Source organism: Mytilus californianus, unplaced genomic scaffold (genome assembly GCF_021869535.1).
Source record: "Mytilus californianus isolate M0D057914Y unplaced genomic scaffold, xbMytCali1.0.p SCAF_2, whole genome shotgun sequence".
NCBI lineage: Eukaryota > Metazoa > Mollusca > Bivalvia > Mytilida > Mytilidae > Mytilus > Mytilus californianus.
Window position 1 is genome coordinate 23690196 of NW_026262668.1, and position 72089 is coordinate 23762284.

Below are 72089 nucleotides of genomic sequence, written 5' to 3' on the forward strand. Positions count from 1 at the left end.
TCATTTCTCCTCAATTAGAAGAAAGCTTATTTATGGCGCAACAGAAGTTATCCATTGTTTTGATTTATTATAAATGAGTTTCTCTCCTTTTCTTTGTGTTTGAGGTGTGGTCTATGTCTTGAAATCTTTTTGTTTGTTTGTTTTTTTTAATTACTATAAATCTATCAACTATTCGAAACTATTTTAATGTATAATATATCGAAACTGTGTGTACACTATATTAACATTGTTCTTTCTTCATTAACTTATGGAGAGGGGTACAAGTTTTGTTAAATACTCTCAGATAGGCTCATTGATCAGTTTTAACAGTAAATGTTATTTTAACTCAACTTTATCAAACATGCAAACATAGACAGGGGTTTAATTTTTTTCGCGGAAAACATAGATATACAAACTATAGCCTAATACTTTTCTGGAGAAACTGAAACTATCTGTCACCAAGAAGTTGTGGTGCTATTTTAGACAAAACTGTTCTACGACAAACCCATTGAAAATGTAAAAGAAATTATTTTCTTTTGTTGAAAGTGGCCTTTGAGAGAATAGTCTAGTCTGTCAATGAAGCGTGCCTTACAATTAAGAACAATTAATTTTTCACTGAATGGATTTGGTTACTCAATCCTCAACTATTAGTCCTAGATAAATGTCCCTCATATCCTGTCCAGCAAGGCATTAATTATAGAATAATATTAAACAAATATCTCTTCGACCCTTTGACCAATAGATAAAATTATACATCAAATAATTCGTAGAGGAAACGGCCTATGTAAGGACATGACAGACTCCGGACAAAACTAAATCAAAAACCTATTGAACCCTCTAATTGTACATATTATCTGCTAAGATTTATTTCTAATATAAAATACCAGGTGTTGCATTAAATTACTGTCTCTTAAATGAAAAGAAAACTATATATGAACTTATCCATGTCTTAATTATAGACAAGAAATTCATATAGACTTTCAACCTAGTGAAAAGATATTTTCAAACTGGTTTGGATGTCAAAAGGAGTGAGGTTTTAAATTTTCGAGGCTTGTCAACCTTCTAAAACATAGTTTGTTCTGTAATAATAGGGTTGTAGCATCTTTGTGACAAAGTAATTGTCGACGAAGTCATTTGCGACATTTTAGAATGGTGTCCCAGTTGAGTACACAATACCCACAGGTTCCTCCAATTTCAATGTTTATACATAAGCAATTTCTGTGAAGAAAACCGTACAGGATTGGTTGTAGTCGCTGGGTAATCGTTTCCTAAATCAATCTGTTAATATCATACGAAATTAATATGTTTTCTTTTCACATTAAGAAACACATTTATTTTTTTCGCTAAATTTGTTTCGTCAATGGTATAATGTGTGTTCTAGATTGTGTGGTCTTCCACAAAAGACATTTATATTAATTTGATCTGTTTCATTTTATTTTGATATATTTACTAGGTCCCGTTACTAAATTAACACGTGTTATATTAGAAAAATATGGAAAATAACTCCAAGGGTTATGTGGAATTAAATTAACATAAGAGGGTTTCTGATATTGTTTATGCAAATATTTCAATTAATTAATACATTTCCCATTATTTCGCATGTTCTGTTCTTGTTCTAACACATTAATGTTGTTATCTGAAAAAAATAATCAAGAGAAAAATATTAATTTAAATAAATATAAATTATTTTCAATAAAATTCTCCCATTACAGAAAAAAATCTGTACCTTACAAAATTAAGAAGAATAAAAATATACAATTTTTTATTAGTATTTTATTTATCTCGGCTGAATATTTTTTTTATAGTTGTTTTGTTTATTCGTCATGACAAACGCCGATAAAATCCTAAATTAACCAGATTTCTTTATCAAAAAGGTTTGTATATTTGGTTCATTTCTCTCTTCGCCACCTGAACAAAGATTAAAATAAAGAAGCCATAAACACACCATTATTCTTTTGTAATTAGGACGGTAACAGAACCCAATCATATTTCAATTCCGTCAGACAAGGCCTTAGCTTGTATCTATTTATCACTTATATAAATTTACTCAGTGCAAAGAAAGATCTCTTTGACTTAATCCATGTATTTACAGAAAAACAGATTGAAAAATATCTTTGACAGAATTTTTGAAAAATTTCTAAATAATGGGATATGTAGAGATAAGTGCCTTTGATCTTGTTATTAGACTTTTTAAACAAATTACAGTGATAGTGAACACCTTCTTTCTCACTTACCCAAATATTTACAACGCTCCGTTGAATTAATTTAGAATAAGTTTCACTAAGCTATTTGTTTATATAATCAACATAATTTAAAAATATAAACAGGCGGGTTGTTCAATTCATCTATGCAACGAAAACCGAGGAACTGCTTTACGCAGCGGAGGAAATCCAGACTCGAAGCTGTGAAGAATTAGGGTCATCAAAGGTCAAAACCGTTGAAATGTGATTGGTTGAGTATTAAATGTGTCAGTTATCTGTTGAAAGGGCTACAGGGTCCCTGAGACATCTCAAACAAATTTCTGGAACTGAAATAATATTTTCGTAGATGGTGTCCTCACAACAAAACTCTGTGAACGGCTCTCACACTTACAAACATTTTGGAATGAGCTCGTATTTGCCCTTACGACATACGGCGTCGACAAGAGGTGATGATCTACATGGTACAACAGAAAATTCATCATACATGGATCATTTTTTGAACATCCCCGATATTTGTCCAACAGGGGCTGACTATAGGTCCCAACGGTACTACATGGGATATAACCAGGCCGAAGCATGTCGTATGGAGGCTCTACAACGGACTCATGATCTCAGCCAAAGAATGGGTATGCACGCGGGACGTCCATCGTTTTACCCTAATATGAGTGTTTCTGGGAATTTACGTTATAGGGAAACTTGTCCGGAAAATATCCCTACAAGTAATAATATAAATAATGGAACCAGTAAAGATCCAATTAGTCCGTTGACACCAGGGACCCCATCTGGAAATGAGGACGGCGAGCCACCACCGCCGTTCTATCCGTGGATGTCAATTGTAGGTTAGTAGCCTTGTTTTATTTCATTTTACAAATAAAATACACATAAAACTAATGATTGGGCAGTAAAAATGGATATATGACCCCTCATCTGGGAGATTGTTCGTTCAATATAGTTATTACAAATTGAGATGGAAACATATTAATACAAATGTCAAAATTCATTATTTATTATTGTCCGGAAAATAATAATAAAGATTTCTTAACCACAGAACATCAATTTCTATCTTGCGGCATTTTTTAAATAAATTTTTCTAGTGCATAGTGATTTAAGGATAAACATGTATTTATTTTTACGATATGTTTACGTCCTTAAATTTATTGCTAGTATTTGATATCGAAAATTTTCCCTATTTTATTACGAAATTTATTACTAAGTAACGCTAGGTTTCAGATATCAAATTCATTTCTGCTTGACATTTAGAACTTGTTCTATAAGCACAAGCATTTTCTTTTGCCATAACATTTTCATTTTATTTCTTTTGCCCTCAGAAACCCTCAGATACTCGGCAATAAAAATGCAATACCGACATTAAATCAACGCACACTGTCGGTTTTTATAGTTTTCAGAAATTTGTTCTCCATTTACAAGATAAAATTGTTTCTTGCTACTTTCCTACTTTTACAAGAGTAAAAAATAAACAATGAAACAAATTAGGTGAATATATTCTTTGAAATTTATTCGTTATATATAAAGGAGGTGAAAATGTAAATAAAAAATTACTGAGTGTAGAAATTCCCTCCTAAATCATTTTGTAAATTGAGCAATGTTTCAGGGCAATGAAATAAATGATCACTATGAATATTTAATAGAAATTGTACCCGCATGTAACAAAAATAGCAATTAATTGTTGAAAATGGCGAGAATGATTAACTTAAGTGTTGTATCCTCATTTCAACAAATTTTAAAATTCAAATTTAATAATAAAGACATTTTAATGACAGAAATTACAAACGACACTTCATTGTCAAATCATGTACTGCCTGTTAACCGAGAACTTCACAGGGAGTAACAAAAACATATAAAAATGAGATACATTGCAAAATTCATTTTAAGACACAAATTGTGAATACAATTAAAGGAGTTCTTGTACAGTCACTGTCACTTGTAAATAACATAGCTAATGAGATATTGTACTAAATATATTCGATGAAGTCTCATGTGAATTTTTATTTATTAAAATGACGAAGATGATTCTTTGTTTTTCTGTAGTACTCATAAAACAAAACAACTACATCTGATAACGACAAAAAATATTCAGCTTTTCACTCACGAGTTGTTTCCCCTGGATTACAATTTTACCAGTTATAACATTTGAACATCAATTTTTTTTTTTGGCGAATTGCCTGATCAAAATAAAGATAAAATCACACGAAAAGTTAAAATTAAAAACAATTAACGCCTGTATTAAATTATAATGACAGAGTTAAAGGTAAAATATTTGACCCTTTCAAATGAGAACATTGTACCTGATCGTTGTTAAAGCCACACTATTTTTTGTTTTAATTTTTTAGTAAATATATCGCAAATATATTTCAGACTGACAAAAAGTTACAAAACAAATCCCCGAAGTTTCAGATGTTCCGTCTAGACGGATAACTATGGATTTATTCATTTTGTGATGTAAAAGTTCAACTGCATATTTTTGAGATTAAAATGTTTAATTTCCATTACATGCTCACAGTCAAATATCTTTTATCAAAAGCGATCTTCTAGCAAATTTCATAACATGAATAGAAAAAAATAATCGTTGAGGTTTCTTATATTAAAAAAAAAATGACTTTAATGTTTATACTAAAACATTCAAAGAAGGAAAAAAAGTACAGTGTAATTATCACTATTTTTTTCTATTAATTGAATATTTAGATCGATATGACTTCATAAAGGCTATCTATAGGAAAAAAGTTATACAAAAAAGGTTATTTTCCCCTTCAAAATGCAGCATAAAGCTGTCTAATGTTTGTAATATCATTTTGATGTGAATATATGTAAAAAAAAATCAAGATTTAAAATTATTATAACACAAAAAATCATTCAGATCTTGTTCACCCTTTTACAAGTCATTATGGCCATTGACAAGAAATACAAAATGTCATTCAAATAATTTTTGAACTTGAAAAAACCACAAAGAAAATATTGTTGAAAGTTTGAATAGGGTTATACAAACGTGATAATCCGTGACGTATTATGGCTGTCCAACAAAATGGGAAAATAATCAACTGTTTAATAGGTAGTGCTGTTCAAATCTCAAAGATCCACAACCAAACTATTAAATTATCATTATTCCTGACAGTATTTGATGGCGGATCAAACTCATTCATAAAAATACAAACTATCATCAAACACAATAATATTAATGTCAGATCTTAATAAACGTATTTGTATTATTTAATAGCTGCTTCGTGATACCTTCAAAGTATTTGGGATTTGGTTTTGTTTTGTATTGGTTCCTGAAATTGAGCACTTTACTGATATCTACTTGTTTTCATTTCTTTTGGGAACAAAACATTTTATTGTTATAAATCAGCCTTTAGTCAAACTCTAGAAAATCAATTTTAAAAACGTGTGTTAAAATTTTATGATAATGTACACAATATGTGAGCAAGGAGACGACTAACCATTTAAAGATCAAACGATGAAGAAATGAATAAATATTCTCGATGTCTTGGGATATTTGTATTTGTGTCATCTGGTTGCTGTTACTTTGACATACATCCACATCCCCTTTCATTCATACATGTAAAGATAACCGTGCGATCTTAAACAATATGAAAAGACCCAACAGAAACCACACGATGCTAGATGCAAGAGAAACACGAAAGTCGGTTGTCCGATGTAAATTTTGAGACCCCAAACGTGAGAGCAAATGGAGATCTTAAAAATAACTGGAACCGTAAAATCCAGAATTTCTGATAATGATAAAGCTCATAATAGTTTGTCTTTAGTTAAATCCTTTACTATCAAACATCAACGTTTAAACTCATAAAAATATTTTTTTTGCTCACAGAGCTAACCTTCCTTTATAAAATAATACCATTGTAAATAAACCATAAATATATTTTATTTGTGGCCTAAAATTAAAATACTCTATCTGTTGGGCGAATGTTTCGACCTGTCCATGGCTATTTAGGTAAAAGAAACTTTATACTATATATATAAAATACATACAAAATAAGATTTTAAAGAAAATATGTTCATTTTAGAAGGAAATTGAAAAATTCTTAGATTTTATGGAATCTTATAGAAATATTTATTTATAGAATATTACAAAATATATTGCGCATTCTCCATTTAAAAGAAAATAAGAATATCAAACCGAATACGTCATCAAGGTCGTTTTTATCTGTTTTTTTTCTTCATTTCGGGGGACAAGTGATTTTGGTATTGGTGTCAGATATTTTGTAATCTGCCTCTGTTAAATCATTTTGTAACTGCCCAAGACTAGGCCGATTTAGAGCTTGACATGCTGTTTGGACATTTGTCTATTGTTGGAAACCGTATGTTGACTTCTTCATGTGGTTGCTGTTCTGTGGCGTCTACCCCTCAACTTTTATTCTTTATATGTAATACCTTCAGTCGTGACAAAATATGTTTAATGCAGAAGATGAACAATTCTTCTTTGTTGTCAAATCATAGGTTACAGCGAAAAGAAGACAAGATGGATTCTTATTATAATGTATATATTTAAGGGTTTAAAGCATATAGCGTTTTGAATTTATTATCTATTTTATTTTATATTTTTAAAATGGCGCCATTGTTGTCTACTTTTGCTGTTTACTTGTGCATGCTGTACAGTTTTCCTTGTTGCTGAAGACTTACATTAACGTTTTTTTTTAATGAATATTGTGAATTTTCTTGTAACGTATACCCTGTTAAACAAGCTTTACAAACTAAGGAAGAGAAAGATATTTGTGGAAATATTTGAATCTTAATTAAGTTCAAAAGCACAACGCAAGTTTGCAAAAAAAGGGATTGCATGTTTTAAAAATATTACATATTTCAGGATGATTCTTTTCATCAAACGTTAGCACTATTAAATCAAATATTGAGTTTAAAAAACAATTCTTATCAGTCCATATATTTTCACCAAGGAATCCGACTAAATCCCATATATTAGATAGATAGTTTATTATTACCTCCACGGTTGCATTCTGGGAATTAGTATGAAATCAAATTGTACTTCAATTGAAAAGCTTAATCTTAATATGGATTCATTCATTTATTAGATGTTTAAAAGATATGTAAAACAAATAATACAGTCACCATGGTTTTAACTTTTTATAATGAAAAATGAAACAACACTATATAAATTGCATGCGTCTGAAGCGCTTTTCTGTATTTACCTTCATCAGGAATCTATGGTCAACTTTGTCTGAGGGAGTTGAAACCTTAGTTTCTTTATAAGAAGATTGAAGGTCGGTTTTTATAATTTTGATTTTGAAGTGAACCAATTAAAAATGGGGAACGATTGAAGAGGGTCTATGTTTTAGAAGTACTTATAAGCGCAACCATGAAAGTTATATAACCTTCTAATGTAAACTCCTTTATGCAACTTTTCATGATTATAAAGAAAAGGAAAGAGTAAGCTGGAAGTCAACAGAACACGAAAATTATTACTATAAGTATTTAAAAAAAAAACTGCTGTTAAACAGCTGTTTTTCAAATTTGAATTTTATACGTAACCCCTTGTAAGGCTCTAATTTCATATCCTTCCGCTTCAATGTAAGTAAAATTATCTGACCATATACCTTTCAGAATAAATCAAAGTAATTATCTTCACACTTACTTATTACCAGATTTTGCATTAACTTAACCTGGCATTAACTTGACCTGCTGGGGCAATAAACATCACACACCGATTAATCAATCAATCGACCAATTACTCAGTTACCAATAATCAACTTATCAAGCAAGATTGTAATTCATCTGTCCACTTTGAATAAACTTCATGAAACATTTCTATATTTTCTATTAAAAGAGAGGCGAAAGATATCAAAGGAACATTCAAACTCACAAGCCAAAAAATGAACTGACAACGTCATGGCTAAAAAAGAAAAAAAAAGACTAACAGACAAACAACAGTACACGAAACACAACATAGAAAACTAAAGACTGAGCAACACGAATCACACAAAACACATCATAGAAAACTAAAGACTGAGCAACACGAATCCCACAAAACACAACATAGAAAACTAAAGACTGAGCAACACGAATCACACAAAACACATCATAGAAAACTAAAGACTGAGCAACACGAATCACACAAAACACAACAAGAATAGTTCAGCATCCTACTGAACAGTAAACGATAGTTCTTCAATAGGCCCCACTTTCAACTTTCGGGGAATTGAAGTTCAGTATCTTTGAACAGGAATTGATCGTTCTGTGAACATTTCAGTTGTGTGCTATCTTGTTCTCAAGGGTGTATAAGTGTGTTCTATCAACAACTTTTTTCAAACATTTGTCCTAGACGATCTGTATCTGCAACTGTGATTTTTAACAAGCAATTTATCTATCTGATTTCATGCTTAAGGAATTTTTTTAATCTTTAATGCTAGTTGGTCAGTATTTCATGAAAGGTATATCTTCAGGGAATTTGTGCTCGTTGCTTAATGTCTGGCAGACAAAAGAACAGAAATGGAATAAAAAAAATAGGCTTTCTTTAATTAATTCTAGGGTAATAATTTTCTGCGATTTAGTACTATAAACTTCTTTAAACAAAGAAACGGGTATAATCACACAGAAGCAAATTGTGCTCTTCGATAAGCTTTCTATAAAAAAAACTTGTTTTGTAAACTGTTGTTATAAAATGTTTAGGAACATATATGTCTATACTCATCTCTCTCAGTTTTTCCAACACACCTGTCTCACCTTCCTGTAAACCGACCTTTCTGTTAACCTATGTTTTACTTTCCTTTAAAAAAATATATTTTACTCCACCATTTCTTTAGGTCCTTTTTTTTTTACATTCATTCATACTATAATGTCAGTACTTTTTTTGTCTTTCTGTTATTTCTGGTGTACCCTTTTCTTTGGTTCAGCTTTCAGCAAAACTGTTCTGTCATTCTTAGTCTGGAGACATTTTTTCCTAAAGACTTTCATTAAGAACCTTTAAAATATCGTTACTTGTTTTAAAATGTATATAGAAGGTCAACTCCCTCAGGCAAAGTTGATAGACGAATTTTGGCTATCGTTTTTAGGTCCTTTTTGATCATATAGCTCTTCAACTGTTTAGGTTCTTATATACATACTTGTCTTTCACATTTTCTGCTTTGAGAGTTCTTGATGAAGGTAAATCCAGGAAAGCGGTCCGGATGCACGAAATTTATATGGTGTTGTTTTTATCTTCTTCAACGCTAAACATATTCAAGAATGCCAAGAATTCGAAAGTACATTGGACAACAGAAGACCGACACAACTAAAAAAGACAAGGAAAGATTGAAAAACAACATACAACGATGAAAAAATAATACATGCAAGCAAATAACAACACTGAAACCCAAAGCATAGGCAACATGTAGTCGTAACTCCGTGATCCGGAAGGGCTATCTTACTCTTCTAAATATTATCCATAAAACTTCCAGTTTCCTCTAAACGGCTGTTCTATCTTGGTTTCCCTGAAATTTCATATGCTCTATGCTTAGCCATTAGATATATGAGTCATTCTTGAAATTGTAAGCAAGAAAAAGCTTTTGACTTGTATGTGTCAATTAACTGTCAAGCGTCATGTAACTGTTTCGTGTTTCATTCATAGAGATGAAGTAATTTGACATCCGTTTTAAATGTAGTGAGAATGTCGTTTTAGGAAAAGAGATAATTATATGGATTGCATCTTTTTTTCTATGAAAGATATGGTTACCATAGAGATAATTTAGAAAATATGCCTAGAGGATAGTGTTCAATATTTTCCTAAAGAAAATTAAGTTTTGGAAGCAAAAAATGCAACGGAGCTTACGTAAATTGTAATTACACATTTCCGTGATGTTTTAATAAAAAAAAGCTAAAACTATCCAAACAAGGTTGGTAGAGCATTTTCTTGAAAACTGATATTGTTTAAAATTAGATGTAATTGGTTGTCTTGAAATCTAACAAATCAATCCATACACGTTCTTTCATAAAATATTGTCTAGGATTTCCGTTATTATAAACTTTTGAAAGTCCAGGACAACGAAAATAGTACTAGATAATGTAAATATACTTATTTTCAGACATAAAAACCTATCTTGGGTCGTTAATACTTTTTTAGAGTCTGGTTTGGGCTTCTTAAAGTCTTTGTAGGTGATGATTGAGGAATAAGCATTACCTTTTTTCCTTACTTTTATTGTAATCCTCTGCAGATGTCAGCATAATGGCAAGCACATAATTATACCAGTAACTTTGTTAAAGAGGGTTAAAAAGGAAATAAAAACATGATTAGAAATGGACATGTATGAAATCTAAAATAAGCTTAAAAGACTCATATATATATATAGAGTTATTTCATATTGTTTGATAAATTTTGCTTTGTTATGGAGTATGAATATGCTTTTGACTTTTCGGGATTTCGTTAGATCTGAATGTAAACCGTTGTATGTTATATCTGAATATCAACCGTTGTATGTAGGCCACCAATCAAGATTCTTCTATGTTGGTAAAACTGTAAATCAGATCCAATATCCATAATTGCGTATTTTTTGACGTTATAAAGCAAGAAAGCCTTCGGCGACAACAAGGAACTATACTCCTGTACAGATTTTTTGTCCATAAATCTGTAAGATCAAAACTAATGCCCGCATGACAAGTCTTTTCCAATATATTTGTTCGGAATTGACACAAACTATAGATGAATACTACGAAAAATCATAAAGATTTCGTAATATTTTTGATTTACAATGCTAAAATGTATATTGATTGTATAAGAAATGAGAAAAGGAGAAAGCTAGAAAATTGACCAGAACATAATATTTATTGACGCAAGAATATAAATCATGTACATATGGTGAGGGATGAATATTTAACCGATTGCTGAAACGAAGGACAGAGCACTGATAATTCATATTTCTTTTCAATGATTCGATTCCCACGTTTTGAAAGAAATATTGCTTTAAAAGTTTTTATTTGAATAATGTATTTAAACTTTTATTTGTTAATTGTTGTTCTCGAAAGTATTGCTACCCGAACCATTAACTTCAAAGCTGCAACAATTAGTAAGATAGTATATATGTATGTTGGGAATTCGTCGGTTCTTTTCTGTTGAATGGTGTAAATATGTTTCTGCAAGTTTTAACTATCTCAGGTTATGTATTTTAGAAACATTAGTTTTAAGTTTAATTTTAGAATAAGCCCAAACTTGACTTTAAAGCAATATAGTAACAGCTAATGGATAGCATTACTTTTTTGTGAGCGAAAAAACGAAGGCGGGTTAACTGATTTTACGAGCCTGATGAGATCATTGTTATATCTTACTAAGAACTTCAAACAATTTTACTGCGGACAGGTGTGAACAAACAGGTGTGCCCTCATAGTAGTTTTATGCCTAAGTTTACGAGTAGCTTATTCCGTCAAGTATAATTTTATGTCCCAATCTCACATATTTCTCGCTGGTAACTGTAATGGCCGCCATAACAATTGCAATCACTTATGCATTCTTAAGATTAGAAATATGCAAGAATTGGACAACCATTATCTCTAAAATGAATTTGTTTTTCGTTATTCCTATTATGATCCGAGAAGTACATCAAACTTTATTGCTCGAGTGACCATAAAAAGGACATAAAGGGACTTAATCCGGTCACAATTCCGGTATTTGTAATCCAAAAGTAAACAAGTTTGTCATTCCTCGATTTCCATACGTCATGCTTGTGTAATGTTTTGGCATAATTCAACCATTTGTCACCGTCAAAAGTCCGAGTAACCCACACGTGCAGGTGTGACAGAGGTCGTTTGCTCTCAATAGGGTCAATTTAGATAATCTTAAAGAATAGGTCTCTAAAAATATATTGAAAGAACGGAAGATAAACCTTTTAGACTCTCACTCAGGACATTTATAGAACCGTTACTACTGACCATTGAAGTACTATATCTTACTTCCATGTACTGACTAAGCTCATATATTTTTACTAAAATGTTAGGATTTTTAATATGCGAGGGAGGTAAAAGAGACAGAAAACATTAATTTTACCTTTCGAGTGACAATTCTTATTCTTGTTAATCACATTTCATATACAAACTAGTTGCTTAAAGCGTCTAGAGTTAAATTAAAAAAAACCAACCTGCGACACCATTATTTCGAGACAGCCAATGGCTACTAACATTAACTTGTCCACTTTCTCAAATTTCAATGCTAATAACAACATTGATAGTTCAATAAAAAGATCTAAAAATGATAATTTATCATGGGAAACAATGGAAATGGACAAACAAAACACTGTTATGAAGAAAAGATGTGCGGTGTGTGTAATTGAGACAGTAACACAACGACAAAAAGAACAGAAAGACATTTGGAGGGCAACATATTACAGACCTTAACTCCGGACATGAAGGTGTAGGAACACCATTACAAGCTCTGAACCGCTCGGGTTTAAAAACGTTGTGTATAAATAAAAAAAAATGATAAAAAAAAAGAATTGCAATCAACAACAAATTCTCCAAAAAAAAAAAAAATTACGCAAAACAACCAATGAAAAGGGTCCCGACTTGGAACAGGTGACGGGGTTATACAAGCAATAACAAGATTTTCGACTTGGGACAGATTAAAACATCCAAAGACAAGGTTTCTGTCTTGGGACATGGTAAAAACCCGGAACAGTTGAAGAGTTATATGACCTGAAAGGACCTAAAATAACAGCCACATCCATCTTAGTTCAACTTTGCTTAAGGGAGTTGAAACCTTAGTTGTTGATATAAATGAAATGAAATTAAACGTGCATATATTTTTAACTTCATCTTTCTATAATATTGAATTAGTCATGAGTATATATAGCACAATTGAATTTGGTATATAATAGATTTTTACTCGAAAGCATTGCTATAAACTCTTTATATGTGTAAGCAGGCATGGTACAAAACTTTTTGAAATATCAACTTATTGAATTAAAGGAATTCCAAAATTTTGATGGTTGTACGCTATATGTCCAGCGGGAGATATTTCATGCATATTAAGGACAACCGTAGTGCAAAAAAAAAGGTTCCTATTTTTAGTAACGTTTCAATGGCGACAAAAAGTTAATACGATGTTTCAGCACACTTTTTACTCTGAATTTAATTAAAATCATGAATTAAAAAAAACAATAATTGGATACATGAAAAGAGGCAACCGTTTAAGGAAGTGGGGATCAATGCTAGTTTATTTATTACTAATGCGTCCCTCGATGACAAAACAGAGGAAATGAAGAAAAAGAAAGCGCCTTGCTTAAAACTGACATGTGGGTAACTTAGATTTCGAATGAACTTAAAGCAAGTAGAGTGCAAATAAGTAGGCGTTTGTTGGTAGGCGAAATCCCAAAATAGAAAGTTGTTTAATATTAATAGTTCGTAATAATTTGAAAATTGAGGCCTTTTCCGAAGTTTTTGTGCTCATTGACGAACGATTAAACATTTAACATCTAAATGCATGGCCCTTGAAACTTTCTTTGATGCTCAAGAGTGATATTTTTGCACAAGTAAAATGTAGGAAATTCAATTTCCACAAAATTCCAAAGTACAAGTGTCCACGAAGAAGCTGATAATAATCAATTCTTGTTGAGCTTTTTCTTAACGAGTATTCAAAACTTAATACATATAATGATTTTCTACAGGTATTTTTGTAGGGAGGTTTAGTCCTAAAATTAATTTTCGATCTTGATAATGGCACATGATATTGTGAAAACTGCAGGATAGATGTATTCATGTGCATAAAAGCATAAAACAATGCACTCCAATGACAATTATGATATGTTCTACCATCACATAACGTTTAATCATCTGTAAGAAAATAGAAAGATCTTCAAAGTCATAATTTTGTTCAAGGACATAACACCGGAACAGTACTCTTCAGGTGCAAGATACGAAAATCCTAGAACATAAATATACCGGAACAGTACTCTTCAGGTGAAAGATACGAAAAGCCCACAGAGAAGAAAAACAGTGTTCATGCACATTTTGATATCGATTTTGATCTCATATTATAGCCTTCTATTTGAAGCTGGGACTATTATACTAACTATTAATATAATAGTCCCAGTTGAAAGATAGAAAAACATGTTAATAAAAAAAAAGTCAAAAATCATTATAATATTTTAACTTTAGAAATAAATATCTAGCTTTAAAGTGTTCCAACAAATTAAAAATACCTTGTAAATGTGAGAGAAAATAGTTCATATTTGTCATATATAGGCCCTAAATTTTAATGTGATATCTTTAAAATCTGATTACGGGTGTTAACAGTTTTAGCATTGAAAGTTAGAGAAACCTTGAACTGCAAACACGCCTGACTTTGTTTAAATAATACAGAAAATAATTGTATAATGTAGATAGTTTTATCTTACACCTTATTTGAACCAATTGACCGTGTAGGCACATAATTAAAGACCTTAGTCACTTTACTTTTTATTCATATTGTCCCTCGTTTTATATTTTATATCTAAATAGAAGAAATAAACAGATATGGGGAAAATCCTACACTAAGATATAAATATAATGAAAATTAAAGGACATCTAAAACCGAAGTCTCAATCTCAATCGATGTCTTTATTGTCTTCACTAAAGACGAAAAATATTCGTGCCACGAAGCAAGCTGAATAAATGACCTCGTAGGATGTAGAAGATCTTTTATATTGATACTATATTTATAGGTTGGTACTAATTTTATGGTATCATTACGTATTCTTCTGCATATCATTATTCATCGTTTATATGCAGATATTAAAATTTTTGTTTGCATTAATGCATTAAAACAAATGGAGCAGTGTAATGTGACTTTGTCAAATCTGGAGTTTTATTTCGTATTTTTCGCTTTCTAGTTTTTATACGACCGCAAAAAAATTTTTGTGGTCGTATATTGGTATGACGTTGGCGTCGTCGTCGTCGTCGTCCGGCGTCGTCGTCCGAAGACACATTAGTTTTCGCACTCTAACTTTAGTTTAAGTGAATGGATCTCTATGAAATTTTACCATAAGGTTCAATACCACAAAAGGAAGGTGGGGATTGATTTTGGGGGTTACGGTTTCAACAGTTAAGGAATTAAGGGCCAAAAAGGGGCAAAAAATAAGCATTTTTGTAACTTCCAGACATAACTTGTGTGTAAGTGTATGGATCTCTCTGACATTGTACCACAAGGTTCCATATCACAAAGGGAATGCTGGGATTGATTTTGGGGTAATTGCCTCAAAATTTTAGGAATTAGGGGCCAAAAGAGGCAAAAAACAAGCATTTTTCTAGTTTCATGACAATAACTTGTGTGTAAGTGTATGGATCTTTATGAAATTGTACTAAAAGGTTCCATATCACAAAGGGAAAGCTGGAATTGAGTTTGGGGGTAATTGCCCAAAAAGTTTAGGAAGAAGGGGCCAAAAAGGGTGCAAAAATAAGCATTTTTCTAGTTTCCAGACAATAACTTGTGTTCAAGTGTATGGATCTCTCTGAAATTGTACTGCAAGGTACCATACCACATAGGGAAGGCTGGGATTGATTTTGGGGGTAATTCCTTCAAAATTTTAGGAATTAGGGGCCATAAAAGGGCATAAAAACAAGCATTTTTCTAGTTTCAGGACAATAACTTGTGTGTAAGTGTATGGATCTTTATGAAATTGTACTGCAAGGTTCCATATCACAAAGGGAAAGCTGGGTTTGATTTTGGGGGTAGTTGCCCTAAACGTTTAGGAATTTGGGGCCAAAAAGGGGCAAAAAAACAAGCATTTTTCTAGTTTCCAGACAATAACTTGTGTTCAAGTGTATGGATCTCTCTGAAATTGTACTGCAAGGTACCATACCACAAAGGGAAGGCTGGGATTGAGTTTGGGGATGATGAATCATAAGGGGGTTCAATAATTTGGGGGGGGGATTTTTTTTTCCTTTTTTTTCTTTAAAATTTTCCATTTTAAATTGGTTATTTTTGATTTATATATAAAAGCAAATAATAATGATATGGTTTGAATAGGTAAATTAAAATTTTTTAAGTTCTTAGACCACTTTCATTCTGTGTCAGAAACCTATGCTGTGTCAAATATTTAATTACAATCCAAATTCAGTGCTGTATCTAGCTTGAATGTTGTGTCCATACTTGCCCCAACTGTTCAGGGTTCGACCTCTGCGGTCGTATCAAGCTGCGCCCCAGCGGAGCATTTTATTGTTGATAGTTATAGTTTGCAATTATGGTGGTATATGTTAAACGATATTAAATTCACTCGGAGCTTTTCATTATTCGAGCCTGTTTTAGAAAAGCTCTCTGTCACCAAATCATCGTTGAAGACCATAATGTGATCTTCTGAGGATCATATTAATTTTCTCGATCTTTCCTATACATTTACATCACATATTCTGTCCTGCTGTTTAAGTTTTAGAAAAGCTCTCTGTCACCAAATCATCGTTGAAGACCATAATGTGATCTTCTGAGGATCATATTAATTCTCTCAATCTTTCCTATACATTTACATCACATATTCTATCATGCTGTTTAATTCATTCACAAACATGACAAATAAGATACCTTCCGATTGTAAACAAATTATGGGCATTATTTTTGCCTAAAATATAAATAGAAAAAAAAACAACATATTTTTAATGAGCTTAAATATTAAAAAATAAATTCTTTTGCAAACATTCAACTTTACATACTCCCTCACATTTGCATACATATATAAATATTATTGGCAATACATACTTTACATAAACCTTTTACTTCAAGGTTAATTTTGATATGACATTAATACATGCATAGTCATATCATACATTTGTTTTTAACCACATATATGGTAAATTATGATTCAACTATAAATATTGCTTTTGTTATAGACCTTTTTACAGCAAATACTAGTACCACAAATGTCAAATATTTTCTCTAAGAGATTCAACATGACGCAAAACTGGGTTATCTACCTTCTCGTGTCAATTTTTTTGGACTCGCTGTAATTAAACTATAAATGCGACTTCGCTAAAAACAAAAAGTAGGGCATAGTAACCACAGACATCACACACATTAAAAATGTCTGGCAAGTAACCCTTATATTTCATTTTCTTTCTTTAAGACCTATATTTCAAACACGCATCTGTTGTAAAATATCCCATAAATTAATGTTATTTTTATTTATATAAGGCATACAGGTATAATTTATTCCTATAAATTGCACAAGAAAAATATTATAATTTTAAATTTCGAGCATCCCAATGGCAGATTTTCGTTCGTTTCTGGTCGTTTCGATCGATCACAATCAGTCTAGTTTTTTGTCTTTTATATTTGTTTTTGTTTACTTTTGTCATAAATCAGGCCATTTGTTTTCTCGTTTGAATTGTTGTAGCTTTTTACATCCTTTTATCTCTGACTATACAGTTTGGGGTTTACTAATCGTTGAAGACCATATAGTACCCTACAATTTCTAACATCATCATCCTATATATAGTTGTATCATTGGCAATCATACCACATCTTCTAATTCTTACATTAATCGGGCTTTTCCCATGGCAATCCAGAAACATCTGCTAGTCATTCGCTGAAGACTGTATCAGTCTAAAGACGTGATAGTCGTCGTTAGAGATCTTAAGTTGTCGGCTTGCTGTCTTAAATACATTCACCGGGGTCCACTTAACGTTTCTTTTATTTATTTAAAAAATGACGTGATCTGTCATCAAAAACTCGGTATGGAGTTTTATATAATTGTAAAATTTGTAACACTATAAGCTTGATGATCGTGTATCTAAGATATGTGTGATGCAATTTTACACAATCAGAAACTTGAAATATGAACTCATTTAAAAAAGTAGGTGTATCTACATTGCGCTTAATACTGTATTTACAATTTTGATTTTCACCTTACGCTATACTATTTAACGTGCTATTACCAAGTACACGAACAAAGCATTTAATGGATTTAGAAAACGTTTGAAAACCCCTCGTAAGATCTGAACTTTTTTTTCAAAATGTAGGTCTGTGGTTTGATATTTAAAGCTTAAAAGAATCACTATATCACTTCCAAATGATATGCAAATATATGTCTAAGACAAGGCTATAAATTTCTTTGAATAAGTAAAATTAGGTAACATCAAAGTGTACAGGTAAATTAATCAGTCTATAAAACACAGGTGTTTAGCAGCTTGATGTAGGTTCACAAATGACACAAGCGTTGAGAATTTTGGGAGGTCAAAGTTTGCGGTACAGCACATGCAATAATTTATGTTGTCGTTTTAAATTTTCGACACTCTTCTAAACTCTACCATAGCTCAAGCCTGAATGTTTAAGATGTTCGGTAGTCTTCTAATCCGTATTTACTGTTACTAGCTATAAACTAGGATCATATCAATCCATATCATCGCATTTGGCCTACATTAAGTTTAACGTTATTTGCTAAATTATGACTATATATAAGTTTTGTTTATCAAAGGAAACACTACAAAGAGAATTACCCATTTACGTATCGTATACCAATATGAAACTATCTCTTTGCGACGATATGAAAATATTGGAAAATCAAAACAAAATAATACGTATAACCTTATTTGTTTCACAGATAAACCGACATACATAGAAACCACATATTACCAAGGTTATACCAGGACAATATATATAGTTATCCATACATCTTCATCAGATAACATAACTAGACCTTTTGATGTGTATTAAATTATGACAAATTGACCCATTATCAAACAAAGGCAGTGAACACCTGAAGTGGCCTTCAGACAAAACATAAATAGAGTTGGTCATTGAGTACATGTCCAGTGGCACATAGCCTGTTCCGGTCTTCTGCCTATTTGGGACGTTTTTCCAAATCTTACATTCCTTTGATATCGAGCATCAACTTAATGACAATGTATTTAATCAATTCTACTTTAAAGTTATATTCGGAATTTCTAGTTTTAACTTTGAATCACGTTATCTGTAATCTGTTAATCTGTGTGTTCACTCTCTGCAGTGTTCCTGCGAGTATTCCAACACATTTACTGGTATTAAGAAAAGGACAAATGAATTCTCCAAACATTGGAGGGGAAAATGCTATTTTAGACCTTCAAATGTAACTCCGTTTTCATTAAGGAACGACCATTTAACTCCAAGGGGGAGGGGGGGGGGGGGTTATGGTTTTTTCCTAAAAAAAATATTCTGATCCCCAATTTGATGTGAAAAATATTGTGGTCAAGCAGATGAAAAAAAAAAATATTCTGAATCCAGATTTTCCCAATACCTTATAGTGTTAAATTTTGAAAAAAAAAATAATTTCATTGATTGATAGCGTCGAAAAACTAAAAAAAAATGTTCTTGCTTTGCGCGAAAAAAAATTTCTTACTCAGACAAAAAACAATAACCCCCCTCCCCCTTGAAGTGAAATGGTTGCTCCCTTAGGTCTTTCATTAGACGATAGTCAGGACCAACGAAGATAACAAAAAACTAGAGAAAATAATAATGTATTCATTTATTGTTCCATCGATTGGTGACTGCTTTATATCCAACGGCAAATATTGCATGCATATTCAGGTCGAAAGAATGATATGAAATGATAACAATCCATTTCTTGTGGCATAAAAATACATAAGCTAGCCATTCATTCCCATTGTTGTTCTTCTTTTCACCAATGCTTAACTTGTTTTCTCCGTCTAAACATTGCTCATATGGTATTGCTCTAGATTTCACAGTCTCCATTTTGTAGAGTCCAGAACATGCATGAAATATTTGCCACAGGACTTTATGCAAACATTAATCAATCAAAAACTCATTCTTTATTTTGTTTAACAAGTTCTTGGCTCGAATATGTCTTTAATATTGGTCACTGGTAATTAAACACACAAAATTAATTAACCGAATTCCTTCAAGGAAAGGATAAATTGAATACAAGTAAAAAAGACATCTTATCAAGATGAATTTAGATGACTTTAATAGTTAGGTGTGTTTTGTGTTATGAACACCTTATCTTACATGAGAATAAGAATGTTTATTGTTCCAATTATGGGTCCTTGATGGGCAGCATGACTTTTACATACACAAAACAATACACTATGATTTTGTAAAACATTTTTACATTGAAATGAAATGTGACGAAGACAATTGATTGACAGTTTGACCGATATCATAAAAAATATTTTAGCCGAAACAATCCTAATCTTATGGGTGATACATTGTTCAATATTGAACTGGTAAAAATACAATAGTAATTAGGATTTAAGGTACTTTTCAAGAAGGAAAAGGAAATTGGGCGACAATTAAAAACATTAAGTCGTAGAATAAACATGCAACGCAATCACCTCCCTAAAAAGATGAACAGACAAGCAACTGTTCATCCACAAGAAATACAACCTTGGACTAACATATTAAGTATATGACAGATGAGAGATAGAAAGGAAAGGAAAGGAAAAGATATAACCTAAAACAATTGAAAAATTACATTATGAATATTGTCTGTTGCTCAATTTTAAGTTTTAGTTTTCCATGTAGTGTTTTTTAATTGGGACTTGCTTTACTTATTGTATTTTCATTTTCAACTTATTATTTTGAATGGCTCTTTGGTACTTTGTTTTTTTAATTGCTTAATTTTACAACAATCAATCTTGAATGTGCACCGAAGATAACAGACACAATGTTTTATTATGAGTTTCAGAAGTTTGTATTCATTATTTTGAAACTACTTTGTACCATTCAAAATGTATATAAAATTCAACAACTCTTGACATTAATGCATATATAAGTTGCTTATTTCAATTTTTATAATTCAACATCACGGAAAAAAGTCTTAAAAATGGCAGCGTCTCGACATATTTCAACATCAACTTTACGTCTGCCTCAAATACAAATAAACCTATTTAATATCTGTTTCATCCACTATATCATAGTATTAATGGAAATATAGGTTTTTGCATCACATTGATATGCATCTTTTATCTGAATTGATGTGAAATGTTAAAAATCTAGAGGCCCAAGCCTGATTCGCTCACCTGGCATCTTTGCAATATTTTGATATTATGACTACCGTTACTGTCAAATATATAATTTTTGGAAGATCGATACTTTGGAGATATATATATTGTTTAAAAAAGACGTCCTTGTGGAGTACAAGTTTCAGTTTAAAATATATTTTTAAAAATGTTTTCGACCAACGACGAACATAAAGAGACGAAAATATTTTCACTAGACCTTTTAGTCAGGTGAGCTTAAATGATTTTCATATAGGCATGTTACAATACAAGTCAAGTTTTCAAAAGTATCATTCACAAATATTGTTTGAGACACTGCCAGAAGAAAATAAATGAACGAGTATATGCAGAGCTCAGACACAAAATGCTAATTATAATATCAATGTCTGTGCATGATTGTAAATCGTCTGAATATGTTGATTGGAATACCTGGCTGTTCTATTTCTCAACGAAAAATAACACGAGACTCGCACGGCTTTTGGCGTCCGTCGTAAACGACAGCTCACGCTCACTGTGTAGAATTAAACTCGTGTAACCGAGGAGGAGACGCGGGGTGCTCATTTCTAAAATCCCACTTAATTTGTAATTTTCCCCACCTCCTACTTTTTTCCCTTCTTTTTCCCTGATTTCACTATTTATCCCCTCTATCCCACATCATTTTGTGTAGTCAATGCAAAAAATATGACACTAAAGCAGCACAAACAAAGATCTTGGGATCAGATTTAAAAAAAAAATAACTGATTTGTTGACGTAAAGTATTAACTCATTTTATTTGAAATGTGTAACAGTACAACATCAGTTTTTCTTTTACTGAAAACATGTTCCGTTATCTTTATAAAGCATCGTTAATTAAATAATCTCAAGTTTAAAATTTCTGAGAATGACGTAAAACAACGTGTGTTCGACTCTATCCAGTAAAACAAACTAACGCCTTTGATGCTAATTGGCAACTCAATCATCAACATAGCGACACTGTTTTACCAACAATGTGGTCAATATATTATTGCAGTAAAATATTTGTTTCTAAATAAAGCAAATTTCCTTAAAATCAATGAAACCAAGTGTCAAATAACACAAGTTATTAATCGAATATGGCTTTAATGTAATGAGAATGAACTCGTTATGTTAACAGAAACTTTTTTTCTGAATGTTGTTGCTTTCAGTGAAAACAAAAACTAATTTCAAAAGAAATCGATCCTTTAATGCGAAATCTCTGCAATTTTGTCTAATGTTCTAGTAGAGTCTAAGTCCTGAAAGTGACATGCAACTGAATACAATATTGGTAGAGATAACAATAGTTTCTTTTTTTCACGTAACTAGTACAATGTCGTGTTGTAGAGATCCAGTAGATATAGTCATGAGCAGAACGTTCCTGTAAAGAACGGTCGTAAAAGTTGGTTTTTTTTTTTCCAACTGAAAAAGATTCCCAAACGTACAGTATAAAAGAAGATTATATTACAACGTATTTTTTCAATAATTATTTCACAGTGGTAATGTGGTTTGTCTGTTTTCAGCTCGAATATAACATATTCCTTTTGACTATAAATAGTATGTTGGCATCGTTACATTGAACAGTCTGTTGGCACTGTTACATTGAATAGTCTGTTGGTATCGTTACATTGAATAGTCTGTTGGCATCGTTACGTTGAATAGTCTGTTAGCATCGTTAAGAGAATAGTCTGTTGGCATCGTTACATCGAGTTGTCTGTTAGCATTGTTACGTTGAATTATCTGTTAGCATCGTTACATTGAATAGTCTGTTAGCATCGTTACATTGACCAATGGCATTCCTGAATACAATAACCCCCCTCCCCCTCAAACAATAATAATTAAAAAAGTCTTTGGTGCTATAGATTTATTTAGATTCTTATTTAAATCTCTGTATAAGAGTGGAGGGTTGGCATGGGATGAATGGTGAGTCTAAGAAGTGTTAACTTAATCCTTAGCCTTGTTTTCACATGCTACAATACCCCGAGTATTGACTTTTCATTAGGGTTCAACGAGTTCCTGGTTTTAGACAAAATTTAAAATTCCAGTAAGATAGTCTCATTTTCTGTGTTAAGAATCATATTCTTTCTATTTCTGGCTCGTCGAATTAAGTTCTTGTTCATATTTTTTCGTCATTAATATACCTTTATTACTGGACACGGAATATAAAGTAAATAATGAATTTAGATTAGTATGTAGTTTCTCAAAAAGAAAATCTCGTCATAAATATATGCATGACGTTTTTGCTCCTGAAAATTTTGAAAACGACAATCAATCAATCAATCAATCAATCAATCAATAAGTGATTGAAATAGTTATTTCAATGGAAAGAATTGCAATGCACAATGATAAGATAGCCGTTAAAGCCAAACGTTCATAGATACAACCAAACAGGCATGGATTTTATTTATACATGAATAACATAAATTATAAACAAAATCTACTAAAAAAAACAGAGGAAATTCATATTGTGTCTTCACGTCTGTAGGCATGAGAAGAAACATGATATTGTTGTTGAGACCAAAATGTTGCAACATTTATCATGACAAATACATGAACAAAAGCATTTAAACACACCAAATAAATTTGTTAACGTTCACATTTCACACTTATAGTTTCAACACTTTGCACATTTACATGAAAAATTATCTTTGTCACGATAAACATTACACGCAACTGTTACATGTATTATGTAATAAGGTCATAGACACTTAATACATAGAACACCAAGAGCGAATTGTATAAAAATTGAGGAAATGAAATATAGCCATGATCGGTGAAATATTGATGTTAAAATTACGCTTAAAGCAAGATAGTTCATTAATAAAACATGTTCTTTTGTCATAAACTAGATGCAATTAACGAGTCATTAAAGCCAAACGATCCGTGTTGACAAACCATGTGAAATGTTTACATTTATTTCAAGATATCACTGCGCTTCTGAATGTGTAAGTCGGTATTTCATTGCATTATCCACACCACTGCACCAGCATACACACTGATTTAATCAAAAATAGAATCACAATATCTTGTCGAAATAGAATTCAAATATTGGACAAATTCTCGTTCATGCTATCAGTCTGGCTGTCTAACGAAATCACTCCTGAGTTGCGAAATTTAGACGCCCCGGAACAGTTTATATGATTCTTTATTTAGATTGCCTTACACCACTTCCGGTTTATTTAAATTTCGACTAGTCACAGTGTTGTGTGTAACTGTTTTTTCTATCTTCTTTTTCGTGGTCAGTAGGTCTGATCTGAAATGTCTTCTGAGTTTGTTTGCAATATGCATTCCATTACAGTTTTGGTAATTTAAAAGCCTGTTTCTTCATTTTAGTTACTGGTATTTCAATTAAATAAATTTAAATAGTCCCATGACTATCAAAGTATATTCGAATATCCTTGCTTTTTACTTTTAAGCTACAATATTTAACAAAGCTACATTAATAGATTATAATGCAAGATATCCGAGAATGCTTGAAAATGCATTTCCCTGTCAGCTGATTTTTGTCTTTTTCCTTTTGTCTTTTTTTTATACTTGTTTAAAAGAATCAAGGATACTAGCAAAAGGTCATAAATCAAAATGGAATAAATAAATTAGTAAATAATAAACATAGGAGTGCAAGAAACATTAAAGCTCAAGAAAATGGCAATGTGATTATGAGATGAAGGATAACAACAAAAGCGCTGTTCCTTTGCTTTATGTGTTTTTTGGTGCGACTGTACTGATTTTATTTCATGGATGGATACCCCCATACCCTTTTCTTTTCTATTATATTATGTACTTAATTTAAAAGTAACATTACTGACGAAATAAGAATATTTGTTTACGATTAAATAGGAATCCATCTTATTTTCAAAATTCCGCTATTTTAAAATATAATACACAGAGAGATACCGACATCATGATATGTTAGAAAATATCTTCACCTGACAAGAGATAATATACAACACGTGTGAAAAATTTAGTGTTGGCAAATGTACCAATTTCACCTTAGATAATAATCCATCATAACATCTTTCACTCAACTAAATAAAACGATATCATAAGCATAAAAAAGCAGCAAGTCACTCATGTGAAAACATTATCATATTTTGTAACATAAAAATGTGAATAGCTGAGTACACCAATCATTCAAATGGGCCATTAGTAGCTACGCCGTTGTAGGTTAATGTTTGTTACTTGCCTGTGGTATCTAACAACCAGATGCATTGAAGCTAAGGGCGGTCCGACTGCTTAAGCTGTGTGGCTTCATCCCAAGAAGAAGTTTCATATGTTATCTAAAGTGGGCTTTTGATGGAAGCAAAAATTAAACAAGATTCATAATGGAAATATAATTTAGTCGAGTGGCTTTTCTTTAATTTGAAGGTCGTGAAAGATGTTTTTTTTCACACAGAAGAAATAGAAGGTCATCGCAGGTCATCGAGTGCTCCTATAAATTGTGTATTTAGGTCAAATTTGACTTTTAAGATGGAATATTTAATTAGTGTTATGAATTAAACATGCATTTGTTTCCTGTCGAAATTATTATCTAAAATATGCATTCAATTTTGATTTATTCAACTTTCTTTCAATGGTTATATAACTCTTGGTGTTAGATATATCTGAGATGCAAGGTATACGTCAATGCGACAGCAAACTAACGACACAAAAGCAAAAAGACATCTAGACGTCAACATACTGTCTTCAACAAGAGATATATGTTTATATAATATGTCAAGCTCTAAATCTTTCCTATTCTAAAACAGTTTGGAATTTTAACGAGGGCTATCAAAGATGGCATCAACCCTAAATTCTCCAAAAGAAAGAAAAAACATAATTACAACATGACATGATAGTATTGAACCACTGACAAGGTTTCTAATTTTTCGAGACGGGTTTAAATTGAGTTTTTTTTTGCAATCTCAATGGCCCAAGTTTTTAATCTGGATGCTGTTCTATGTGATAATTAACGTACTTCACCAAATACGTAATATTTTTACATATCTACCCAAAGATTGGTTCATTCTGGGTGGTGATCTATACCGATATTATTGTATGTGGGATCCGAGGTTTCAAATTTTCGCCCATCTTGTCCGTATAACAAAGGACTGTGCTTAAAAATTATCATCGAGTTCTTTAGTCCATATTATAAAAAAAAACATGTATTTAGAAGACGTCACCAAATTTATTTTGAACACTCGAATCCCTTACACCTGTTTATGTTAAAAAAAGAAATAATGTTTTCTTTCGTAATGTAATTTATAGAGTGAATATAAATGTAAAAATATCGCTTCAGCCATTATCTAAATTGTTCTAATGTTCATATACGTTATTTATGGCATCTAATGGACGTATACCTCACACATTTACATGTCAAATTTTCCACCTTTTCAAATTTAGATTGGAGGAGTGGAATATGATTTTTATAAACAATGTCGCGGGACAATACAAACAGTAGCGGCGGAGTGATTTATGTATATGGGTAAAGTGGTTTCGTTTTTTCCTTAGTAAATAATTCATCAAGTATTCCGATGAAGCATAAATTATATTTTTCATAATAATATGTGATATGATTATTAATTTGACACCCAAGAAATACGATGTGATTTCCTGCCATTCAAAGACCTCCCTGTTCAAAATTCTCAACAAATTGAACTACTTTGAACCGTAGAGGCAAGCAAAAACATTTTACAGAATTTTTATATTTATCTTAGATATATAGTTTAGTGTATATCAATCCCATGAGCCCCTCTTTACATACTATAGATAATAACACATATTATGTTCTTGGTTATTGTCTGACATTTTCACGTTTATTGTTTTGTCTTAAATCAAGCCGTTGATTTTTTTCTTATTGAATTGTTTCACTTTTTGTCGTGCTGAGTCCTATTATAGCTGATTATACGGATGGCTTTTTATACGACCGCAAAAATTGAAAATTTTTTGGTCGTATATTGGTATGACGTTGGCGTCGTCGTCGTCGTCGTCGTCGTCGTCGTCGTCGTCGTCTGGCGTCGTCCGGCGTCGTCCGAAGACACATTGGTTTTCGCACTCTAACTTTAGTTTAAGTAAATGGATCTCCATGAAATTTTACCATAAGGTTCAATACCACGAAAGGAAGGTGGGGATTGATTTTGGGGGTTATGGTACCAACAGTTAAGGAATTAGGGGCCAAAAAGGGGCCAAAAATAAGCATTTTTGTAACTTCCAGACAATAACTTGTGTGTAAGTGTATGGATCTCTCTGACATTGTACCACAAGGTTCCATATCACAAAGGGAAGGCTGTAATTGATTTCGGGGGTAATTGCCTCAAAATTTTAGGAATTAGGGGCCAAAAAAGGGGCAAAAAAGAAGCATTTTTCCTATTTCATGACAATAACTTGTGTGTAAGTGTTTGGATATTTCTGAAATTGTACTACAAGGTTCCATATCACAAAGGGAAAGCTGGAATTGAGTTTGGGGGTAATTGCCCGAAACGTTTAGGAATTGGGGGCCAAAAAGGGGCCAAAAATAAGCATTTTTCTAGTTTCCAGACAATAACTTGTGTTCAAGTGTATGGATCTCTCTGAAATTGTACTGCAAGGTACCATACCACAAAGGGAAGGCTGGGATTGAGTTTGGGGGTGATGAATCATAAGGGGGTTCAAAAAATTTGGGGGGGGGGGGGGGGTTTTCTTTTTTTTTCTTTTTTTCCTTTTTTTTTTCTTTTAAAATTTTCCATTTTAAGTTGGTTATTTCTGATTAATATTTAAAAGCAAATAATAATGATATGGTAGGAGATACACACCAAACAGGATGTGTAAATTATTATATAATAAGTATTGTGCAATAGCAAGAAATTTTCAATTGCACAGTATTGCACAATTGCAAGAAATCTCCAATTGCACAGTATTGCGCAATAGCAAGAAATCTTCAATTGCACAGTATTGCGCAATAGCAAGAAATATCCAATAGCACAATATTGCGCAATAGCAAGAAATTGTCAATTGTACAGTATTGCACAATAGCAAGAAATATTCAATTGCACAGTATTGTGCAAAAGAAGATACTTCGTATAAATTGCTTATTTCTTGATCAATTTCAATGGGGTTTTATTCTTGAATTCTTGGGGTTCTTTAATATGCTGAATCTAACCGTGTATTAAGTTTTTGGATTTTGGGCCCCGTTTTTAAATTGGTCCACATTGAGGTCCAAAGGGTCCAAAATTTAACTTTGTTTGATTTCATCAAAAATTGAATTATTGGGGTTCTTTGATATGCCGAATCTAACCGTGTATTTAGATTCTTAATTTTTGGTTCCGTTTTCAAATTGGTCTACATTAAGGTCAAAAGGGTCCAAAATTAAACTTAGTTTGATTTTAACAAAAATTGAATTTTTAGGGTACTTTGATATGCTGAATCTAAACATGTATTTAGATTTTTGATTATGGGCCCAGTTTTCAAGTTGGTCCAAATCGGGGTCCAAAATTAAACTTTGTTTGATTTCAACAAAAATTGAATATATGGGGTTTTTTGATATGCTGAATCTAACCATGTATTTAGATTTTTGATTTTTGGGCCCCGTTATCAACTTTGTCCACATTGAGGTCAAAAGGGTCCAAAATTAAACTTTGTTTGATTTCATCAAAAATTGAATTCTTGGGGTTCTTTGATATGCTGAATCTAAACATGTGTTTAGATTTTTGATTATGGGCCCAGTTTTCAAGTTGGTCCAAGTTGGGGTCCAAAATTAAACTTTGTTTGATTTCAACAAAAATTGAATATATGGGGTTCTTTGATATGCTGAATCTAAACATGTATTTAGATTTTAGATTTTTGGCCCAGTTTTCAAGTTGGTCCAAATTGGGGTCCAAAATTAAACTTTGTTTGATTTCAACAAAAATTGAATATATGGGGTTCTTTGATATGCTGAATCTTACCATGTATTTAGATTTTTTATTTGTGGGCCCGCTATCAAATTGGTTCATATTGAGGTCAAAAGGGTCCAAAGTTAAACTTTGTTTGATTTCATCAAAAATTTAATTATTGGGGTTCTTTGATATGCCAAATCTAACCGTGTATTTAGATTTTTAATTTTGGGTCCCGTTTTTTAAATTGGTCTACATTAAGGTCCAAAGGGTCCAAAATTAAACTTAGTTTGATTTAACAAAAATTGAATTTTTGGGGTTCTTTGATATGCTGAATCTAAACATGTGTTTAGATTTTTGATTATGGGACCAGTTTTCAAGTTGGTCCAAGTTGGGGTCCAAAATTAAACTTTGTTTGATTTCAACAAAAATTGAATATATGGGGTTCTTTGATATGCTGAATCTAAACATGTATTTAGATTTTAGATTTTTGGCCCAGTTTTCAAGTTGGTACAAATTTGGGTCCAAAATTAAACTTTGTTTGATTTCAACAAAAATTGAATATATGGGGTTCTTTGATATGCTGAATCTTACCATGTATTTAGATTTTTTATTTTGTGGGCCTGCTATCAAATTGGTTCATATTGAGGTCAAAAGGGTCCAAAATTAAACTTTGTTTGATTTCATCAAAAATTGAATTATTGGGGTTCTTTGATATGCCAAATCTAACCGTGTTTTTAGATTTTTAATTTTGGGTCCCGTTTTTTAAATTGGTCTACATTAAGGTCCAAAGGGTCCAAAATTAAACTTAGTTTGATTTTTAACAAAAATTGAATTCTTGGGGTACTTTGATATGCTGAATCTAAACATGTGTTTAGATTTTTGATTATGGGACCAGTTTTCAAGTTTGTCCAAGTTGGGGTCCAAAATTAAACTTTGTTTGATTTCAACAAAAATTGAATATATGGGGTTCTTTGATATGCTGAATCTAACCATGTATTTTGATTTTGGACATTGGACCATAATAGGTAAATTAAAAAATTTGAGTTCTTAGACCACATTCTTTCTGTGTCAGAAACCTATGCTGTGTCAAATATTTAATCACAATCCAAATTCAGAGCTGTATCAAGCTTGAATGTTGTGTCCATACTTGCCCCAACTGTTCAGGGTTCGACCTCTGCGGTCGTATCAAGCTGCGCCCAGCGAAGCATTTTATTGCTTATCGCTGAAGGCCGTTCTGTAACATATAGGTGCTTACTTCCACGTCATTTGGACTCTGGTGGATAGTTGTCTCATTGGCAATGATATCACATGTCCTTATTTTTAAAAATAATTAAATAATGTAATAGATATTGGGATAACTATATGAAATTTTAACAGTCGGGTTCATTAATCAGACTCGTCGTCTTTTAATTCAGTGATCTATACTAAAAAGCTTCCTTATAACAGCGCTTACAAACGCTTTTACCAGTGACTGTTGAATTGTACTATCAGCTTTTTCTTGTTTTTGTCATTGCATGTATAACTACGGAGTTCATATAAAAAGAAGAAGATGTGGTATGATTGCCATTAGACAACTCTACCACCAGAGACAAAATAGCGTAGAAATTAACAACTATAGGTCACCGTACGGCCTTCAACAATGAGCAAAACCCAAACCGCATAGCAAGCTGTATGTTTATTTCAGCCTATCATATCCTGTGTCTAAAATGAAGAATCTTATAAATTAATTATATTTCTTTTTTATCCGCGGCACAGTTTTTTTTCTCAATTTTTGAAATTTCATCTTAAGTGAACTAGTAGCACTGCATGTTAAATAAAAATAAAAACGATTGTATAAAAAGAAAAATGAAAACATGCATCGACAAGACATGGAAGATATTGACATATTGTGTATATAATGTATAGGAATGTGAATAAAAAGAGATACGGTGGCCTATAATTGCTTACATCAACTTCATTTGAGCTCTGGTTTATAGTTGTCTCACTGTTGTCATACCACATCATCCCCTTTTATATGAGGTATACATCATTCAGTCAAAAACTTTAAGACACAACTTAAAGCAAAAAGACATTTTGAGGTAAACAGCCGGTTTTCGTCAATATGTAAAATGCAAGTCTCTTTAGACACGGATACTTTAAACATGGAGAGCTATATTTATAACATTCGTAATAAGTATTTTATTTGCATGCATGTGACATGCATTTGTAAGTACATGGTACTATTCAACAAATGTCAAGAATAACATCAAACAGTGTTATAATACATGTATTAGATTGCACAATGTAATTCTAGTCAAGAAAGACTGAATTACCAAATTTAAAAAATTGCAAAGTTAAATCTATTGATAAAACTTCAAAGCTAAATGTGAAATTTGATAGGTGTCATTTTAGGTAAGTAAAGTGGGATCTTTTTGACCTTTGTTATATATAATTGACTCTTTGACTTAATGCACAAATGTTATTTTTATTGACCCGATTCTTTGCTTTTTAAGTTCGTTTTTAATTATTTGAGATTGGTATAGTCGGTACCAGTTAGACCCTTTGGAATCATTTAAACTGCATGAGTGCAATATACGTCTCTTTACTATTACGAATAAAAGGTGCATGTTATTTTTTTTGTATCATGAAAGCCATGATTATACTTAGGTTTTTATTAAAACATGGTTATTGAATTTGAGCCACACCAATAGAAATGTAAGATGTGGTCCTATTCCTGCTTGCAAGTCGGCGTTTAATAAGGTTAATAGAAAAACGAGAAAATATCCATTTACACCCTGAGAAATTCCGCACATTAAATTTTGGAGGAATCTTCAATAATGTTTTTTACGAAATCGGTGTGATTGCTGACACGATTTTTTTTTAAATACAAAAAGTTAAAGCACACTTATACACAAATCAAAAAGAAAAATAAAGAGAAGAAAATATATCTTTTTAAAGGTTTGTTTTTCCATCTGTATGTCCGTACATTCAATCAATGATTTAAGTAAAGGTATAATTTGAGATAATTATTTTTCGATCCTTTGATCTTTGATTTGTTGATAGTGGAAAAATTAAAAAGAACTTTAGTGTTGAAAATTAGAGGCCATCATAAAGAAAGGTTAATAATATTTTCGTACCTCTCGACCTTTAGTTACCATTGTTGTTGCCATCATATTTTTAACTTTATTGTGTACATGTGCTAGCTCCAGATGTGAAGTTTGGGAGCCATTTTGACCAAAATTATAAGATTATGAAAATTTTTAACTTGCAACCATAAACAAATATTTGTAACTTTAACTCTTCTGTCTTTATTTTGTTTTGTTTTTTGTTAAAACAAAAATGGAGGAAGCTGACAAAAGGAGCTCCTGGTTGACTTTCATTATTTTATATTTCTAATTTCTTTATCGTTCTATATCTCCTTTCCCCCACAAAAGGAGTGCTATAGTATATTTTTCAAAGAATTAGGTAACCTCTGAAATAATAAACTAACAAAGAAACAGTTCTGATTCGCAGCAGTATAAACCAATACATGTTAGAAGCAGATATTTCATTATTTTTGTGAAATACATAGTTTATATGAATGTCTTAAAAACTTGAGGTCTCTCTATCCTAATTTATTTCTACATAAACGTAAGTAGAACGCTAAAACTGTATACCTTCTTCTTAACATTGATCTTTATCATAGCAAATCAGTACTTCTTGTCTTTTGATTTATGATTTTAACATGTTTCGACAGGACTTTCTGAGAAAGGCTATGCTAAACTATTAAAGATAGACTGATTGTTGCTTGTGTTACGTCCAGTGGCAAATATAGATTTCTGAAACGGACACAGATATTGCTACAAGAAAGTTCGGATTAAGACGTTGATAAATCTCGTTTTATCTTAAACTTTCTCCTTTATGTTAAGAATTCTTCAATGTTCACATACATCCTATGACTACTTTAAAATTTAATTTAAAAACTTTATTTCAATCAGGAGTTTCCTCCCATTGATTGCTTTAAAGTTGAAATAATTGTTAATGGGGAGTTCACGGATATATTAAATTTGTTAAAACAATTGGATTAATTAGGTAAAAAAAATAAGAGTGAACTCAAAAACACTGCAGAAGTAATGCTAATGTTTGAACTATCAAAATATTAATTTAAATTCAATTTCTTTATCTTCAGGACCAAACTCAAACCAGAGAAGAAGAGGCAGACAAACATATACAAGGTTTCAAACTTTAGAACTAGAAAAAGAATTCAAATTCAATAGGTACCTCACGAGACGAAGACGAATAGAACTTTCTCATATGTTGTGTTTGACTGAACGACAAATAAAAATTTGGTTTCAAAATAGAAGAATGAAAGAAAAGAAAGAACTACAAGCAATAAAAGAAATAAACGAACAGAATAAATCTCCTGAAAAAGTTAAACCGGTATCTCCTGTGTCATCAGGCGATGTATCAAGCTGAGAAATTATGTGTTCTTAGGTTCCTACCTCCACGGACTGAAGAGCTCATTCCCGAACATCCGGTGTTTCCTACACGAGAAGACTGAAACGAGAACTTTTACTTAAATTATACGTTTATCAGTAGAAAAATTAGAATTATTATTTCACATTATAGGATGACGGATACGGGAGCCTGACATTTGGTACTGCCCTTATAAACGAGAATGGACTGCCTATTAACGAGAATTTACGTGAATACGAAAGCGTTTCCAAATGGCCTGCCATTTAAAATGGCGGATGCAAGAAGAGTGGAGATATCATTTACTTTTACAAACCTTTTCATTTATCATCGCTATCGACGCAAATGTTCATCGTCATAAATGTTTATAGTGCTATTATGTGTATATTTTTATGTATGTACTATAACATGTTGAATTTATATATAGAAAGATACTGCTCAAAATAATGTACTTCATATGTGAAACTTTCATGTATGTTTTGTAATCCGAATTCAAAGTTCGAAAAATAATTTGATACAACTGAATTTTCTTGCCGCAAACAATAGTGCAATATAGGAGAAAAATACGTTTACATGCTTTTTAAATAGTAAAATTACTTTTCGAACAAAAAAAATCCGAATGTTTGAGAGAAAATTCAGATTAAAAATATTGCAGTTGTCAGAAAAACTTTCTGCAATAGAGTTTGGAATACTGCATTGTCCATTTTCCACGGTTGTAATTTTATTTTCATAAAATATATTATTCAAATTCAAAATTTAAAGGACCCAAATTTGCTTCAATATAAGAAGAGTACAGAGGGAATTTTAACACAATTAGAAAAAAACAAATGTCATGTGTTTCATTTTTAAAAGATGAAAACCTTTTCATTCAATTTTCTTTTGCGTTAAATTTTCTTTATTTGTTAGATGTAGCTTAATTAGGATACAGTACTTAATTTTGTTTTAAAAATGTATGCCAATTCCGAAAACCTAACTGCAGAGAATAAGGATCATTGGGTTTCTTACAAGTTTCAGATATCATTTTTACATGTTTAATCAGTTAATTCCAGATAATCTACTAAAATTTGCTTATTTATTAATAAAAAAAAGGTATTCATTGTTTAAACTTAAAACTTTGGCCTTTGTTAGTCTTGTATCATTTTTAATTTTAGTTTCTTGTGTATAATTTGGAGTTTAGTATGACGTCCATTATCACTAAACTAGTATACATATTTGTTTAGGGGCCAGCTGAAGGACGCCTCCGGGTGCGGGAGTTTCTCGCTGCATTGAAGACCCATTGGTGGCCTTCGGCTGTTGTCTGCTCTATGGTCGAGTTGTCTCTTTGACACATTCCCCATTTCCATTCTCAATTTTATTAAAATACACCTTGGAATGGCAACATAACATTCAGTAATAATTGGTTGCAGGTAACCAATAAAATTAACCACTAATGTATTAGATAGAATATACCGTTTTGTGTGGTCCTCACAGTTACCATATATGTTGCTGTATCGACCTAAGTTATGACAATTTTGAATCAATGACATTAATAAACCTATAACAATGAACGATGATACTTTAATTTCATTGCTTCATTTCTATACTTGTGAATTTTTCTATACAACTTATTCTTACAATGACTGATGTTGTTGCAGGAAAAATGATGGGCGGTAAATGATAAACTTTAACAATTGAAAATAATTAGGTTTGCAGAATTGGCATAGTAACAGTTACAAAAATATGTAGATCACTGATAAATAATTATAACGAAGCTTTGTAGTTCATTTAATTTGTCACACCAGTCAAGATGACTGATTATTTCCTCAGGTTTTAATTTTGCGTTTTTTACATTTGATTTTATATATATATGTGTATTTTTTCATCATTATTAGGTGCTACAACGTAGATCGAAACTGCCTTACAACATCTTTTAATTTGCTCTGGTGTCGTTTCATTTAATAGACATTCAAACCCGACCAGTCACATATTCAGTTAGAAAAAAAAAGTCATGTGTTTCATTTTTAAAAGATGTAAACCTTTTCATTTAATTTTCTTTTGCATATTCATTAATTTTCAAAATTCACAACCCTCAACAAACATCCAATATGCCTGTTTCATTTCATTTAGTACATTAATCTATAAAAGTAAAAACTACACACGAGGATATCTTAATAGAAACTGTCGCGCAGCTAACATATTTTATTGTTGAGTATATATTATTTTACAGATAGCAAATCAATCCAATAGCATTCTATGTTTAAAAAAAATGAACTGAATTCTTCAATGTGCGTTAAATCAGATAATACCTGGAAACAAATACCCACAATTCAAATGTCTAATTTTGTAATTCATTTGACCATATCAACTTTTTTTTATTCGAGCGTCGATGATGAATCGTTTATAGACGAAACGCGTGTCTGGCGTACACAATTTTAAGCCTTGTATCTATGATGAGTTTAATTGTTGTTTACTTATTTTTTTTGTATTTTCAAAATATCAGAAAAATATGTTATTAAAATGCAACTCTTTTCAAATATTTCCCTAGAAACGAGATGATATTTCATATTATCCATATAAGATAGGCAGAGATCCCTTAATGTTAAATTATATATTTATAAGTTGATAACGAGAATAATTAGAATTAGCAAAGAAACAAATTCCAAGTTTTGATTATGTTTTATCCTTGTAATAATCAACTCTTTATGTTTCTCAATGATATACATGTAGTTAGTTGTCAGATAATTATGAGTATGAAGAGCATTTGGGCATCCAACTTTTACAGCATTCGAGCAAACGCATTTTAAGTATTCGAGCACAAGATTATTTAAGTATTCGAGCACAAGATTATTTAAGTATTCGAGCAAACGCATTTTAAGTATTCGAGCACAAGTTTATTTAAGTATTCGAGCACAAGTTTATTTAAGTATTCGAGCACAAGATTATTTAAGTATTCGAGCACAAGATTATTTAAGTATTCAAGTAACTGAGTTGTACAACAATTCATCAACCAAATTTTACCGACATGAAATGAAACATATTACACGTTGTCAATTTGGAATCGATCAATTAGAAAATAACAAAATGTTACAAAAAAGTATGATCAAATGAATCAAGTAGTTTATGTAGAATATATATATAGTAATTATGAAAAATAATAAAAAAGGTAGGAACATTTCTTAAACTCATACAAAGTTTTTGGTATTTTTTTGAAATTTCAGATTTGATTGAACGCAGATTTTGATGATTAGTATAATATTAATTTATGCAAACTGTGCTACGTCAAATGTCTTCATGTATTATTAATCTTCGCATTCAGTTGTAACGACATTTATCTGTAAGGAGCCATTACAGTTTCTCACTTGCTCTTCATACTTAGTGTATTTACATTTGTGTATCCCTTAACACTTTACAGTAGTTGTTATCTACATATTTAGAAGCTAGTCAGAGTTTAGGTTGTAATTGAAAACAGTACAATTAAAGACATTTCTAGAAAATCATTTCCGGAATCAGAAATCTCAGTTAGAATCGAAAGGGAGATATTTGACTATTTGGGAATTTGACTTGTTTGTGGTAAAGCAGAGCAACACGAAAACTAAAATGAAAATTAATCATTCTTTTGAAAAAGTGCTAAACACTTATACTACTTCCAAATTAGTTAACTTATAATTTTAGAGTAATATTCGGAAATGAGTTTCGGGAAAGGGCTACACCGTACAATGGATAAATAACCGTAACCAATCAAATTTTGTTTTAAATGCACACATGCGCAATTATAAATGCATTGAATTTCATTACATATTCTTCTTCTCTGACAGAAATTGGAAAATGTTATTAAAAATAAATGTACAGGTTTTCCTCAAGAAACAACAAAATAAGATTTTCTTATGGTAATTTAATTTATGCTATGATTTGTTTCCTTATATATCAATAAACAAATTGTTTGTTTATTTTCAGTTCGCATTATCTTATATATATATATATATATGTCATATTTGTTTTTCTTGAGAAAATACCTTTTTATTAAACGATGGGGTAAATGAACATTATGTTCTACAATTGTATATTTGTGTATCACTGTAAGTTAGTCTTTTTTGAAAACCATAACGAGAAACGCAATAAATGACTATTGTTGATTTTTTATATAAATTATATGTGTTTATTCATTTTAGTCAAATTAATTAACGTGTTGGTCCTAAATTGCAACTCCCTCCGACTAAGTTGGCCTTTGTTATTTTACCAGTTCTTTTTAAGCCATTTTGGTTTTGATTCCCAATCTTTTGGTCTCAATAGTGTACAAATGAAGGTTGTTTCAACAACACGTGTCGAATGTACTTAAATAGTATCAAATATTCCGTTACTCAGATGATCAACAACGATTAATTGATTAAAGGTAACAGTAAGTAGTCTACCGATGTTCAAAGCTCATAAATACATGTTTGTTTTTTCTACATTGGCTAGAGGTATAGGGGGAGGGTTGAGATCTCACAAAATATGTTTAACCCCACCGCATTTTTGCCCCTGTCCCAAGTCAGGAGCCTCTGGTCTTTGTTAGTCTTGAATGTTTTTTTAATTTTAGTTCATTTATATGTTTCGGAGTTTAATGTGACGTCCATTTTCACTGAACTAGTACATATTTTTGTTTAGGGGCCAGCTGAAGCCCGCCTCCGGGTGCGGAATTTTCTCACTGTTGAAGACCCATTGGTGGCATTGGGCTGTTTTTTTTATTTGGATGGGTTGTTTTCTCTTTGACACATTCCCCATTTCCATTTTCAATTTTATTATAAAGAAGATACAAATCAAGATGAAAAAACAAAACCGAGGTTATCGCATGAACTCCAAAAGGAAAGAAACCGGGTGCATTGACAGGGTAAGCATCTCCTCCAGAAAAATGATACATACGGTAACCTCAATACTCTACTTTATAAAGATAATAGAAATTGCAAAAAGAACTAGACGATAAAACAGATAATACCAACCAATAAGTATCGACTCCTCTGAGAAATTAGACTTACAAACAAAGAAAACAAAAACAAACGGAATACACATGGTCAAGATAGCCTCTTTCAGAGAAAAATCGTTCGATAATCAATGAATCATACTTTTTATACGACCGCAAAAAAATTTTTGTGGTCGTATATTGGTATGACGTTGGCGTCGTCGTCGTCGTTGTCGTCGTCGTCCTGCGTCGTCCGAAGACACATTGGTTTTCGCACTCTAACTTTAGTTTAAGTGAATGGATCTCTATGAAATTTTACCACAAGGTTCAATACCACAAAAGGAAGGTTGGGATTGATTTTGGGGGTTATGGTACCAACAGTAAAGGAATTAGGGGCCAAAAAGGGGCAAAAAATAAGCATTTTTGTAACTTCCAGACATAACTTGTGTGTTAGTGTATGGATCTCTCTGACATTGTACCACAAGGTTCCATATCACAAAAGGAATGCTGGGATTGATTTTGGGGGTAATTGCCTCAAAATTTTAGGAATTAGGGGCCAAAAAAGGGGCAAAAAACAAGCATTTTTCTATTTTCATGACAATAACTTGTGTGTAAGTGTATGGATCTTTCTGAAATTGTACTACAAGGTTCCATATCACAAAGGGAAAGCTGGAATTGAGTTTGGGGGTAATTGCTGAAACGTTTAGGAATTGGGGGCCAAAAAGGGGCCAAAAATAAGCATTTTTCTAGTTTCCAGACAATAACTTGTGTTCAAGTGTATGGATCTCTCTGAAATTGTACTGCAAGGTACCATACCACAAAATGAAGGCTGGGATTGATGATGGAGGTAATTGCCTCAATATTTTAGGAATTAGGGGCCAAAAAGGGGCAAAAAACAAGCATTTTTCTAGTTTCAGGACAATAACTTGTGTGTAAGTGTATGGATCTTTCTGAAATTGTACTACAATGTTCCATATCACAAAGGGAAAGATGGGTTTGAGTTTGGGGGTAATTGCCCTAAACGTTTAGGAATTTGGGGCCAAAAAGGGGCCAAAAAACACATTTTCCTAGTTTCCAGACAATAACTTGTGTTCAAGTGTATGGATCTCTCTGAAATTGTACTACAAGGTACCATACCACAAAGGGAAGGCTGGAATTGAGTTTGGGGGTGATGAATCATAAGGGGGTTCAAAAAATTTGGGGGGGGGATTTTTTTTTTTTTATTTTTATTTTCTTTTAAAATTTTCCATTTTAAGTTGGTTATTTCTGATTTATATTTAAAAGCAATTAATAATGATATGGTAGGAGATACACACCTAACAGGATGTGTAAATTATTATATAATAAGTATTGTGCAATAGCAAGAAATTTTCAATTGCACAGTATTGCACAATAGCAAGAAATCTTCAATTGCACAGTATTGCGCAATAGCAAGAAATCTTCAATTGCACAGTATTGCGGAATAGCAAGAAATATCCAATAGCACAATATTGCGCAATAGCAAGAAATTGTCAATTGTACAGTATTGCGCAATAGCAAGAAATATTTAATGCACAGTACCCTTGTGCAAAAGAAGATACTTAGTATAAATTGCTTATTTCTTGACCAATTTCAATGGGGTTTTATTCTTGAATTCTTGGGGTTCTTTAATATGCTGAATCTAACCGTGTATTTAGTTTTTTGATTTGGGTTCCGTTTTTAAATTGGTCCACAATGAGGTCCAAAGGGTCCAAAATTAAACTTTGTTTGATTTCATCAAAAATTGAATTATTGGGGTTTTTTGATATGCCGAATCTAACCGTGTATTTAGATTCTTAATTTTTGGTTCCGTTTTCAAATTGGTCTACATTAAGGTCCTAAGGGTCCAAAATTAAACTTAGTTTGATTTTAACAAAAATTGAATTCTTAGGGTTCTTTGATATGCTGAATCTGAACATGTATTTAGATTTTTTATTATGGGCCCAGTTTTCAAGTTGGTCCAAATCGGGGTCCAAAATTAAACTTTGTTTGATTTCAACAAAAATTGAATATATGGGGTTCTTTGATATGCTGAATCTAACCATGTATTTAGATTTTTGATTTTTGGGCCCCGTTATCAACTTTGTCCACATTGAGGTCAAAAGGGTCCAAAATTAAACTTTGTTTGATTTCATCAAAAATTGAATTCTTGGGGTTCTTTGATATGCTGAATCTAACCATGTATTTAGATTTTGGATATTGGACCATAATAGGTGAATGTCCAATTTAAAACTTTTAAGTTCTTAGACCACATTCATTCTGTGTTAGAAACCTATGCTGTGTCAAATATTTAATCACAATCCAAATGCAAAGCTGTATCAAGCTTGAATGTTGTGTCCATACTTGCCCCAACTGTTCAGGGTTCGACCTCTGCGGTCGTATCAAGCTGCGCCCTGCGGAGCATTTTATTTAATTCGCATTTATTTTATTTTCTCCGGTATGATTACTGTGAATTGTAATTGGAATTTGGTGCGACTGTCATACAAGTGAGATGTTTAGCTAGCTATAAAACCAGGTTCAATCCACCATTTTCTACATAAGAATATGCCTGTACCAAGTCAGAAATATGACAGTTGTTATCCTTTCGTTTGATGTGTTTGAGCTTTTGATATTTCCATTTGATTAGGGACTTTCCTTTTTGAATTTTCCTCGGAGTTCAGTATTTGTGTGATTTTACAATTTTTTGTATAGCATACCTTTTACATTTTTCAAGACAAGATACTTACAACTTGACAAACTTAATGGCCATTCTTATATTGGTTTTGATGACCCAGTTAATTTCCATTTTGGAATTATATTTTCTTAAATTTTGAAGGACCACTTTGTGATATAGTTTTGATGGCCCATGTTGTTATGCTGACCTTTTTGATGGCGTAGCTATAAATAACTGCATCCTCATTAATGGTTTATAGTTGTCGTATCTCCTTCAATGTGTATAACAAAAACCTCTTCTTACGAAATTATAATAAAGTTAAAGTTGTCAACGTCCTTATTCACAAGTGTCCTTGATCTGAGGTTTTATGCATATGCCTTGTACATTTTTAGGTGTCGATGTTACCTGATGCTGTAATTACCAAAATAAGTGTCACCAAAACTGGAACATTTATAACAGAAGTCTTAGAAAAGAGGAGATAGAAGGCAACAAGAGGGCCTGTAAGGGAAAAGATCTGGGAAAAAAAGACAACACCAAACGACTAAACGACAAACAGCAGATAACGAAACACTACACTGAAAATTAAGGATTGAAATACACCAACCCCACTAAAACCGGGACGGGGGAAGTCTGGTGATCCGGAAAATTGCTGTTCCACTAGTGTTTCCGCCGTGTTACTCCTGTTTAATTCGTAAATGAGCTCTGTCCAGTGATTATGGGCATCATAAAAAAAGTGTATTGGTAAATGGAAGACATCACCAAATTCATAGGCAATCGGTACATGTAAAAACAAACTCGCCCGATGTCAAAAGATTGAAAAGCAAAAATGTTTCAAGAACAAACACCATACATGAATGTTACTGGAACGGACAACACATGTATTGTAAAATGAAATAGCCTAAAATGTTACACCGAAAACTAAAGCAAAAGAAACACAAAGCTCTGAACTCAGTTTCTCCGGGAGGGTAAGCATTTCTTGCTTCACCATTGACACGTAATGTGTTAAGTATGAGAAGTAATGGGCATATAGATTTTAACTAGATTCGTATTAACACCTGCAGTCGTAAACATGAAGTTAATATCGACTGATCCTACTGCTACTATCCATTGCAACATTTGGTCAATGTAACATGGTAAATGTATTAGGCAAAGTTGATCTTAGAACTTTGGCTGCTCTGCTTAGGACCTTATGGTTTTAAAGCTTCCCTAACGTTATATATTTTTGGCGCTTCAGATTGTACCGTACCTTATGAAGGTTTTAGCAGAACCATGTACTGTGCGCAAGAAAGTCATACGTGTCAAGCCATGTATTGAAGATGTATTGATGAGGACAATTATTTGTATGAGCATAAATAATCTCACAAAGCACTGTAAGAGTATTTTTTAACCATTATAATCAGATTACATAAAATATATAAAGTATTATTTTCATTCTTTATAGCACTAGACCAATACCGCTGCTGGTGGACTATCTTTCCCCATGCGTAACATCAGCTCAGTATTCAGTTCTTCAGTACTGACATGATTTATAACACACATTTCATTAATTGTCCGTTTATAAATTTATAAATTATAAAGGAACTGATGTTCCAACTCCCTCATAGAAAGTTGACTTTAGATGGACTTGTTTATTATTTTTAGATCCTTGTTGGTCTTATAGTTTTAACATGTTTCAGTACTTGTACATGTGTGGTTTTGAAATATTCGGCCTTGACTGTTTCTGATGGATATTATTCAAGATTTGGACGCATAAAATTCATTTAGTTATTTTCATTTTCATCAGAAGGCATTTCGTGTGAATTTCTCCAGGCAAAGATAAAAGCAATACGTTTGGTAATCTTTTAAAGTGAGATATGTTATATGTATTGAGTATCTTCGATTATTTAGGTATACACATTCGTTTGATGGTAGGTACCCATTTAAACTGGAAAAAAACCAACAAAATTTAAATACACTGAAAGAATAAAAAACAACAAGAAAAAAAAAACATAGGAAAGTTTTTACATGATCTTTAGGTCAATATTCATGTCACAGATGACGTTTATAGAGGATAACATTAAACACAAATTATTTTAGTACCTTTTCGGTTTTTTGATATAATATTTCTGGTGAAAAATATATAACAACGTTTGTTCAATAAAGAATAAGTGTTTTTTTTTATAGCATGAACAAGTTTAATGGTTTCGACTGTTTTTGATTTGATTTGTGATCAATATTGACGAAACATCTACAGTTATGATATTAATAGATCACCTAAATAAAATTAAAAAAACATGGATTATGAATAAATAACAAAATAACATAAACATATCGACATTCACAAAAAATTACTACCTACAGAAGAACAAAATCTTAAATATATAGATATAAATATCTGAAGGCAAATCGTATTTTTTCTTGACTGTGTGATTGAAGAAATGGCTCTTACCTATATAGTTATATATAAACGTATCATCATATCAATTTTCAAAAAAAGTTGCCTGAAATTAAGAACATATTATATGTGGAGAATGGCGATGATATTTAAATGCTCTGTTATACTTTGAACTACGATGACATCTTCACATAGACCAACACCATGTAAATTTAGGCAACAGTAGTTTAATGATATTCCAGCTCATCAATTGATTACAAAGAAAAAACAAGGTAACAAAAACAAACTGATGGAAACACATGCACTCTGGTGGACGTTTCGTCGACGATGCTGGCATGATATATTCTTGATACTGTTTTGATTCGAGCGCCATTGGTGAGTCTGATCTAGAGGAAACGGACGTGGGGCATACTTCATTATAAGGCCGGTATCTTTGATGATTTCTTTATAATACGGATAAAAAGTTGAACAGTCAGTGTATAAAAGGAATACATAGGGTCAATGTTATCCATACTGGCTTCTTATAGGATAACTGGGAGTCAATATATTAACATACGAAAAAAAGAGATATCGCCATTACCGAGTCGGTATACACCGAATTTAATACAGTTTGTAGTCTAATTGATACGAAACGTGCGTCTGGCATACTCAAATATAAACCTGATTGGGTTGGTCAATGACACTACTGGTGCACGTTTTGTCCCAGATGGTATCACCAGCCAAATAGTTAGTTTGACACGGTTATTTTTTGTAAATCATTTACAACTGTTCTTAAAAGGTTTAAATCTTCGGAAACACTCAGGGTTTTGTACCCCCAAGTATAAATAGCCATAGCCGGGGTAACCCGAATAATTCAGTCGTTATATTCCACTGCTCTACGATGGCTACATTAACGCCTGAAGGCCTAGTCAATGAAAAATCGTCAAAAAATCATTCGGAATTAGCTCGGGATTTACCTATCTCGATAACATTTAGCTATTAGCTGATTGGCTCTATCTCACAGACAGCACCAATCAAAATCCTGGATTCCTGACTCGTTTTTATCGTATAAAGAGTTCAGGCCCTCGCGAGTGGGAGAGTCGATCACGGGGAGGGACTGAATTATTCGGGTTATAGCCGGGGTCGAACTTTTCAGTTTTCAATGCTCTTCAACTTTTGGTTAGATTCGAGCGCCACTCGATTTTGTTTTCCAGGTGGATATTTTAATCATATCTCGCATATGTAATTACCAGAGGTGACTTTGTCTACCTTACATGAATAGGTAAAAGGTCAAGGTCGCAACAGATATAAATAATATGGAATTGAGTTGTGATATTTCTTCTACTTTTTAGTAAGCTTTGGATTTTCAAATATTTTGGCCTCGAGCATCACTGAAGAGACATTGATTGTCAAAATGCGCATCTGGTGCAGAAAAAAATGGTACCGTTTATGTTATTTCAGCTATATGTACGTCCTTATATATTGACTTTCAGAAAGAGATGTCCTTATCCTCTACATGATCACTTGGTCAAAGGCCAAGGACAAAACAACTATGATGCCGAAAGTGTTTTTGATACAATATTTTTATTTACATTGGTGCAAGTAATTTATATTATGTTTGTGAAAAAACGAAATAAATAATTATTTTATAAGGTCCGATCGAAGTCTGGTGCTTTTTTCAGTTGTTCTTTTCTAATACGATGGATTGCTTGTGGATGTATATTTCTTTTCCCTTAGTATCAATCAACTACACATTAATAAAGGTTACATCACATAATTCAATATTCCATAGATCAGAATTACCAAAGACAAATATGGAAACGCGATATCAAAGATCACAGGATTTCAGGACATGTTAACCATAAAACTCAAACTTAAAGTTTCAATGCACGATTTTCAAGGTATTGAAGTTAAACCGACTTGTGCTTTATAAAATATATAAAAAGTTGACCGTAAATAATAGACAATTGGCAAGAAATCACTTCCAAAATATTGTTTACTAATAGGCTATAAAGGAAGAAAGGCAATTACAAACAATGAACAAACAAGACATTAAGAATAAGATCATGATGAAAACAGTTTGTAAATTTGACATGTAAAAATGCTTTCTGGCAAACAACAAGTAAACAGAGCAAAAGAATGCAATATTGTATCCACTTGCTGTTTTCGACAAACATTCATTCTAAGCTCAATAAACAGGGTTGCTAATTATAAAGAACATAAACAATATTATTGATGTATTGTTCCTGGTTAAGTTGTATTAGTTCCAATCGAACTATTTTAACAGATTTTCTTACCTTTGACAAAGAAAAATAGTTTGTTCACATGATGCTCATATTGTCCAAGAAGAGTCGTGTTTTAATTGTTTGACTAGTTTTAAAGCAAAATGTTTTGTTTGATCGATCACGTGTTTAAACCTTCTAAATGGAAAAAAAACTCTTGCGAAGTTCTTTAATTTCAATTATAATTATATAACTGATGTCCATTCACTCAATAACACACTTGTCAGTGAGTGCTTGCACGTCATACATCCCAGTGATTAGATTAAGGATAATAACAAAACTAGAAGGTATGCTTCATATCTTGATCTAACTCTCGATATTGACACAAATGGACGACTTTAAACTAGAAATTATGATAAACCTATTTATTTCAACTTTCTAATTGTGAACTTCCCATTTCTTCGCAGTAACATACACTTTGTCCCATAGTACTGTAATTTCAGAAATTATTGCGTACATTTATTATTGCGATTTTTCAAGAATGGACAAAAATGCGAGTTTTATTATTGCGATTTCGAAAAAATCTGCATACATATCTATGTTCCAGCTATCAGAATGCGAGTTCTTATTATTACGATACTGAGCCAGTTCGCATTATTCGCATTAATAAAAACCTCGAAATAATTTCTTAATTTACAGTATGGCGTTTACATATCTCAATTGATACGTTTCGCTTGTTCACGCTATATGGACTTCATTGGCAGTGGTGTCATGCTTGCAGAAAAACTGCCCCAACAGAGAAACGAAGAAGAACGACTGAAATTGACACTACATAATAACATTAACGGTACCAATTGTTTTTTGCATCAGATGCGCATTTCGACAATATATGTCTCTTCAGTGATGCTCGAGGCCTGAATATTTGAAAATCCAAAGCTTACAGACCAAAAAGGACAAAACTATAGCCAAAGCCGGACAAGGAATCAGAGTTTGGCATGAGGGAGATATATTCTTTGATTTCAAATAATGTCCAAAATTATGTAGCATCAAATTTTAATAACATACTATCCGTATTTTCATGCAAGAACCGAAGTACTGGCTACTGGGCTGGTGATACCCTCGGGGACTAACAGTACACCAGTAGAGGTATCGGACCAAGTGGTAGTAATAACATTAACGGTACCAATTGTTCTGCACCAGATGTGCATTTCGACAATAATGTCTCTTCAGAGATGCTCGAGGCCAAAATATTTGAAAATCAAAAACTTATTAAAAAAATGAAGATCTTATAGACCAAGAACAAAAATTATAGCCAAGGCTGGGCAAGGAATCAGAGCTTTGCACGAAAGAGATATATTCCTGAATTTAAAGTAATTTTCAAAATGGTCTAACACAAATTTTGATAAAACAATATCCGTATTTTCATGCCAGTACCGAAGTACATATGTACATTCATCATCACGCTTTGGTTGACCGATACGATATGCATGTCTGGCAACATCTTTTCGCAGTATTAGATCTTAGATACCAGAATAATCGTCTAATCTATGATGTTATTCATTTTGTCCTATTCCCGATTGTGCCATTTTTATTCTATGTGGATTTGCATGGCGAGTGATTCATTTCTTATCCCAGGAATAGATTACCTTAGCCGTATTTGGCACAACTTTTTGGAATTTTGGGTCCTCAATGCTCTTCAACTTTGTACTTGTTTGGCTTTATAACTATTTTGATCTGAGCGTCACTGATGAGTCTTATGAAGACGAAGCGCACGTCAGGCGTATTAAATTATAATCCTTGTACCTTTGATAACTATAATCATGCTTACCTTGTCGACGCAACTATAGTCTCGCTTCTTTTGGAGTTCAAACGATTCCCCCAGTATTTGTTTGTAACCTTGATTTGTCTTCTTCATCAATTTGTGAGCAGTAAGACAGCTAGGGGAAGCAGCAGAACTTTAATCTTGCTGGTTATGGCGTCGCCGAGATGGTCTGAGCTGGAAGCCAAAAACTGACCCGCCAACCGGAGGATGTAATGGTACAGGTTCGAAACATCTGGTGAAGTTTTGAACCATTTGAAGACATCCAAGCACGGGCAGAGAGCGACAGAGATGAGGGAAGATGAGGGAAGATAAGCAGTCAAAAAAATATGACAGCAGAAACGCAAAATAACACCATCTGTAAGTAAAAATAATGACATTTGAACATCGGTAAACTACTGTTGCTTTAATTTCAGGATCCAGTTTTTACATTTTAATGTTTAGCATTGCAGGGAACCGTTTATCTTTTCGAATAAGCCGGATTGAACTCAAATTTTCACTGTGAAAAACAAATGTTTTTGTATATTTTAGATATAAAAATAAGGAGTTGTGATATGATTGCCAATGAGACAATTATCCACCAAAGTTTAAATGAATGACAACAGTTTGTAAATTTGGATGTGGATGTAAGCAATTATAGGCAACCGTACGGCATTCAACAATGAGAAAAACCAATACCGTATGGTCGGCTATAAAAGGCCCTGACATGAAAAATATGAAACAATTCAATTGAAAAAACTAACGGCCTAATTTATAACAAAACAATTTACGAAAAATAAACATGCAAAACATGAACCAACGACAACCACTGAACTACAGGCTCCTGACTTGGGACAGGCACATAAAGAATGTGGCGGGGTTAAACATGTTTGTGAGCGCTCAGCCCTCCACCTAACATGGGACAGTGGTGTAACAGTACAACATAAGAACAAACTATAAAAATTAGTTGAAAAAGGCTTAACTCATCAGATGGATACAAATAGAAATACATCTTACAAAAACACAGAGTGGACGATGACGGATACTTATATACTAGTCAACAAAAGTAACGATACACAAGTTTGAACTCCAATTTATCATAAAATATAATAAAACTGTTAAATTATTAGATGAAAAACATTCATTTGCAAAGCAAATGCATATGATTAAAAGAATCTGACGAAATTGGAAAGTGAGAAAATACCGTGTTATTGAACAGGGGTCAAATTTATTTTGAGGAAAATGATGACAAAAGTCGGCACTTAATTTCGAAGATTAGAATTAAGCATTCAAATATCTACAAATGCATTCAAAATTTTAAGCAGACCATGTTTAAGATTAAAGTTTTAACTTCTAATATCGATTTTTTAATTTTTTGGTGAAAATACGATTTTTGAAATAAACAGAAATTGCAACAAAAATAATTCGCGTATTTGCCTTAAATCAATGGTTTTGATAAGAAAATAAGACTTTGCAAATATTAGACCAATTGAGCAATTATTTACCTTGGTACAGTGTATCCATTGTCATTATATATGGAAATTACATTACCTTCTATCGTTTCTTTTGTTGACTAGTATACATCCCCACAACAAAAAGACACGAAGTACAGATCTGAGAGTACTCGCAGTTACTGACAGCTAGTTCAAAGCCAATGACAACTAATAAAATAAATTATGTATCTAGGACTAAAATATTAATCAGTACACATCAAATATCAAATGGATTTAGTGTAAAGACGTCATTAACAGTCAGAGAAAAACCTGACCTTGTGCAATGCCAAACTATAGGTATCGACAGTTCACTGTGAAAAAGAAGTTTGTTTCTTTTTGACTGCTCTTCTTCAACTTCTTAGTTTATATTTCTCCTTTGATGTCTTCTTACATTTAAAATAAAAATCCAGAATTCTTTTCAATTTAGCAAAAAAAAAAAGTAAACGCATATAAGTCTAGTACACCTATAATGAATTAATAAGAATTAAAAGGAAATGTGTGATAAAATTGCAATAGTTGATAACAAATGATTTTCCAAATTACGTTATTTTATTGCAGGCATTAATACATAATACAGTATAAACATTTTAGAACAAAAACGTGTACGATGTCAAAATAACGTCAAATACGTATCATTGACAAGTATTACTTTAACAGATATTTTTAACATTGGTGTCGACCAACTTAATTATACGTAAATTGAATGTATTCTGTTCATCTAGTAGCAGCATTAACCAATAAGTTTCCGAAAATCTGTTTATCTAGTAGCAGCATTAACCAATAAGTTTCCGAAAATCTGTTTATCTAGTAGCAGCATTAACCAATAAGTTTCCGAAAATCTGTCGAAAATCTTTAGAGCAATTGTCAAGAAGAACCGAACAACATTTACACCACTATATTAAAAGTTTTAAATCTCTCTAAAAGAAGAATATTCAAAATTCTTATTACAATTGAAACGGAAAATTCTCCAGATTTTTACAATTTTTTGCTGATTTTTTCTCCATTAACAGCTCCAAATTCCTGACTGAATTTCATTCACACTTCATCCGATTTTGAAGGTAAATACAACCAGAGGCATTTTCCGCCGAGGCATTAGTATATGCTCATCAAATGATAACTTCAGTAAAGGAATCTATAACAAACGAGGCGTAATAAACCATCTTCACAAATGCATCGTTCAACTGATGCAATATACTACAGTTTATATAATAAAAACGTACTAAAGATACCAGGCTTATTAAATTTGGGCACGTGAAACACGTTTCTTCTGCACTAAATTCATCGATGGCTCCCGAATCAAAACAGTTAAAAAACTAAAAATTCAGAAAAGTTGTTACAAATCTGGTTTCGGTCATCTAAGCCTTGGGTGCGCAACCCTAAGTGTTTTAAATTATTTATATTAACAGTAGAAAATTTACCGCATCAATGATATTCCATGTGGATCAGTCTCAAGTTTTCCATGTAGTGTTTTGTGGCATTTTGTTTGCATTTTTCGCCGTACTTCACTTTTTGTCATAGTATTGTCCGTTTTTCTTGATTTGTTATTGTCTCTTAGGTGTTTTTCGCCTTTTCTTTTGTAAGACTCTGTTATAATATATTTGGTGAAGCTACTTTGGTCACACAAGACAATATTTCTTATTTTCTTTTCAAATGACTGCACTAAGTTTAATGACCTGAAGCAATAATGTAGGTGTAATTTCAAAATACGTCATTATTGATAACTGACATGCTATTTTGGTTTTAATCTGAATGATGGTGATCGATGTGGGATGTGACATTTTTATTTTGCATTCAAGGGACCTTGATCAGAAAGTAATATTGTCCCCATGTGTCATTGCTATGGATACAGATGCTGAGACTTTTGGTATGCGTGGTTGTTACATGCCTTTTTAATTATTTGTTCTTTCCATACAATATGTTTATCTTTTTTCTGCTTGTTTTACATTAAACGAAGAATCTTGCGTTCCAAAATGAGGTCAAATACTAGTACAAGGAAATAACTATGTAGTTTGCACACAAATTTATGTTTTTTTTTAAATTACTTTTGTATTAAACATAAACTTGCTTTTAAATATTTAGAAAACTTGTATTGCTAATTAATAAGAATGACGATCGTTGGAATTTGGAAAATTGTCTGCAGTCGTTTTGATTGAGGATAGGAATATTCTTTGAAGAAGTTATGTATCTTATTAGAATGTTTTTCATGGAGTACAGAAGCACTTACGTTTATATCTATAAAGACAACACACACACCAAATACATAACAATTTTAAATATAGTTTCTCTCAAGTAAAAATGGAGTACACGTAAAAACTTGTCTACGATACCAACCTTTTAATTGAGTACGCAAAACACACGTTTTGTCTATACAAGACTCATTAATAGCAGTAGAATCAAATCAGTTGGAAGGCCAAATCAAAACGAATTTGAAGAGCATTGAATACCTAACATTCCAGCATATTGTGTCAAATCTGGCTGCAGTCATCTTTGCCTAAGGGTAGAACAGATTTAGTGTTTCAAATGATTTTAAGGATTTATGAACAGTTAATTTACAGACAATGACCTTATCAGTGATATTTCATGTCAGCACAGGAGTGCTGCATAATTGGCTGGTGATACCATCTGGGACGAATCGTCCACCTGTAGTGATATCAAACCAGCAGTTTTAAAACCTAAACAAAGATACCAGGCATTATACATAGTTTGAAATGCCAGACGCGCTTTTTTTCTAGACTCATCAGATGGGCTCTTTTAAAATTATATGGAAAACAAAATCAGCGAAGTTGAAGATCAGTGAGATTAAAAAATTCTGTAAAACTTAAGCCAGATCTGGCTGAAGCCACCTTTGCCTGTGGTGTTTCGAATGATTAATAAACTAATGAATAATTAAACAAACATAATTATACAAGAATCTATCGGAATGTTTAGTTTTTAATGCTCTTCAACTTCGTATTTAATTTGACTTTCCATGTGTTTTTGATTCGAGCGTTACTGCCACTAAAGAATCCTATGTAGACAAAACGCTTATCTGCCGTAACTTATCATAAGCCTAGTATCTTTGATCAGGTTTTACAACCGCTGGGTTGATGCCACAGCTGATGGACGTTTCTCGAGGGTATCACCAGCCCAGTAATCATTACTCTTTTGTTGACATGAAATATCATTGATATATTCAGTTCCTGTAAATTTACTCTCATAAAATGTTGAAATATTCGAACACTTAGATTTTTCCTTTCCTAGGCATAGAAATATTTGGCACAACGTTTCCAAATTGTAGGTTTTTAATGCTCTTCAAATTCGTATTTGATTTATTTATCAACTGTTTTGATTCAATGAGTCTAATGTAGACGAAACGCACGTATTGCATAAGTAATTATAAGCCTGTTGTCATTGATCAGTGTTTTATACACTATACACAGTACAGGAGATGCTTATTACATTGACGCAACTAGTATCATCAGTTTCAGTTCCTGAAGTACAGCTTCTACATTACCTCAAGTGTCTTTTCCTATTTGATATTTCATCAAAGCCCAATAAAGTCCAAACATAATATGCTCACTCTGTCATTACATTTCCCTCGTATTTGAATTTATATGGTCCTCGTTATCCCATCGGGATTTGCAAATTCATAACTTAACTCTTAATAATGATAAAAAATGGATTAGTAAGTGTACCAAGTTCAAGGTTTTCTAATTATTCTTGGAAGAGTATCTGATCAGTTTTAAAATAGAAATGTCCCTGAAAATATTCACTGACAAATACAGTTAAAAATACAATTAGAATTGTTATTTGTGTGTCAGTACGGCTAATGTCCATCTGGAGAACTTGAGCTCATCCAAAAAATTTAGAGTGTTATACATACTGTTCTGTGTCTTTTTATATTGTAATGTTACACTACTATTTCAGGTTAGGGGGAAGGTTGGCGCCTGTTAAAACGTTTAAACCCTCTGCATTTTTATGCACCTGTCCTAAGTCAGGAGCCTGTTGTTCAATGGTTGTCGTTTGTTGGTGTGGTTCATAAGTGTTTCTCGCTTCTCGGTTTTTATATAGACTAGACCGTTGGTTTTCCTGTTTGAACTGTTTTATCCTAGTCATTTTGGAGCTCTTTATAGCTTGCTGTTCGTTGTGAGCCAAGGCTCCGTGTTGAAGGCCGTACTTTGACCTATAATGGTTTACTTTTACAAATTGTGACTTGGATGGAAAGTTGTCTAATTGGCACTCATACCACATATATATATATATCTACATGTTGCAGTTGAAGGAATTTTGATAAGAATTGCGAAATTTATATATTTTTTGTCACATTTTTCATCGAAGAAGGTCGCTTACTAGGTTGAATCAATTTGTATCCGAAAAACAATGCATAGTTTTACTTCCAACATAATTTTGATCATCTGTAAATATTTAAAAACATTACTATTTTACCTACCTAACCTACTTTTTATGCCAGGAGGAAAGAAACAAATATATATATTGCGTCCAATGACACGCTCGATATTAAAATCATCAAACGTAAGAGAACATTAAAAATCAAAATGACATACAAATCAAAACCGCCTTAGTTTTTAATTGGAAAGTTTACCGACAAATTTTTTCCAATTCAAATAATGATGATAAGCTAACTCTAATAGTCCACCAAAAGCGGCACCGTACTAATTTAGTTACTAAAATTTTGATATGTAATTCCCCTTGTGCGATAAGTATTTCTGGAATATCGGTTTATACGCTCGAGAAAAAACGTTTAGAAAGCGCGAAATATAAAACACTTTAGAGCAATAAAATCAGAATTGCTTAAAATAAACACCCGAAACAGTTTATTTAAGGGATCAACTTTGCTTCTGGTAGTTGCAGTCTTAATTAGTACAATTTAATGATACTTTCATACGAAATGAAGTGAAGGTTTATTCTAAATTGTGTATATTGTGCACATAAAGCGAAAAACTAAGTTTTCTTGAGCAAAATTTATTAAAATGAAGCTCAATTAAACGATATGTGTAATTTGCAAAAATACGTTTTCTGTGTTGTTTATTGTTCTTGTCAATTGAAATTGAAAATTAGTTATGTAAAGGTGTTTCATTTCGAATTACTTGAACATAAAGAAGAAATTACACTAACAGACAACCACATTAAAAGATCTTTTAACAAGAACTTCAAAGTATTTTACTTAGAAGAGAGTATTATATCAAGTCTATTGCTTACATGTGTCTTATCTCTAGTCATCTGTGTCATCATTTCCGAGTCTTTTAAAAGTTTATTCAGACCTATGTACCACAGTTGCTTCACTGCTTTGTACTTACTATATACGAAAGGTTCATAGCCGGGTTGATACTTTTTGTGCAAATCTTTGATAAACACACAATTTTTCTAAGTAATATATTTATGCTGTAGTGCATGGGGTACAAAATAAAGGTTTAAAGTCTTTATGAAAATATGAAAACGTTATTTCCTCAAAGTTGTGGAAATTAATGACAGGACATTTACCTTCGCTGTATTTAGCAAAACATTTCGTACTTTTTGGCTCTAAAACCTCTTTAACTTCGTACTTTATTTGGTCTTTTTTAATGTTTCTAATTCGATCGTCACTGATGAGTCTTTTGTAGACGAAACGCGCGTCTGGCGTACAATATTTTAATCCTAGTATGTATGATGAATTCATTACCAATAAGTTAAAAATTATGATATAAGACTAATATAAAATAATCCTTTAAAATATCTTCACTCCTCATTCTGTCATCCGAGATCACTAAAATTCTGTTCATGTACGTCTTTAAAAATCTTAGAACGATATCCAATAAATCTTTAGATAGCCGTAGGTTTCTAATTTCCAACTTTCCGTGTCATCTTTTTATCGCAAATAGGAATTTTCTGTTTGGTTCTGTTTGTTTTGTAAACCATATCATCCTTTTGTTTTAAAATGAAATTTTAGATAAGTGTTGACACAAGAAATGATGATTTCGTTAAATGATTGACATTTTCATATTAAATATCTTACAAGAGGAAATGCAGATCTGTAGAAATTCCTTAAATATCAAACAATATTTTCATAGATACAACAGATATCAAAAAATGACATTCGTCGTTATGAAGAATAGTTGCGTCACAAAAGAAAGCATATTTTGAGAAATAGAAATTCATTATGCTGTCACACATGGAAATTGCTTTTTGTTTACTTTTCTAGAATTTTTATTTTCTATAAATTTTCCATTTCATAATAAAATGACATATAACACCATACAACAATACTGATTATTTGTTTTTAAGTATATATTTGGAAACTGATTCGTGATTCCTTTAAGATCGGAAATTGAAAAGTAAAAACATGACACATGATCTAAGCATTAATTAATTAATCATTGTTTTCAGTTACGCGTATTTAATTATTGTATAACCTCCATATTAAGATTAAAATCTTTTTCGACGATGGTTGTGTAATAATAGTATGGTTTGTACAAGGGCATCGTAAAACCATTCAATTTTTGTGGGGTATGTGTTTGTTAAATTGTTTGATTATATATTTCTTGAGAAAACAAAATTGTTTCGGAAGGGAAGTGGAAAAATAATTTATTGTCCATTGAAAATTAGGCAAAACAAGTTAATTGTACTTTGATTTAAAAAATGTATGTCCCGAAAAAATCCCATTACCCACCACAAAAGATAATTGCTTGCTGCTTGAAAGTATTGTGATCACTAAATCCTTTCATGCATGTGTCTATAATATAAGATTGTGGTAAGTCAAAAAGCAAAACAACATTGATGTCATATAAAAAAATGAAAATAGTCTTCTTCTTTGAAGGTCTGTTGCACTACATGGTAAATACTCCAACCTCACCATAATGAATATTGGTAAAAATACAGTCGTCTGTCCCCCCAAACTAATTCAAGGACAAGACATTGTTTTTAAAAATAGAATACATTGACGACCTTGTTTATAGTTAATGTATTGCTCGAAAAAAGTTTTTGTCTCTAGATTGTATAACGAGGTGTTTATATATAATCTCTCAGAGTATTCCAAGGTTTGGATTATCATGTATTTTATTGCAAAACACCGGAAGATGCTGGTAGCATTATGTTTACTCAGTCAATAGTGGAACAAATTGTGGACTGCATCGCTTTGTGTTCAAAACATTAACAAAGTCATCCAAGGTGTCAATAAATGTATTGTTTAATAATTCAACATGAATGAAACATTAAATGGTTTATATGACTTAAAAATCTTGCCAAATATTGTTCTAGTCTTTTAAAGATAAGACTATCCTTGCATATGTTACCATAGCATGACTGGTTGGTCATGCAAGAAACTATAAGGACCATTTATTATAAATGTATCAGCTGTTTAATGGGAAAAGTGCTGGAACAAATGAAACATATATGGAAAAATTGTGGAATGACAATGAAAATGATGATGACGATGAACATATTAAATGCATAATGAAAAAGATAAAAAGAAAAGCAAAGAAAAAAACGACTAGCTTCGTTGTCATAAATGTTTTCAAAAAAGACAATAAATTTAGTTAGCAGCAGATACGAAATGCAAACAGATGTAAAAAGGTAATTTAATTCCAAAGTTGTTGATGATAAATGGTTGATTATTTGTTTCCTCTAGTTCTAAATATGGATGTAATATTTGCCGCTGAGTGTTTATTAGTCATCAATATTTTACTTCTTTACATTAAAGGGAATTACGACATAAAAAAGTTATTCTTTTATTCATTTCGTGTTATCTTTTCATATATATTTATGAAGTTATGATACGGGAGAGTTGTTCGCTTCGCAATGTTTTGTTATAGATCTTATATATACATGGCAAAGTGAACATTCTATCATCGGCGCTAGATACAAGTTTTAATTACACATTATTTACTAAATTCGATAAACATCAGGTTATAAATATAATGAACAAATATGAACAGTTTGATCTCTAGTTCCAAACCTTTTATGTCGATGTGGAATAAGACATAAACAGGAACATCCCGGCACCCACAAGGATATGTTTGAATGTAACATGGTTACCATATGTTAAGGTTCTTTAATATGGATTCTTCATATAGGAAATTCATGAACTTTTCATTTTCAACTGAAATTTTTCACGCATCGGGGATTAAGTGCTTTCAAGACCTTTAAAAAATTCTCCAAGTAACCAATATTAAAGGGACCACAAATATGAGATTGAAATCAAGATTTTGCATTATTATTTAGGAATACAACCAATTGCATGTTAACCGTCACCTGTTAACATACACCACCTGTATTTGACCAGACGCAATCCATTTTGCACTACCATTTTTATTTGTCAATGTATGTTGATTGATGTGAGACAGATACCTTTACTTTTGCTATCACTAAAAACCCTACATAAGTATTGATTACTGATTTGAGTAAGATTTTGAACTGTTATAGGAAAGCTAAACGAAGAGTCAAGAAAAGTATCAATTAATGTTGCGTTTGGGTTGACAAAATATAAAATATGCGTTTAATTCGAGCGCCACATATACTCTTTTGCGCCCGTCTTTCGTACACAATTTTCAGCTTGGATTCTAAGATGAGTTTATTTACTGCATTTTGTAAGAAAGCAGAAGATACAAAAATTCAGGAATCAACAGCCACGATTATAGAAAAAAGAAATTACACAATGTTCAATAAAAAGCAACGAAAAAGACAAACATAACAGTACACAGAAAACTAATGATTGAGTAACACAAACCCTACCAAAAACTGGGATTGAACTCAGGTGCTCCGGAGAGGTCAGCAGTTCATGTTCCAATGGTGACATTCGCCGATGACGTGTCATATTTTGTGATTAGGCATCATACATTAGCAGATTAGTAAATGTCTCTCGTTTAACCCTTAGATATCACCAAATTCATAAACCATCTATACATATAAATACTGTAAATACTCTAAAACTTTGCCAAAAGTAATTTAAGTCAAAAGCAAGATCAATTATCGTAACATCGATACCGTAAAAGAAATGGAAACATAAGAAATAACGACTAACAAAGTTATTTATATACAAATATGTACTGGTTAATGTGAATTAAACATACGGGTTTGTGTATGAGTCAATTATATTTAGGGATTTGTCTCAATCATTAGAAAAGCCAATTTGATTTTAATTGTATTAGATAAGAAGCTGTCAAATGTTGGTATCGCTTGACCATATGTTGCTATCCGTGTCCTAAAATAGTTTAATTACTTTGATCAGATAATAACGATGTGTATCAGCTGTGAAAACGTTTTAAAATTAGAAATAATTGTGTGCTTACGTTTATTTAATGAGAAAACAAATGCTCATATGAAATATGATTTTTATGTCTTCACTTAAGAAAATATTAGAAATAGATAAATAAATGATTAAATAATTAAAAAAACAAAGATAAAAGGAAATGAATTTAAAAACAAGATAAAAAAATAAAAAAGTTGTGCAACTTATGTGTTAATACACTCATGTATGCAAACGATCTGCGATAGGTAAAGGAATGTCTCGTTATCCTTCCCTGAAATGCAACCCATGCTTAAGCGGATACTTTTACGTCATTTCTCTTGTTTATAAGAATCAGTGGCCTGTTTATTAATGTTGTCCTAGGATCTGTCCTTAGACATATTATATAACATGATTTAGGATGGACTTAAGACTGTCCTATGACATGTCTAAGCATGCACATCGAAGATCTCTTAGGATTATCTTACCTAGGATGTCCTACACCACAATCCTAAGTGTTGGAGTATAAGTAAATAGCAAAATTGAAAAAAAAACTTTATATTAAGATGAAAATTGACCAGTAAATGTAATAATAATATTTGAATAATCACAGATATAATATTAAGAAATATTCACAGTATTATTATAATGATCATATATAAAATATATAAAGTGGTTGTACATTCATACACTTTTACGAAACAACACACAACAAAATATAATAACCTTTTCTATAACAATTGACTAGTATATGTGCAAATATAAATACTAGTATTTACAACGATAAAAATAATGAATAACTTTTGAGTGGGCTGAATTCAAAGTTTCTCAGTTTCATACATAGCAGAGTTCAAACGCAAATCTAGTGCATCTTTCATATGCATACAGAGTGGTTAAACTATTTCAGTACTACCAAAAATATACGAGTGAATATGAACAAAAGGAGGCATCTCAACTTTACAGATGCCGAACAAAAGGCTATCCTGAAATTATAAATATTAACTGTTCAGTAAAATTTCCAATGCTTAAACCAATAGTTCGAAAAAAGAGGGGTTCAGTAACAAATTAAGTACAACAATATATCATAAAGTTAGGACCATCTTAAGATATCTAAATTTGTGTCCTTAATTTAGGACCTAAATTTTTAATTGCGACATGTTTGATAAAGACACTTAGGAGGACAAAGACAGGTCCTAAGATGGTCTTAGGACATATCAAAATCCTAAGAGTAAGTCGATAAACAGGATCCAGAACACCTGTGTACAGCGTTTATCACGTATAGACTTTTCAGTAGTTGTATTTTACCTGTACACATCAACATTAAACTGTATTGTCTGAAAAGCTACTGAACAGTACTGAATTGACTGCAAGCGAAGAGTCTCAACAGTACTGCATTGACTAAAAGCGAAAGGTCTGAACAGTACTGAATTGACTACAAGCGAAAGGTATGAACAGTGCAAAATTGACTGCAAGCAAGTGGATAGTCTGAAAATTGAATGAATAGAACATGACTGAACGATTTATTGTTAAGACTTTTCAGATGATATTAACATCAAAATTACCGTTTTAGATCAAAATTGGTTTACTAGTGTAATAATTGATTTCCAATGTTTGTTTTTGTCTTGACACTTACATTTGGTGCGAAAATGACAAATATTTTAAAATGAAATCAAAGGAACAATAAAATAAATCACAAAGTCGTAGAAGTAAAGAGAAGAATTCTTGGTCGTAAGAAATATAACATAAGTTAACAAACTGTAATCATTACCCACAACAATAACATTAAGCAGCAAGCTGTACGTAAATGAAGGGTGAGGGATTAAGTGCTAAGAACTCAAGTGCTTAAGGGTATGTGTACGACTTTTGTTAACAAAAAATATCAGTAGACAATTTATTACAATATAAAGTAAATATTTTGGGGTATTTTGATATTCTATATTTGGCAATTTTATTTTAAATAACGAACATGTTTTATTTTGTTTTCGTTAGCACTTTGCTTGTTGAATGTCCTATTACTTTTCTGGTTCACTAAGTTTGATAATTGTTTCTTATTTTCCTCCTTAAAAATATTTATCGCGGTGAAGTAAAGGGTGCTACATGTGGTTCCTTTATATTTCATTGTAATTCAACAACATAACAATATATGTCATCTAGCATATAGTTAAGATAGTTTAAACCAGTTCACGTGTAATCGCCGAAGCGTTAAGGTTCCACTAAAGTCAAAATATAGGACACTTCATAAACATGTTAATTTCATGTATCTAGGTGAACAAATATCGAAGGTACAATACAGAAATTGGACACATATGCCATTAAAACATATGTATGTGACAAATCAACATGAGCTTTCCCTGCATTACATGTAACAGTATTCGTCCATACCAATGTTAAGCAAATTAAGTCGTCTCGCAGGCATCCAGATTTTTTTGAAAATTTAGTGTTCACCTCAAGAACCGATTTGGCCACAAAATAACAATTTCAAGTTTATTTACAATTTACACAGTGTGTATATGTTAAGTATGTTTAAATGAACATATGTTCTCATAGTTTAGGACTTTACTCATTATAGGTTGAAAAATACAGGCAAAGTTTAGATGTTTATGAAGTGTCCTATATTTTGATTTTAGTGGAACCTTAAGATATAAACATAACCTTCGGAGGCAATAGTAAAATATTTATTCTAAATATGCATAATTAAAAGTCAATTATCTTTTATTTGTTTTCTATAACGATTAGCATTTACTTTTCCTTAGTGCTGGTTCCGCATGCACGATTAGAATGATACATTTTTTCTCATTGGTTCAGTGAATTTTATATTTTACCTGGCTTGTCCAGTTCAAATGGTCCTACTGGTAATTTCTACTCAGTAAAGTTTTCCTTTCAAATCACTATATTCGTATGGTTATTATTCTAATCCGTTTTCTCTGAACAGGTCATAATTTTTATTAAGTTGACGCGTCGATCGACTTAAATTTATAATTCTTGAAATACCCGCCCACCCAGCCCTTTGTTAAAAAAATATAATTTTATTCAGAATTTTTTCTCACGTGTGTTTAGCGGGTTTTTTGAAAGATAGGTTTTTGTACCTTCTGTTTGAGTAAATTACATGTACTTGTATCGTGACTGTCATTTGTTTTTTGTGTTGTGTGTATAGTTTATGTTGTGTAGACCTGTAAGTTTTTGAGATGCTGATCCAAGGTGAGGTCATTAATTCTAATGTTACCATTAATGATCTGAGAAAATCAAAAAAATTATGTTCAACGGTCAAATCTCAAATGAATGCTTTAGGGCTTGAGTTAGATAGTGAACATGATCATACTGGTAAAAAAAAATAATTCTAAGTCTCAAAAAGAAGCTGTCGAAGTTGGTACAAACCATTATGGATCTTAGTCACCCGAAGGGTCATTCTGTGAATGACTGTATTAGAAAGAATGAATATTTGGGAGATAGTGTTGATCTTCATTATCCTAATGTTGATAAACCAGTTGACATTATTAAGAGTAAGGGTCAAAACTGCTAAATTTTCAAGAGGGACCTTCGTCGTGCTTATAGACAGATTCCGTTAGACCCAAGGGACTATAGTTTTGTTGGTTTTACTTTGCGTAATCACATCTTTGTTGATCGTGTTTTACCAATGGGTTTGAGATCATCAGCCTGTATTTGTCAACTTATCACGAATGCAGTGACTTTTATCGCGGGAACATTTGGTGTGGATGTCATTAATTATCTTGATGGTTTTGCTGGGGCAGACTGTCCTAAAAAAGCTCAAGTCTCTTTTGAAAAGTTGAAGAGTGTTTTGGATCAGTGTGGAATGGAAGAATCGGTGGAAAAGGCTTGTGAACCTTGTTAAAGAATGTCATTTCTTGGTATGTGGTTTGATACAGAAAAAATGACTTTAGAAGTTACTCCAGATCGTTTAATTGAAATTTCAGAGTTGGTTGTAATGTGGATGAATAAATAAAAGGCCAGAAAGAAAGAAGTGCAGTCGTTGTTAGGGAAATTAAATTTTGTCTCTAGTTGTGTCAAACCAGGTCGAATTTTCATCTCTAGAGTTTTAAATTTCTTAAGGGAATTTTCAAATAATAACCAAGTGTTAGACGTTTCGAATGAGTTGAGAAGGGATATGCTCTGGTGGTCAAAAGTTTTACTGACTTATAATGGGATTTCCATCATTAGTCTGGAAGAATGGACTGAACCTGATTTATTTTTCTCTTGTGACGCTTGTTTGACTGGATGTGGTGGTATGTCGGGTTCTGAGTATTTTCATTGCGAGTTCCCTGAATTCATAAGTGAACACAATTTTCATATCAATGCTTTAGAGCTCTTAACATTGATTGTTTGCTAGAAATTCTGGGCTATAAAAGGGAAGAAAATTTGTATTTATTGTGACAATAATGTTTCAGTGCAGGTTATAAATAAGGAACGAACTAGGAGTAGAATTTTGCAAAGTTGTTTAAGAGAACTTGTCTCTGTCTGTGCAGTGCAACATGTGAAATTAAGGCGATACATTTAAGTTCAAAGGACAAACGGGACGCAGATTTGCTTTCTGGATGGAAGTTATCTCCGTCCTTTCAAGAGGAATTTAAAAACTGTTTCTCGTGTTGAAGTTAATGCTGATCCTTCTCTTTTTAGATTTCAGCATGACTAAAGATTTAGATCATTTAAAAGCAGAATCAAAGAATTCCATTGAAAATGCGTATGCTATTGGGACAAGGAAAAATTTGAAGATTCAGTGAAAGTCTTTTTTATTATTTTGTAATTTTTACAAGTTGGTTGCTTTGCCTTGTTCGTTGGAGACCATTTGTTTATATTGTCAATTTTTAAGTCGTTCTTTTGCTAGCACCGAAACCATTAAGAATTATGTTTATGGTGTTAAAAGTTTGCATTTATTTTTAGATGTTTCGTTTCCGCATTTTGAAACGTTCTATTTTAAATTATTTTTTAAAGGTTTAAAAAGGGTGAATCCGTATGAGATCAAACCAGCATTACCTATTACTCCGGAAATTCTTCTAAAATCCGGTCCGTGCTGAATTTTTCAGACATTAATAATATATCTTTTTGGTGTTTGTTTTTATTCTCCTTTTTTCTTATGTGCCGAAAATCTAGTTTAGTCGGCAAAGATGGAGAACCACATAAAAGTTTAAAAAGGGAAGACATAGTGGTAAAAGAAAACATGTTGATAGTTACTTTCAAGTGGACTAAAACTATACAGTTTGGTGAAAGAAAATTAGAGATCCCATTGATAAAAACATCCGGATTCTAAATTATGTCCATATTCTGCCTACATGGCTATGTGCAAACATTTTCAAGCACCTTTAAGTTCTTCAGCATTTTAAATTCGAGGATCCCGTAAAGGCGAAGTTAAGTCGGTACGCTATAGAGTATCTAATAATTTCTTGAAAACATGCATAAATAGTATTGATTTAAATTTTAAACACTACTCCACACATAGTTTCAGAAGATGTGGAGCGACGTGGGCTTTTAAATGTGGTGTTCCCTCCAATTTAATACAGTTACAAGGAGATTGGAAAAGCTCAGCTTATAAACGTTATTTAAAATATGGGTTATCAGATAAACTTATTGTTGCTAACAGTATGTCTGATCACTGCTGATCTGTTTTATGTTATTTTAGATTTTTTGTGTTAAATCACAGTGATCTTAGTATTCAAAGATGTAGAATTCAATTCATGTCTTGTAATAGAACTTTTTACGATAAGTTTGGAAGACCAAAATTTCCTTTATTTGATCAAATTGACCGTCTTCATTTAAATCATGCAGGAATTAATAAAATGGTTCATTTTATTGCTAATACTTCAGCTCATTTATAGACAGTAGTAAGAATTTTAAGGTTCAACAGGGAGGCATATTTTCTCTGACCCCTATATATATCGGGGAGAGAGTTAAGTGCTTATCCTTGACCATTTTATGTTGGGTTTTAACAGACGGGAGGGTTACCTAAAGCTTATCTCCTTTCTATACTGGCGAGGTTTAAAGCAGCTGACTCCCAATTCGTTAATTTTACACGATTTGTTTGGCGGACCTTCGGTTTGGCGGGTTTTTTGAAAGATAGGTTTTTGTACCTTCTGTTTGAGTAAGTTACATGTACTTATATTGTGACTGTCATTTGTTTTTTTGTGTTGTGTATATAGTTTATGTTGTGTAGACCTGTAAGTTTTTGAGATGCTGATCCAAGCCTCATAAATGTTTTTACATTCTTTTCTTCTGTTTGAAATTGCCAGAGAGAGTTAAAAGATTGAAGAGTAATTCCAACTTAAAAGACTTTGAACCTGCCTTAAAACGGGGTAAGTTATTATTGTATCCTACATATATTTTTTTTTAATTCACTACAAGTAATGAACAACACCGCAATCTACACATAGTACTAGTAACTAGCTCGCTCAAAAGAATGCAACAACAAATACAAAACAAAAAACAAAAACAAAAAACCTTTACCAACACTATGTATAGCCCTTCTTGTTTCAGTCACAAAATTGGGATAATGCTGATATTTATTTTCCCCATCTCAGAATACAGTCTCAAACACCCATCATCATCTCATAAACAGGTAAACCATGTAATTAACAGCTACTTTAGTACAAGCAATCTTGATGTGCATCTGCTAAGATGCATATAAACTGCATTTGTAAAGATGTATATAAACTATTCAGATCGTCTGTTGAGAAACATATAAACTGACCGTGCATCTTTAAAGAAGCATATACACTGTATATTTGTAAAGATGTGTATTAACTGTCCATATACATCTTTACAGATGTACAGTTTATATACATTTTCACAGTTGTACAGTTTATATGTATCTAAACGGATGTACATTTCATATACAGCTTTACAGATGTACAGTTTGTATTCATCTCAACTGCTATATATACAGTTTATGTGATTCTTACTAAATGTTCATCAAGATTGTTGGTACTAAAGTAGCTAAGTGAGCTTTAACAACAACGAGCAATACAAAACCAACAATGTTTGAATTAGGAAAAAGGAATACCTACATTCCCTATCGGCAGTAAAGGACCCTGCTGAAACCGAAGCTTTTTTTTTAGGGGGGGGGGGGGGATAAATTTATTTTTAATAAAGATCATCCTTTGGTTAGTTTCGTTTTTAGGTTGCTGTTTAATTGATATATACCGTACGTCTCTTTAAGTAATAGTTGATTTCGATAGGGAGATTTTCACACTACATGTACGGTAAAGAATAAACGCAAAAACCTCTCATTAAAGTTCTCAGTCTTGAATTCAACGGGATTTTTCAAATGATAAGCTGGAAAACCTCAATGCAGAAGTCTTTGGGCAAAAAAGTGTTAATATTATAAAGAAACTAAGGTTTCAACTCCCTCAGGCAAAGTTGACCTTAGATGGATTTGGCTATTTGTTTTAGGTATTTTTGTCATATAGCTCTTCAACTGTTTCGGTACTTATACATCCCTCGGATTTCGAATGTTTGGCTTTGAGCGTTCCTGATGAAGGTAAATCCAGAAAAGCGCTTCGGACGCATGCAATTATTAAACGTGTTGTTTTCAATTTTTTAAGAATATGCCCAATATGTAAAAAACGGACTGAAAAGGAGCAAAATAGCCTCATCCTCGATATTCTACGAAATATAGTATTTAAATGACAGTATATGGGTCAAACGAAAGATTTATTGACATATATGCCTCAAAGGTATCCCAGTTCTAACTAGATTTGACTAATTACAATATAACAATATACTGGCTTCAAAATATGTTTACCATTCCGGAACATGTCTTATTATACTTTGTTTATTGAAGTTCCGTGTTTCTAATTATTTGTACTGAACTTATCTAGTTATAGTCAACCAACTGATGATAGTACTATGAAGCATCGTCAGAAATGACATTGATCAAGTATAAAAATACTTATGGAAAAGATGTTTCAAGCTGGTTATCATTTGAAATGCATATAAATTCTAAGAGATTGTTTGTTTTTAATTAACTACAGGTTAGCAAATTACGTTATCCTAAGACTATATTTTATAAGAGTCATTATGCTCAAAGAAAGGAAGTTGTTACTTTGTCACCTCCTTCGAGGAGAATCTGTAACGACAAAGACATATGAATTAATGTGGAGCAGTTGTCATCTGAGACAGCAAGTCGAACATAAGACATCATAAGAGATAATTGCTGAAACATAGAAAGGCAAATGACTTTTTCAAACGCTTTTTATACTGTCGAACTCATTGGAATGATGTTATATCTCTAGTATGATGGTAATCTTTGACATTCGTTCTTCTTATTTTATATTGTCGAACTCATTTGACTAATGTTATACCTCTAGTAGAATGGTTACTTTTGACATTCTTTCTTCTTAAAGCATATTGTTTCTATTCTGTCCTCTTGACCCTGCAATGTAGAAACATAACCTCTTAAAACATAACAGTCAATTTCACTAATGCATCCAATGTGACAAAGGAATATCTTTTAACATGAAATAATTGGTGCAACATTCCTTAATTAAGCTTTGTTAAACACCTCTTGAAGACTGTATAGTGACTCACATGCTTTCATTATGCGACTCCTCAGTAACTTTCGGAAATCGAAAAAATTCAATAAATTTGATCCCTGTAGAGTCATAAATCTCTAAGACGTATCCGGAATTTAATCAACATGAATGGCATCAGAAACTTGCCTTTCTTTGATGTCAGTATTGATATAGCTCGTATAAATCACCAGTACGGAAACTATTGCAATCCACCCGATCAAATAACGATTACATTTAGTATTTACACGATAGAACGTAGCTAATCTATGTCGGATTTGTAAGACCTGCATATATATATATAACCTTGAAGTTGGGAACATTTAAGCAGGATTTGTCGATTTTACCTGATTTTAATATAGATGGTAGCGGGATCATGTATTTATCTAAATTGAATGTGTTTCATGATAAAAAAATACTTTAAACGGAATGAATGAAATTAATTAAGGCAATGCGAACTTTAAAGACAATATGAAGAAAATACAGACAACATGCAATATGTTATAAATATATATAATTATATATACACGAACTCATTGTAGTTCACGATAACAGGAAACAAAACGTAGTCCGGTATTTTTTACAGTCACACAGAAATAACAGAAATAATTTCACCTCACAGATTAAAAGTGGCGGAGTTGTCATTCAGTTTAGTTCAGAAATATGAATTATGTGTACACATATATAGTATTAATGCTCTGCATAAAATCGGATTGCCACTTCTACATTTTTTATCAAATATAATCTAGTCGAAGTTGTGATTAACTGTGACTTTATTACATTATAGTCAAATCTCGTTCAGACTTGAACCATTCCAATGAAACTATATATGATTTAATTTTATCCTATAATGTTTTACATCTGAAAGGACGAAAAAAATGAGCATGCAAATCAATAGATGAAAATGAATAATACCCCCCCCCCCCCCTCAAAATATCAAATGGTCGTCGACCTGTGATTTTATTCCCGGTGGTTACTATATAGCTGTAGATTACCAAACATTTCGTTGCTTTTTAGCATTTATGACCAGACAAGACAACAGAAGTCTGAAAATTAATATGTGTTGCTTTTACAGAACCGGTTGCTAATATGATTGATTGATATATTAACTATTGGTTGCGAATATGATTAATGGATTCGGCTGTGGCAGATATCTCAAAGTATATTCAGGTCGAAAATAATTTGTATAAGGAAAAGGCAATTATATGCTATGAGATCCAATAAAAATCTTTTCTTGAAGCTTAGTTGATATTCAGTATGGGCAAACGGACGAATGAACAGCAATATTAAACCACCATACGCCTTCGATTCACAAGAGGAGATTAAATGACATAATATATGTAGACTTAAACAGCATACAGTAAATTCAACACACATTGACGACTTGCACATCATATAGTCAAGTCAAAGCTCATTGACGACTCAGACGGCATACAGATAGGTCAACACGCAGTAACGACTCGCACAACATACAGGCAAGTCAACACGCAGTGACGACTCCCCCAGCATACCACCAAGTTACCACACAGTGACGACTCGCACAGCATACAGGCAAGTCAACACGTAGTGACGACTCTCCCAGCATACCACCAAGTTACCACACAGTGACGACTCGAACAGCATACAGGCAAGTCGACACGTATTGACGACTCCCCTAGCATACCGCCAAGTTACCACACAGCAACGACTCGCACAGCAAACAGTCTAGTCAACACAGAGTGACGACACGGATATAATACAATCAAGTCAACACGCAGTGACGAATCGGCCAGCATACAGACACGTCAATACAGCGTGACGACTCGCACAACATACAGTCAAGTCAACACGCAGTGACGACTAGAACATCATACAGTCATGTCAACACACAGTGACGAATCACCCAGCATACATTCAAGTCAACACGATAACAGCTCACACCACTAACAGTCATTATATTTTTAACAAAGTGTGAAATTTATGAAGTTTAACAACAATGTATACTATAGGTGTATTCTTTTTGTTATATGTGTATATATATATTGTTAATATTTGTGTATTAGTAGATTATTATGTTTCATTCATGTAGTTTATATTGTATGTAGAGAGCCTTATTGAAAATTGGTTTAATCCAAATGAGTTACTCTATTAAATAAAGATATTAATATTATTATTATTTTAGTCAAGTCAACACTCATTGACGACTCCCTAGCAAATAGTCAATTCCCAGTGTCAAATCACACAGCACACAGTCAGGTCAACATGCAGTGACGACTCGAACTACATACAGTCGTTAAGTCATCACGACAACAACTCACACAACATACAGTAACTCACTGAGTAAGGTTAACGCGATAGCAACTCGCACAAATGATACAGTCAAGTTAACGCGATAACAACTCACACAACATACAACCAAATTAACTCGATAACAACTCACACAATATACAGTCAAGTTAACACGATAACAACTCACACAACATACAGTCAAGTTAACACGATAACAACTCACACAATATACAGTCAAGTTAACACGATAACAAATCTGTCAACATACAGTCAAGTTAACACGATAACAAATCTGTCAACATGCAATCAAGTTTACACGATAACAACTCACCCAACATACAGTCAAGTTAAAACGATAACAACTCGCACAACATACAGCCAAGTTTGTACGATAACAAATCTGACAACACAAATTCAAGTCAACACGCAGTGACGACTCCCCCAGCATACAGTCAAGTCAATGCGATAACAACTCGAACACCCTACAGCTAAGATAACGCGATACCAACTCGCACTACATACAGTCAAGCTAACGCGATAAAAACTCCCCAAGCATACAGTCAAGTCAATACGATAACAACTCGCACAACATGCAGTCAGGTTAACAAGATAACAGCTCGGACAACATACAATCAAGTTAACGCGATAACAACTCGCTCAACATGCAGTCAAGTTAAGGCATACGATACAGTTACAGGGGAGGTAATGTCGTTGCTAACGTAAAATGTTATTTTTCACGACGTCAATCTGTGACATATCGGGAGAAGATGCATTTCGACTGATTTTTATCATTCAGACTGATTTAACTCGAAAACGAGTTCATTTTAAAAATGGCATTTGGCTTGATTATGTATGAAGATTATTTGTGCCAATTTTTATGAACAAATCACCGATGATTTTTTTTTAGATTCGATAAATATACAGCAAAAAACGCTGTTCTTTGACTAAAACAATGAAAATGTGATAAAAAGAAATCATTTCCAAAGAATTGTTACACAAAATCAAACACACTTATGTAGAGAAGATACTCCAGATGCTTTTACAAACAACCGCTTGCGTTTATCTTTCGAAACAAAAAAGTTAAATATGTCTTTCCAAAGGATAGAAATGTCCAAGAAACCGAAATTTCCAGTAAAGGTCTAATATTTTGACCACATTTATCTCTAAAAGTAGCACATGAAGATATATTTTTATGACATATTTGAATTAACTAGGTGAAAAAAGCTTGTATGCAAACTTTCGTCAAAAATTCACCGTGGGATCAAAACTGTATCGTATGCCATTAACAAGATAACAAATAAGACAACATACAGTCAAGTCAATACGCAATGAAAACTGAATCCGCATACAGTCAAGTCAACACGCAGTGACGACTCAATCAGCATACAGTCAAGTTAACACTATAACAACTCGGACAACATGCAGTCAAGTCAACTCGCAGTGACTACTCAATCAGCATACAGTCAAGTTAACACTATAACAACTCAGACAACATGCAGTCAAGTTAACACTATAACAACTCAGACAACATGCAGTCAAGTCAACACGCAGTGACGACTCAATCAGCTTACAGCCAAGTTAAGACTATAACAACTCGGACAACATACATTCATGTCAACAACCATTGCCGACTCAAACTTCATACAGTCACGTCAACACGCAGTAACAACTCATACTACATACAATCAAGTCAACACGCAGTAACAACTCATACTACATACAATCAAGTCAACACGCAGTAACAACTCATACTACATACAATCAAGTCAACACGCAGTAACAACTCATACTACATACAATCAAGTCAACACGCAGTAACAACTCATACTACATACAATCAAGTCAACACGCAGTAACAACTCATACTACATACAATCAAGTCAACACGCAGTAACAACTCATACTACATACAATCAAGTCAACACGCAGTAACAACTCATGCTACATACAATCAAGTCAACACGCAGTAACAACTCATACTACATACAATCAAGTCAACACGCAGTAACAACTCATACTACATACAATCAAGTCAACACGCAGTAACAACTCATACTACATACAATCAAGTCAATACGCTGTGACAACTCAAACAGCATATAATCAAGTCAAGTAGACAACACGCTGTGACAACTCAAACAGCATATAATCAGGTCAACACACTGTGACAACTCAAACAGCATATAATCAGGTCAACACACTGTGACAACTCAAACAGCATATAATCAAGTCAACACACTGTGACAACTCAAACAGCATATAATCAAGTCAACACACTGTGACAACTCAAACAGCATATAATCAAGTCAACACACTGTGACAACTCAAACAGCATATAATCAAGTCAACACACTGTGACAACTCAAACAGCATATAGTCAAGTCAACACTCTGTGACAACTCAAACAGCATATAATCAGGTCAACACTCTGTGACAACTCAAACAGCATATAATCAAGTCAACACACTGTGACAACTCAAACAGCATATAATCAAGTCAACACACGGTGACGACTCGTACAGCATACAATCAAGGCAACACGCAGTGAAAAAATCACACAGCACACAGTCAAAACGCAGTGACGACTCGCACATCATACAGGTAGTAGAATGGATTTAAAAATCATAAATTAAACGCAATTACACACTATTTTGACTTGAACAACAAATAACTGTCAATGTAGTATGTAGAATTCAATGATCATGCCATTTATGCAGCATCAACAGTAAATGAATTTTAGTCTTAAACGGTCTTAATAAGTGAAAATATACGACCAGTAACGCAATATGTAGTGTTATATAGCATACAGCTATAATCAACCTTATAATCTAAATAACATACAGTTAAGCAAAAGGTTGACACTTTGAGATATCTTATTTTCGGAAAAACATGATCTTTTTATTAGTTGTAATTAGTTGGCTTTGAATTAGGTTATATTTAGAAGAACTCTTAGATTTGGTCATTTGAGTTTTTGTTTTGTCTTTTTGTTAATTGGTGTTTGTGCTTCCTGTCTGATAAGTCAAACCCTTTCCAACTGGTTTTTACAGTTTGTTGTTACGTTGTGCTGTTACACTACAGTCCCAGGTGAAAAAAAAGGGTGGGCAGTTGAGCTCTTGCTCACATGTATTTGTTTTTCGCAATTGTTTTATCATAAATCAGACGGTTTTGTCGTGGTATAGCTTACGATACCGTTTTGCCTCGTTCACTGTTGAAGGCCGTTCGTTGACCTATGCCAAAAAGCGAAATGGTTCTTTCTGGTAGTCCCCTTTGGCATTCATATATTTTAGATACCTTAACATGCTTCGCACATGCGT

General features: G+C 32.4%; 1 protein-coding gene across 1 annotated transcript; it reads left to right on the forward strand.

The window, feature by feature from the left end:
- The first annotated feature begins 2431 nt into the window (after positions 1–2431).
- On the forward strand, positions 2432–37478 carry LOC127729525 (homeobox protein Hox-B7-B-like). Its single transcript, XM_052237362.1, has 2 exons — positions 2432–3019; positions 33057–37478. The coding sequence occupies exons 1-2, from the start codon at positions 2527–2529 to the stop codon at positions 33341–33343; spliced, it is 780 nt and encodes a 259-aa protein (XP_052093322.1). The 5' UTR covers positions 2432–2526; the 3' UTR covers positions 33344–37478.
- Positions 37479–72089: the final 34611 nt, after the last annotated feature.

Excerpts from the sequence above, each read along its gene's own strand:
- LOC127729525 (XM_052237362.1), top strand. The coding sequence starts at position 2,527 with ATGGTGTCCTCACAACAAAACTCTGTGAACGGCTCTCACACTTACAAA. Across the intron at positions 3,020-33,056 it reads TCCGTGGATGTCAATTGTAG|GACCAAACTCAAACCAGAGA; the intron begins GTTAGTAGCCTT and ends CTTTATCTTCAG.